Below are 72,089 nucleotides of genomic sequence, written 5' to 3'. Positions count from 1 at the left end.
CAGGCCCCTGCAGGAGCTGCAGCCTGTGGGAGACCCACACGGGAGCGGTTTGTGAAGAACTGCAGCCCGTGGGAAGGACCCACGCTGAAGAAGTTCACGAAGGACTGTATCCCACGGGATGGACCCCACAATAGAGCAGGGGAAGAGTACGAGGAGGAAGGAGCAGCAGACCTGAAGTGTTATGAACTGACCGCAACCCCATTCCCCATCACCCTGCACCGCTCGGAGGGGAGGAGGTAGAGGTGTTAGGAGAGAAGTGGAGCCTGGAAAGGAGGGGGGGTGGTGGGAAGGTATGTTTAGTTTTGGTTTTGTTTCTCACTATCCTACTCTATATTTAATTGGCAATAAACTAAATTAATCTTCCTCAAGTTGAGTCTGTTTTGCCTGTGATGGTAACTGATGAGAGGTCTCCCTCACTCAATCCACCAGCTTTTTCATCTTACACTGTCCCCTTGTCCTGCTGAGGAGCAGGAGGGAGAGAGTGTCTGGGGGGGCAGGCAGCCAGCCAAGGTCAACCCACCGCTATATTGAATAATGAAAGATTAGTTCTTATCAATATCCATGTTGATACACATCTATGCAAAGTCTGTGCAGATAAAAACAAAGACAATAAGCTACACAATCTGGAGGGCAATTTTTAAAATGTAGTGACTAAGAAAAAGATACCAAGATAACCACCTGAAGGGTAATCAGTTGAAATTGCCTTCTGGCAAATGCAATTTTTGGGTATGTCACAGTAAATCTCTTATGTGTAAGCAGAACATAAGGATTGGAAGGTGCAAGAGTAGATACTGTGATTTCCTCCTGCCTTTCTCTGCATGGCATTTGTGAAATCATTATTTGACAATGATGTCCACCTCTTGTGTTTACTCAAGAGAAAAATAAAGATGATTTTATTACATTCTGTAGGTAAGTATGCAATAAATTTCTTAAAGTATGAGCATCTTGAATCTAACAGGCAGAAACTACGCAGTATGCAATGGCTGGTGGCTAATGTAAGGCAAATTCAGACAAATATTGAGGAAAACATTTTTTAACACAGGGTAGCTAACCATTGAAACAGCTTCCCTAGTAAGGCAATGAATTCTATATCATCTGCAGTCTTTAAATAAAGGCTAGACCATTTTCTAAAAAATTCTTTAGCTCAGAAGCTGTAGACTGGATACATCACTTACCAGTTTAAAGTCTACATCTGCAAGCAGGTCAAGCTATGATAATTCCTTGTAGACTTGAAATCTATGCTAATTCTTAAAACGGATATTAAATGTGAGTGATACATTGGAAAAGCTATTGCCAAGAAGACCAAGGAAAGTTAGGCACAAATTTACAGTGAGGTGCTTGCAGAGGTTAAAAAGGAAAACACAGATTTGTTTTATAAACACAGAGGTCTGCATCAAAACAAAAAGTGTGGATTCTGTGCATGACTAGTGATTTCATTTTAATGCATCTTATTCTGGGCATTATCTTGTAAGACAAACTGGAAAGATTTTGGAGAAAATCAACAATTCCATAGGGTAGAGATTCTTTTTTTATTGAGGTATTTGAATTTAGTTATGTACATTGCATGTCTGAATGGTAATCATGAAGTAAAGGGATATTTTAGTAAATGGGTACAAATGGCAAGGAAAGTAAAGATAAGATGGTTCAGGATACTCATCAACCCATTCTTTCTGTATAATTACCCACACACAAACCTGCTTTAAAAGTAGGATCACTAGCATTTTAGCATGTCCAGATTTCTTATATTTTCAATTTTTATAATTCAAGTGAGATTTACTGGGGAAACAGCTCTAAAATATGGTGAAGCCATATGCTTATCGTCAACCGTATTGCACATGTAGTCCCAGATCATTTGTTATGTCTATAGATAGCCACATCCATTCAGGCTGAAACTTTCACTGATTTTTGGAGATGTTTACAGAATGCTTTGAGCAGCTACAGAAGAAATTGCTCATAAATGTGTCCAGCTCTGAATAACTAGCGCAGTATTTCTCCCTGACCTTTTAGACAACAAGAAGCTGACTTTTATGCAGTTGCTGGCAGCAGCAGCAGAAACCAGCAAAAATAAGGTGTCTACCATTAAACCTGAAGCAAATTTACAGTTAAGCAAATAACTCTAATATACTGTTGTGGCTGGCACCATGCAAATGGCTTCTTGCTTTCCAGTCTAAGTCTTCCATCAGAGTAACAATATGCTGTTATTATACTAACAATAATGCTCTCTTCCAGAAAATAAGAGTGATTAATGATTGATTAGCCATTGTTCCATACATTACCATGTGGTTCTTTCTATGCTTCAATTTAAATGCAGGCTTTATTGCCAACAGCTTTGCTCCACTTCCCTTAAAGCTTGCTTTTGCACAGTAGGAATAACGAGGAAAGCTGCCAGAGGAAGGCCAAACTTTTCACATAGCACCTGTGCACACAAGAGCTGCACACCACTAGTCTGTCACAGGGCCGACCAAGTTGATCAGTACGGTTCCCCTTTCTTTTAAGGACACTGTGTCTTGTGGAAAAGCAGGGTCTGAAGTTCTACTGAATCTTTCTTTTGACCTCCTGCTATGCAGTTCCTAGTCTGACAAACAGAAATGAGAGTTTTTCCCAGTTGATGAGGGCTGTTCAGATTTCGGAGTCACGTATAGTGCTAGTTCGTTGGTATCAAGTCCATTTTTTAAACACTTCTAGTTCAATTCTTACCCTCTCTGTCTTCCCCCCAAGTGTTAGCAGCCTACCTGGTCTAGCCAACTGTGATCTCGCCTTTTCTGGATGGCATTTACAGGCAGCTCATTTTTCACCTCCACACTGGAATAGAGGTTTCCTGGAACTGTTCTCCTTTCTCAGAATTGAGGATGGCAGCTCAAAAGTTCCTAGAGCCTTTGTTAAATGGATTTTGGATGGTCTCTTAAGAATAGGCAGAGCTGGATACTAGTCAGGATGTCTTGCTCTACTAAACTAAGATGCATGGGTGCAGCAACCTTAACCCCTTTTTCATTTTTCTCCTTGGCTGCAGGGAAAAGGCATTGTGTTAAACCACAGCAATGTAGACTCAAAAAGAGGCAGAGTCTGGTGTAATTCTATGATAAGTATCACTTGATTCTCCCTCTTCTTGTGGGGCCCACCAGTTCTGCCTCTTAACTAATATGGCACCAAACCCCCATCCCCGTGTCCCTTAGAATATAGGGATTACTTTGAACAAGTGGAGCTGATATTTTTCTTGTGCAATAGATGGAACGGCAGCCACTGACACATTCCAATATTATATCACACTTCTAGACACTGTTTAGCCTGTAAAGCACATTCACCAAACAGAATCGTATATTATCATGAAATCTTTTAGCATTCATATTATGTATCAGATGATATCCAATATCTTTTCCCCATCAAAAAAGAAAAAAAGAAATCTCTTACATATGCATTTATCCTGATTGCTGGGTGTTGACTATGTGGTAGTCACTGGGGGAAAGTACACCACTACTTGTGAAATTTAAAAAGATACACCAAGGTTCTCATTGGGTGGTTTTATGAAAATGTGAAGTAATTAATTGGTTTGCTTCAAATTATTTATTATTTGGCTTCTGTTGTACATGAGGATAAAAAGTACTTTCCAAGTACGAAAACAGAACAGACCATTTTTATATCAAATCATTCATCTCCTTCCACAAAAACAAAAAGGTATTTCCCTAGAAAAGTTGCAAAACAGACCATACAGTCGATTTAGGAAAATTGAGTTTTGCTCATAGCAAAATGTGACTAGCTGGTAAGTATGCATTTCTTTGCAGGAGCAGAGAGAATGAAATCTCTTTCTGCTTTATGCTGGTGGATTGCAATAAATAGCTGCAAAGTTCTCAAGGTGAGGGGGGTGCTCACCTTTAGAAATATGTCTCCTTTCATAGCTTAAAATTAAATTCATTTTCTGTATATGGAGAAAAGAAATTGAAGTTCTATTCATAACTGGCTTTTTCGGGATTTTGAAGGGTGTCTCTAGTCCCTTGTTACTAGACAGAATGACACACCACAGCAGTACATGTGGGGTTTTTTCTGCTTAACTTATTTGGCTAGCAGTACTGTACATTTTCAGCACCTACATGACTATGCTGTGCTGTGCTGTGTCTTTTTGCGTCCATGAGTTGGATCTTTCCAAAGCTCAGAAGTCTGATTCAAAGAAAGTACTAAAATGCACAGGCAGCAGAAATGGTAACCTGCAATATCTTCTGTGGTTCGCGATGAATTTGAGCCATGACTTCTGACTCCTATTACTTTGTGTGGGTGGTCAGTTGACAAGTTATCTGCAGGGATATTACTAGTACACTGATACTTTTATTTGAAGTCCTAGCCTATCAGTTAGAATGAAATCATTCCGAAGAACAAACACATTTTATGAGGACAGGGAAAACTTACTTTGAAATGAAATTTAGCCTCATGAAATCCACAGCTCTGGCAAGTGTCTCGGATTGGCTGACCTACCCATCACCAGCAGTTTCTGTAGCAGGTTGAGGAAAACTATCAACAAAACACCTCATTCCCATGAGCATCAAAACATCCCAGCTGCCAAAAATAGCCTCATTTTTATGACTGTATAACCTGCCAGAGTCTAAATATGACTATTAGCCACAACACTGTGGAGAAAACAACTGCTTTGATTTTGTGAGGAGCTGAGTACTCATGAGTTCCCCATGATATAATAGACCTAATAAGAAAATCAGGCCTGATATGGCCTGCGGTTGTCTAAAACAAGCTACTCCTACTGAAGTTCCAACATCTGCATGTACATTAACTACAGGAGTTCTATTTCACTGCATACAAAAGCCACCAAAACTGCTTGCATCTGTCTACATGTGGTAGAGTTTTTCTAAAAAAGAGAAATATATCCTCCCATTACGATTAAAATCAGGCCTTAGTACAAGGTTGCAAAACGTGATATTCTCACCTCGTTTCCTCGAATGGTTTTTACCAGAGATAGCTGGAAAAAATGGGATATTTTCAAGAAAATTTCATTACCAAATGAGCATCTTTCTTCCACAAAGAATTTCCAAGCTACTACCAACTTCAGCTTGTCATCTTTGCAAAATGATTCCAAAATCCCAAACCCTCCTTGAAACCTGCACATAAACCTTTCATTTTTGTTCTATAGTCCTCTGAATGAAAGCAGCCTTACCCGCATTCCCCTCACTCTATGTGATGTTGACTGAATCAAACCTGGAGTAAGAGTGCCAAATTACAGTGCTAAACCGCTTGAGAAGAGCTCCAGCTGATGTCCCTGATGGATGCTTTTTCAAGTTCCCATTCTGTATGGGGCAGCATTATGCATCATTCTGTCTAACCCACTTCATACTTGATTACCTCAAGCCTTTTTCCATAAAACTGAAATATTATGCTCCACACTGTATTGAATGGGCTGGATGCACACTTATGACTACACTTGAGAGAATGAAATAGGTAGACGCTCTGCCCAGAATATAGTGCTCTATACTACTATAACGGAGAAAACAGATCCGTGTCATAGACAACTCTGAGGCATTTCTGTCATTCAGAGAAATAGTTTTCAGGGGGATTGACTGATCTATCTGTCTCTGTACGTATCCGTACTTCTGTCTCCTTTAATCTGTTTCCCAAGAGCTATGCAGTGGTTTGCCAGATGTGTTGCACAGATTAGAATCAGTGCTCTTATCAGCGAATCTTTGGACCAGAAGCACTTTAACAGTATACAATGAATACTTTCATTAACAAATCTGTTAATCTCAGCTGGTATTTTACTATTTTGTTTTGAATTTATGAGCAAACTTTTGACTGAAATTTTAAAATGTACCTGAATATCTTCTGCCTATGAAGGGGGATAATTGTATTATTCTGCAGATCAGGTACTTATTATTGTTATTACAGTGATTGGATTCATGGTGGTACTATTCCACTCCCAGTGCAGTAATGCTGGTAGAAAATTGGAACAGTATATCAATGACTCCTGCCCTTACAAAGAGGATTTCTGTCCCCACCAGCCACAGCCTAATTAAAAAGGAAAGTGAAATGAATCATACACCTAATTACAAAAGTACAAAACCAGTTTCCTTCAGAGAAAGAAAGAGCATGTATTTATCTCTCCAAGTGGCCCCCCAGCATATCTGGCTTCAGATATAAGCAACCTGAGCATTACCTGAGATCCCAGGCTACAAAAGATCTGTTTAGGCTAAGTTAGATAGTGGTGAATGTTTTCTGTAGAGAGGAAAAATCAAGGGAATCTCTACTGCCTGCGGAGCTGCCTGAGTTTAATACAGACTGTAAGAGACCTAGCACTTTATCACTGCTGATCCGACATAACTTTCCTTCACCTGAGTGCAGCTAGAGTCCCTTATGCCTTCTTGAGAAGAAACTTAATACTAAAAATAGAAAACTTTTATTAACTAGAAAAAGAATACTCACTATCCCATTTTGATTGTCTTCAATGAATCAGTGAAAAAATTTATTGTTATGGGAATGTTAACATATGGGTTGCGACATATTCATACTTTATGGAGAAAATAACAGGTATGAAGAGAGGTGAATTAAATGATGTCACACGAGAAATCTGTGTCAAAGTTAGGTTTAGCATTGGTATTCCCTGATGCATAATTCTGTACTTGAACCTTAAGAAATTCTCTCCTGTCAGTTATTTATAGCAATTGTTTGTAGACATTCATTGCATATGTGAAACAGGCTTCAAACTTGCATTGTATGCCTGTCATGACATTCTTGGTGCTCAGCTGTTTGGACTTTCATTCACCTTATGTCAGAGCTCCACATGTACGTTGTCCGTACAGCATCTGCTGCCACATGATCTCATTCTCCCAAGGGACACTCAGGTGCTATACATAACTACACATCGTCAGGAAATGTCAACACGCAGTTGAATTTTCTACTTTTAAAGCAAAAAGCCCCAATTATTTTTTTTCTACCTTAAAAGCAAAAGCAATGGGAAAAAGGATAGTTGAAATCCTCAGTTAAACTAGGTTACTGCCTGCTCTTGCTGTTAGTTCAAAAAAGCTATAAAATAAGCACAGAAGAAAACCTAAGGTAAACACATTGGCCAAGGGCTGTAGTGCTAGCCTGCTCTGCACTAGCCATGTGAAATTGCACCTGTATCCAGCATCTCCTAATCCCAGCAAAACATATTTTAATGTAAGGACACATTTCTTTCTTTGGCTTCATAAGGAAAGTGTCAGCTCCTTTCCAAGGAATGTGATCTGATCTTTGTATCTGGATCTGTCACAAACTTCATTTGTGATCTTTCTAGTCTTTGTCTTCCCTGCAAAATGGAGATCACATGTCCTATTTCATGGGAGCTTTGTGCAAGTATGGATTTGAAGTAAGAAATAAGAAAAAAAAAAAGTGCATCGTGGGCCTCAGAGTTCTGGGAAGGGGCTAAAATGATCTAAACTATTCTTGCATTCCCCCAGGCTTAAATTGTTAGAGAGTCAGTATTGTCATAACTCCAGCAAACAGGGAAGTCCTGCGTAGGTTGTGTGACCCCCTTTGCACTGCATTGTTGTTTCCAGCAGCTCTCACAACCCTTATTCCTTCCTTCCCAATTGCTGACAGTGCCCTGCCTCCTGTAGGCTGGTACCTGACCCCTTGCAGGGCTCATGTACTTGCTGGGAAGGAGGTGTACCTCATGGAAATTGGACAGCTCGATCTGCTCCAGAAGAATCCTCACCCATGCTGGTTTGGAGGTTTTTACATTAGCAGGCATTACTCAAAACAAAGATGACAATCTCACAGCTTTGGTAACAAATCTGGCCTCATTGGAATCAATTCCTAAACCTGTTTTCATTCCTATATTTTTTAAAAAGGATAGAGATGAAAAGTTAAAGGTGGGGAAATACCACATATACAGTCACCTGCAAGTCATACCCTTCTTCCCTCCCATATAACATATAGTATTGGCAAAAGTTTTTTTTTCCAAATAGAATAATTTAGTTTTAATAGCACCTACCAATGAGTTGAACTGCCTCCTCCATGTGAAAAGGAAGCACTTGCCAGCACAGATGAATTCTTTCTAATGCTGTTGATAATGCAGCTATATTAGTTCAAGACCAGACTGTCAACCTAAATTAGGGGCCAGAGCACTGAAAATGAAAAAGATACTGGCACATACTGCACAGTTTGGCTCAAATATGTGACATGCAAGCCAGGATGCGTAATACATGAAAGATTCAAAAATGAAAATCTTCATCCTTAATGGTTGCATAGAGACACGTCTTCACAGGGTTAAGCTGCATGACACCCATTAAAGTAAACAGAAGTTTAAAGCTTAAATCTTCTGTCCCACTTTCAAGACTTTCTTCATTGTAGCATATACAGAGCATGAAATATCACATTTTCCCCTTAAGACCTGCAGTTAACAAAATGAGGGGTTAATTCATTTGGTTTATTATGCACCACCTGACTCACCTTCTTAACACCATAAAAGCAATAAAAAAAAGAGGACTGACTTTCTCTAGTTTTGCAGGGGTTTACTCCTGTACTTTCTCTGTTAAAAAAGGAAAGTGGAGAGGAATATAACTGAGCGTCCCATTTATTATCTCATTTTGTTGCTGTTGCGTTTCTCTCCCTTTTTCAACAATTGTCATAATCTCCTGGGGTTAGGGAGATGCAGGCTGGGGCGACAGAGTGATGCTACCCCACGAGTTACTTCTGTCATAAAAGGCAATTGTAAGAATATTCAAAATCTCTGAGACAGGATGAAGTTTCCTTGGCTTTTGTTCGATTCGCCTCCAAGAATTACATCCAAGTCTCACTAAAGCGGAGTACTCATTTCTCCTTGCTCAGTAAAACACTACCTTGAGGGAACAGTAGGTGTCTTCCACCTGTATCTGTTTATCTATACAGATTGTGAACTGTAAGCTGCAATTCTTTATTAGTAGAGTAGACTGTTTGAGAGAAGGGACTGATCTCTTTGTGGGTGTGTGTGGTAGGGGGTATTTCTGGCTTTATGCTGCTTTCCACAGTGAAGTTCATACCCTAGCCAGGCTCCTAGGATGTGCTAGCAGAATAAATAAATAGCTCTCTGGACCTGTTTGTCCCCTGCGAGGCTGCATTTTGATGAAGGAGGGTCCAGAAGCATGCACTGTGCCTCATGCATGTAGTAGTATATATGAGGGTGTACAAAGGCAGAGCCCAAAGAAAATTTTTGCCCTCTCTGCTGCTGTTTTCTTGTTCCAAGCAAGCAATGCTTATAAAATACCTTTCATTCCTGATGCTCACAAAAGTTAGAAACATTGGAATTTTTTTTCTCTTTATTAATCAAATTAAAGCAAATTATTTTCAGGTCTATATCATTGAGATATTAATGTTTGGACATCATATACTTTCCACATATAACGTATTCCCAAGGAGCTGATTCACTCTATGATGATAAAAGGGTTAACCTTCTGCCTAATATCTGCTCCTGAAGCTGCTGAGATATGGTATGCTTATGCCTCTGAGAGCAATGTGATGCTTGTTGCCATTTTTCTTCAAATCTTCCATCTGAAGAAACTGAACTGTCTAACATAGCTGCAAACCCTTCTGTTTTTATTCCTGATGTTATGTTTTCAAGTGAGATCTTCTACATGTTGTATGGCATATAAATAATTATGCATAGAGCCAGCAAGGACACTGAAGTGTTACATTTTCACTATGCATTTTTCTTCATTTCTAGATACAGTCTTAAAATCTGTTACACCACATGCTGAGTTTCTGAAGTATTTTGCCTGGGCAGCACTCAAAACTTCATATACGTGTGTAAAAGTGTTAGGACTCAAATCTCAGATCTGACTTAGAGACATTTGCGTTGTCTTTGAAGAAATGGGTTCCCATAGCTAAGTAATGATATTCTGTAAAATAAAATTAGCCATCCAGTATTAAGACTGTGATGATGAGAGGTCAACAGCACACTCAGGCACACATCAAGACAGGGAAACCTACTGAGTCAATTCAGCAGCTGCAAGCAAGCAGAGTTAAGAACTAAAGGAGTGGCAAATTATTATATTCACATTAAAGACATGATAAGGCACTAACATTTCCCTCACAATTTGTTCTAGAAGATTATTAACCTGCTTTAGTAAGAATGTGCTTTATAAATTCAATTAGTAATACATACTGTGAAAGTTCATGTACACATAAGATAGGCTTTTTAATGATATTGGATCTGAGAATTGTTCTTACTAGGCCAAAATTCAGATTATCCAGTCATGCGTCTCCATCTTGGGCTAATGTTACATGATTGAGCTGATATAATAATTTCAGTACTACCAAAAGAGAGAGGTTCATCCCCCATCCCACTCCAAAAGTCTGTTCCTTTCCAACTGTACAGTCACCTCCTCCCTCCTGCATCTGTGCTTGCACACATTTCATCCTGTGACGAATCAGTTTAATTCACAACCTAACAAAAAATAAACCAGAATAAAATTTGAAGTATTTTGCTGGCCTAATGAATTGGATCTGTCTGTGAAGGTCTGATGAATGCCAAAGTGGGCAGGAGTGAGAGCAGGAAGACAAAAACACCCTCCTCATCTTCCTCACCAAATTGCTAGAGTTGTTCAGTTGCTTTTTGAGAGCACAACGTCCAACAACAGGTGCTTCACCTAAGAATGGTTTGAAGTGTTTCAGAGAAGGAGAATTAGATCCCTGGGTCCTTTACACAGCCAATACAGATTGATGCAGCATGTGTACACAGTCGGAGTGTGATGTGGACCAGACTCTTCTGACCTGTGCAGTATTGGCGTAAGTGTTTTCGGTCCAGCGTAGCAATACAGACTCAGATTCTCTGCATTCAAACTGCAAAGGCAATTAAGAAATCCAATGCAGACAGTTAGAATGTAATTGGTATGTGTGTGATAAATGCTGCTAGGCTGCTTCTGCAAATTCCAGGTGCTTCACCAAACTGTTAAGTGAGTCCTGAAGGTTGGTGATTGTGTAATGGGGAAAAGACAGATATGGAAGGCTAGAAAAAGTTACCCCTGAAAACAGAAGGAAAAGGCTGTGGAAAGAAGTTTAAGAATTGCAATTCATTCTGTTCTGTTGTTTTTTAATGATTGTGATAAACTCATGATTTAGTGTCACCAGCGCTTTTTATACGGCTATATGGCCATATAACTGTACACCACGTGTTGGCTAATTTTCAGCTACCTGCCAACAGTAAATTATGTAAAACCCTTAAGAGACTGTGGATATTTTTGCTATTGTTTAGTTGTTCATAACACAATTTTCACAGAGAGAACTGAGTATTTCTAAGGCCGAAAGCGAAATTCCATGTTTCTTTCTTCAGTGGCAGTGCAGGTTTAAGTAATTTCTGCTCTCAGCCCTTCCTTCCTGTCTCCACACCACCACATCCATGGTGCCAGCACAGCTGTTTGTGCAGCCTGGGGTGAAAATGGGAACCAGCTGAGAAATCCTGGGGCAGCAGAGAGGAATCAAAATCAAAAGGAAGCTTATAACAATGTGTGAATTAAGATGTATGAGAGACTGACCTTGCACTGGGACATCTACGAGGTATACGGAGGCCTTGTTAAGCTGACCCGAGAGGATCTGAGGTCTGGGGAAGATTTTACAGTTTCTTACGACATTTCAAAATGTGTCTCAAGAACCCTCTTATTTCTCTAATTCAAAAGCTCTTTCTTCACCTAGTGACCTTACTTTTGGCCATTTAGCCAAGACTGTTTATGGCATAATCTTAAACTTATTAAAAATAAATCTTCTTGAGGAGTAAAGATAGATCCTTAAGTGCCAACTGTTCCATCCCTCTTTTGCTCTTTCCTCAGGAAGCCAGCTGAATTGTAGCTAGATGTATGTTTATATATATGTATACGTATATGTATAGGTAATGTGTACATATATTGCTTACAACATTTTTGCAAGCCGCTCTATTTTTTTATGTCAGGTAAGCAGTTGTCTTTTTATGTTTTTGCTGCCTAGGGGAGAGCAGAACATTCATGACATCTTCATTAAATACAACATCCCTGTTATTAAACACTTTTTTATTCAAAATATATTATACTCGAACAGAGCTGAACACTCAATTTCCGTAAAGACCCACAGACATTAATGTCTCACCTGTCTGATTTGGCAGTTCCTCCAGAGTGCCTCAGTTTCTCCTCTTTAGAGAACAAGGAGTTCTGTCACACATAAGTCCCACACCAAATGTTGCCCATTTATAGATCTATAATTTTGGAACACTTCACTGTCCAGATGCACTGCATATGGGAGGCTGGGTATCTGGTTTCCATTCCAGGGACCAGGCAGTAAAACTCATATCATTTAGGTGTTTTGAGTTTTTGGCTAATTTCAAGTCTGTGAGTAATGGCTGGGACTATTCATATCCTTGACACTAGGCAAATGCTCAGGAGATTTACTACAATGTTAAATCACAGTAACACAGTGGTCTCCGACTCAGAGCTTTTAGTCACAAACTCTCATTTTTCTTTACCTCATATCCTCGTTCATTGACTTTTCTGTGTTTTTGAGTAATTATTTTTCTCCTTAAAACTTAAATTCATGGCACAACTTACCTGTTATTTTACCCTGATAGTTTTTCTTCAAATCAGACAGCTAAAATGAAATAATTTTGGAAGGCTGCAATTTTTTAACATCTTTCCCCAGAACATCTCAAAATGCTTTATGAAAAATAACCAAGTTTTTCAGTATGTCAAAGGCACTTGAATAGCTAAAGGGAAATTGATTCTGACACAGCCCAAGACTTTCTTCCCAGCCCAGCATTCTCTTGTCCTGATTCATTCCTCCTCTCTCCCTCTCCTCCTATACTAACAAAACTTCAACCACCTTTGATTCATATCTCTCTTTAACAGCTATATCTAACTGTAGACTATTTCTTCTAAAGGCTTGATTATACCATACTTCACATAGCCATCAAAACCTGTTTTCTTTCTGAAGTCCTTTTTTTTTTCCATACCTCTTTAATTTCCCAGTCACCTACTACCTATTCAATTTACACTTTGTCATTCATTGAGTGAGCCTTATTTCTGCAGTATCTTTTTCCTTCTTCCTTCTTTTAATGAGCTCCATTTCAGTTCCACCCCCTTTCACGACTCTTTTAACATTTTTCTTAATTCCTTAGTCTTTGGATTGCAAAGCTGACTCTTCCTTTGCATGTATTTCCTTTTTGCTTGAATAAAAAAATCTGAAAATCAACTAGACTTGCTTTGAAACAAATTTCTTTTTTCTTTCCATACCATTTTTCTTTTTGCTAATCAGTTCTACTTCTTTTAGTTAAGAGACTATCACTTATCCTTTAACTACTAGTAATGGAAGACACATTCTTCTTTTTTCACCTGCTGAGTTTGGTTTGGACATGAGACATCCAGAGGATATCTCAAAAGCAGAAAAAGATATGGATGGGACTGAATAAAAAGGGAGAATGTCTACATGTGTTTGTTCACTGAATAAATTCTTTATCTTAACACCATAATTTAAAGACTATGGCATGGGAGCTCTCATTGCCATTCTGTGTACTTTGTTGGGAAAAAATCAACAACAAAGACATGTATTGATGCTGATTTGAGACAAGAGTGTCAGTTAATATTTTTCACTCCTTTAGTACTAAGTAACGATGAATACAATATGGATGAAAGTTATGGTGGTTCTGTCAGAGCTAGTGAGAAATGCTTTCCACACTCTTTACCACGAGGGTTAAACAGCTGCCCAAGGCACGTTTTAGTAGCCGTACTACTTCTAAAACACTACCAGATATCACGGTAGTTGCTTTCCTCAGAAGCAAAGTCGCAGGTTTGGGTCTCTGCTTCAGCTGCTGTCCCTCCGGGTGCTCCTTTCTGCCCCCTCAGCTCCCTTCTACCTCATTGCAACTTTCAGCATTTACTGATGATGGCAGCGAGAAGCACTGAAGTCTTGATTATTATTATTAGTGTTAGTAGTAATATTATGGTCTGGGATTCTCTTATTCCACTAATTAATTTGCTCACTAATTAATTAGCTAATTTAAGAAATGAGAATAGCAAGTAATAGGATATTTTAAAAAAGGCGTGTTAGAAAATTACTGATTTCAAAATATTGGCTCAAGAAGATGCTGCTTGTTCTCAAGACCCAAAAGTGTACTACTTGGCGCTGGGATACTGACAGTGTGTTGCTGCTTTTAACTAGCATTAAAGATTTGTTGTGTCTTTCTTTCTTGGATATACAAAAATCAAATATCCATGAAAGCAGCTGAAGATACAGAAGATTAGTAAAGTTCTGAGTTTTAGCGAGACCATGATCATTCTGAAGATTCTTCTGTCTTAGTAGAGAATAAAAATAGAGCATTCTCCCCTTCTTAAAACTCCTGAGCAGGCCGTTTTACCAACACACATGAGATATGAGCACCATCCAGTGGTAAAGAATGTAAATAACATCTTGTATTCCCGATTTCCTCCTCTTTTCCTCAAACCACAGAATCTAACTAGGCATTTAAACGTTTATATTAAATTTCCTGCATTTTTTAACTGGCAAAACTACATTTCTGCTAATTTCTCAAAGATGTTGTAGCAGTAGGAAGCTTTTTTTGCGTACACTACATCTCAGCTGAACAGTGCGTGTTAGTCTGTCATGGTGGTCAATGCAGTTCAGTATTTTCAGAGTATTTAAACCCCTTTTGCAAACACATTCTTCTTTTCTCTACTACTGCTATCACAAATATAACTGATTCCTCCCTAGTGTGACAAGATCACTGTTCGCCTTATGCCAGCATGAGGTTTCATCAGCTAGGATGTACCTGCTGGTCTCTGAGAATAGGGTTATGATTATTGAACTTTTTTTGTTCTTTTTTTTTTTTCCTTTTTCATTCTTACTTCTTTTTTTCTTCTCTGCATGATACTCTGTAAGGTATTGATAAAATTTTGATACATCAGAAAAGACTAAAAACAGGCAACAGGACTGTATAATCTCTGTTCTGCACGTCACTGAATTTGAGAACCTCTATTGAAGAGTATGGAGGTAATGACATGGCCTTCGTTTGTGCCATACTGATGCTGACTGATTCTGTTCTCTTTCTTTGGGAAAATCAGATCTCACAAAGCATATTGGTTTCAGAAACCTTAGGCCTTCTGCAATAAATTATATTGGAAATGTATTTTCACTTTCCACATAGATGATTTTGCTCTTAGGCTATTTCTGATTGTGTAAGACACAAATAGGATTTTCTTTAATTTTAAGCATGACTGCCTTTTGCAATGATCTTTTCCTTAAAAAAAGAGGCAAATTAATCGTGGTTATGACTGACATGACACACAGACATTCTGGCTTTTAAGTAGATAAATATCTGAAACCTCTCTCTCCTGCCCTCTACGCTTTTACTTCTTTTTATCCGTAAGGACAGCAAGTAGCAATATGCTCCCAAAGTTGAAGTATGAAAGCGGTGTGAACTCCCTTGGTTTTAACAGCAACTGTACATACAATTTCATACTTTGCTTCAGCAGTTCTTTCATTAATATCCAAGGACTTGGATAAATTATTTTTAATGTTTTTAAATCTCCACATCTAGCTATTTTTTTGGACCAGTCCTGCTTCTTTAGGCAGGACAGACAGTTCCTTTATTTTTAGCCCATCAGACTAAGCCAGGTTAAAGGAACTTCTGCACTTCAGGGTGTTCAGTCATGATTAAGATCAAATTATGAATTGAACATCTGGCAGTAGACAGGACATACATTCTGGGCTTTCTCAAGCCTGAAAAATTTCATAAAGCTGAGGTGAGACATGCTAATTGGAGTTATTAGGAAGCAACCAATTGAGAAGCAGTGGTTTAAATGAGTGGAAAATCTAAATACTCATTAAAAGTGTTCAAGGAGACAGGCAAAAGGGCAGAAATAAGACATATACTCCCCTTGCAGAATAATCTTCAGCACTCTGCTTAAGTAGCATTAGTCCCCTTTGTGATGCTTTAAACACAAGTAGCTATTGCACTTCCATAGTAAGATCTTGCTCACATTCTTTTTAACAGGTCTTGTGTAGCAGCAGACATTTGGCCATCACTTCACATTTAAAACTAGGGTCTGTATAACTAAAAGCATGTGTCACTACAGGTAAGTAGCTTGTAACAACAGACTTCTGCACTCTGTGGGCTGGGCACAGAGGGGATGCATGATAACTACCCTGAGCAGTCACTTATTTTAGAAGCCTGATGTGATATGATGGTGGAAATCCGCTGCTGCTCTGCCACAGCAGGAATATTTTCTAAATACTTGGTCTCTGTCTCTAATGGTGATCCACTACACACATACTAATATTGCCAATTGATCAGTTATGGATGAGCAACCTGCTTAAATTATGCCTGCTCTCTCCCATATGTTCTAATACATGCATTCTAATACATGAAGCCTACAGAGGGTGGAAGCAAGGACAGGTAGCCTGGGAGGAATACAGAGAAATTGTCCGAGCAGCCAGGGATCAGGTTAGGAAAGCTAAAGCCCTGAGAGAATGAAACCTGGCCAGGGATGTCAAGGGCAACAGGAAAAGCTTCTATAGGTACGCTGGTGATAAAAGGAAGACAGGGAAAATGCGGGCCCTCTCCGGAAGGAAACGGGAGACCTGGTTACCTGGGACATGGAGAAGGCTGAGGTAGTCCACGACTTTTTGCCTCAGTCTTCACCAGCAAGTGCTCCAGCCACACCACCCACATCACAGAAGGCAAAGGCAGGAATGGGAAGAATGAACTGCCCACCATAGGACAAGATGACGTTCGAGACCATCTAAGGAACCTGAAGGTGCACAAGTCCATGGGACCTGATGAGATGCCTCCATGGGTCCTGAGGGAACTGGTGGATGAAGCTGCTAAACCACTATCCATCACATTTGAGAAGTCGTGGCAGTCAGAGGAAGTTCCCACTGACTGGAAAAGGGGAAACATAACCCCCATTTTTGAAAAGGAGAAAAAAGGAAGACCCGGGGAACTACAGGCCAGTCAGTCTCACCTCTGCGCCTGGCAAGATCATGGAGCAGATCCTCCTGGAAACTGTGCTAGGGCACATGGAAAATAAGGAGGTGATTGGTGACAGCCAACATGGCTTCACTAAGGGCAAATCGTGCCTGACAGATTTGGTGGCCTTTTATGATGGGGTTACAATATTGGTGGATAAAGGAAGAGCAACTGCTGTCATCTACCTGGACTTGTGCAAAGCATTTGACACTGTCCTGCATGACATCCTTGGCTCTAAATTGGAGAGACATGGATTTGATGGATGGACCACTTGGTGGATAAAGAATTGGCTGGATGGTCACACTCAAAGAGTTGCAGTCAACAGCTCGATGTCTGAGTGGAGACCAGTGACGAGTGGCGTTCCTCAGGGGTCGGTTGCTATTGGGACCAGAGCTGCTTAACATCTTTGGCGGCAATTTGGACAGTGGGATTGAGTGCACCCTCGGCAAGTTTGCCAATGACGCCAAGCTGTGTGGTGTGGTCAACACACTGGAGGGAAGGGATGCCATCCAGAGGGACCTGGACAGGCTTCAGAGGTGGGCCCATGCAAACCTCATGAAGTTCAACAAGGCCAAGTGCAAGGTCCTGCACATGGGTCGGGGCAATCGCAAGCACATATACAGCTGGCCGACAAGTGGATTGAGAGCAGCCCTGAGGAGAAGGAGTACTGGTGGATGAAAAACTGAGTATCAGCCAGCAACGTGCGCTCGCAGCCAAGAAAGCCAGTCATGTTCTTGGCTGCATCAAAAGAAGTGTGGTTAGCAGGTCGAGGGAGGCGATTCCGCCTCTCTGCTCTCGTGAGACCCCACCTGCAGTGCTGCATTCAGCTCTGGGACCCCCAACATAAGGACAGGGACCTGTTGGGGCGAGTCCAGAAGGAGGCTTAACCCCAGCCAGCAACTAAACACCACGCAGCCACTCACTCACTCCCCCCCACCCAGTGGGATGGGGGAGAAAATCGGGAAAAGAAGCAAAACCCGTGGGTTGAGATAAGAACGGTTTAATAGAACAGAAAAGAAGAAACTAATAATGATAATGATAACACTAATAAAATGACAACAGTAATAATGAAAGGATTGGAATGTACAAATGATGCGCAGTGCAATTGCTCACCACCCGCTGACCGACACCCAGCCAGTCCCCCAAGTGGCGATTCCCCGCCCCCACTTCCCCGTTCCTATACTGGACGTGACGTCACATGGTATGGAACACACCGTTGGCCAGTTTGGGTCAGGTGCCCTGGCTGTGTCCTGTGCCAACTTCTTGTGCCCCTCCAGCTTTCTCACTGGCTCGGCATGAGAAGCTGAAAAATCCTTGACTTTAGACTAAACACTACTGAGCAACAACTGAAAACATCAGTGTTATCAACATTCTTCGCATACTGAACTCAAAACATAGCACTGTACCAGCTACTAGGAAGACAGTTAACTCTATCCCAGCTGAAACCAGGACAGCCACAAAGATGACCAGAGGGCTGGAATACCTCTCCTGTGAAGACAGGCTGAGAGTTGGGGTTGTTCTGCCTGGAGAAGAGAAGGCTCCGGGGACACCTTATAGCACCCTTATTCTAAAGGGGGCCTACAGGAAAGATGGGGAGGGACTCTTTTAAGAGGGAGTGTAGAGACAGGATGAGGTGTAACAGTTTTAAACAAAGAGGGTAGATTTAGATGAGATACTAGGAAAAAATTCTGTACTGTGAGACACTGGAAGAGGTCGCCCAGAGAGGTTGTGGCTGCCCCATCCCTGGCAGTGTTCAAGGCCAGGTTGGATGGGGCTTTGAGCAACCTGGTCTAGTGGAAGGTGTCCCTGCTCATGGCAGGGGGTTGGAACGAGATGAGGACTACTTCAAACCCTATTTTATGTGCAGAACTTCTAACAAATGTAAGATATGCCCGATAACTAAATATAGCTTTTTCTCAAGTAATGCTGCTAGTTCAACTTTCTGATGATTGGAAATTACTTCAAAAGTTCCCAGGTTAGAAATGGAAAATTATCTGGGATTATCCTCCAAAGACAAAAGACTTATCCCTAAGGAATTTTATCAAGTTGCTAAGGTGTTTTGATTTGTTTAAGACTTTGTCAGTGTGTAAAAGCTATGCCAAACAAATGAAAAGGAGCACACTCAAAACCGTACTCTTGAAGCACACAGCTTCTGAGACTTGCCTTTACCTCAAATTAATCTGGTTCTTTGTCTGATGCTGGGACAATGTAACTAGGTTCTGCCCTTTGCTTATGAGAGGTAGTGAAGTCAGAGTTTACGCCTAACTTTAAAGCTCTTTAAGGTAAGGAATAAATCATGTACTAGCTTCCAGAGTATCACACCAGTTTACAGTGCTACGTCAACTACTGTATTCACAGTAAAAGTCCTTGTCCAGTAGTTTATTAAGATGACTGATACAGCATTTTTTGTGTTCAAGTTCTTTTAGCATCTCTATTCAGCTGGTAAATGTTATTCTTTCAGATAGCCCAGCTGAGGGAAAAGGAGGCTGTGTTATAGTAAGTGTATTTGGAAATCACAGAGAAATACCTTGTCAATCTCTTTATTCATAGGTTAAAATGTAATGCCATACAGTTCTTAACAATTACTGACTGAAAAAAATTATCTGCGTAAAACAGAAGCAAAACTGAAGGAGACTAATTAAAAAAGCCATCTTGCTTCAACTTTTGAAACGATTACATACAGAATAATATACATATTTACATTACAAGTATATTATATAAATATAATATATATGTAATCTTGTAACCACAATAAATATCAAGAAGGTCTTTTTTAGGCACACAGCATAGAAAAAAATGCAGAATCTGCACAATCCTTAAGATTCTTGGAGTGACTCACTCTAACATTGTTTTCACACTGAAAAAGCAAATATTTTACACAAAATATACAGCCACAGTTTATGCAGTCCCCAGTGAACAGGGAATCTTTCCTCACCTTTCTGTAAGTCTACTCCTTGATTTTCTAGTACTATTGCTCTATACAGCTATTACATAAGAAAATAGTTTGCAGGTTTGTTTTTTACTCAGCTAATAGCCTAAGTAATTATCAGTGCTAACAAAATAAGTACAGCATATCTACATAAGGTATATACAAGTGTTTACACAAACACGGGTTTGGTGAACTACTTCTGAGCTCACTTCTAATACTGGGGAGTTAACTTGAAAGCAGGAAAAAAAAGGATTTTCAGTTATATTACCTCAGAAATACTTTATCATTAGAGTGAAACCCAGACTTCAGAGATAGAAATTTTTAAATTTAGAAATTAATTAAAAAAAAATCAAACTCTTGGCTGTGCTGGCAGATGTAGGCTGCCATTGATTTTGAACGTGTTCCCTTCAGTGCAAATGAAAATCCAGAAAATTAATCCAAAGGGAGTTTTTTCAACCTGTACGTACAGTCATGACATTTTAATGACTGTCACTGTGGAGCACCTGAGATCGCACCCTAGTAAGTGAAGCTGACCACTTCTCGTAGGAGAGGCATGATCAGTGAGAGTGGAGAAACAAACACTGTATTTTTTCTGCAGTTACAAATCAGACTCTGGCATATCAGGCATATCTGCCATCAGGTACCCAATACCATAACGTCCATTTGGAGCAGTGTCCAGAGTTGGTGATCCAGTCTGTTTTCGATATATGTTTTTGCCAAAATTTGGAGACGGCACTTCACTTGGACTCTTCCCATGAATCAGACTTGTATTATCTCCCTCCAGATTAACAGGTTCCTTTATTATCCGGCCTCTTTTGTAGGATACAGATGCCAAACTCCCAGAGCTGTCATCGATAAGGTTGCAACGGCGCACCATGAAGACTATTGGGACTGGCAGTATGGCCAACACCATCAGAGATATACAGACAATCATTCCCCATGTTGGATAGCTGTGGAACTCTTCCATAGCCTGAGCAACCCAAGAGAAAAACTATTAATACATCTTTACTTCAAAAAGAGCAGACCTGCAGTCTTCGCCAAGGCCTGCAGTTTTCAAACACATACTCATCTTTCTGTCACCTTGCACCCACAATGTGGGCACCACTACAGATCTCAAATTTGAACAGTCATGGAGATGTAGGATTGCCATCCTTCTGCCAGTGAGTAGGACCAAAACGCTGTCGCACATTTTCTGAGATGCTCAGAACACTCTATCAGAACCCAAATCAAGATTTTCACATTAGGCTTTCTGCTACATTTGACTGTAGTTGTTCCCTGATTCTTTAAAGGATGTTCAGAACAGACAAGTGTGCAGTAGTATCTAACTGTGCCTGGAAAAAAGTCCTTGTTCTGTAGGCTAATAGCTGGTCTGGAGATCATCCTGTGGAATTGTTCCACTTTGTATAAACTTCATGTAAACTATAACACATTTACTGGGGCAGTGACTGCACCCCACACCTCTACTGCATCCATGAATCACTGGCCAACAGACTCAGTTTGTCTAATTTTACACATGGAAAGGAATGGTATGTTTGGTATTCTAAGGTATTTCTCTTCCTAATTTTTGAGGGCAAGAATCAAACATAACAAGAGCATTTTTCTGAGAATCCCAGGGAAGTAGTAGTGATTGTCTGGTTAGAGGCAGGCATCTACCTATAGTAAAGCCACCCTCTTGTATTTACACTTCACCCGTCTTTGCTGCAATTTCCCCTCCCTGCTAATTCAGACAATTGTCCATTCAGAAGGGTCCCCGAGATCCATTTCTCTGACATTTTACTCTCCCTGTATTTTGTATGACAAGCCTGTAGAAACAGCTGAGGGCTGATGAGCCTACAAACTAGCACAACTCTTAGGAGCTACCTTGACTGAATGTCTTTTCTGAGCCAATGTGCAGCACTGACTCCGCTGTTCACACAGACAAATTTTTTACAAATCAAACATTCTTATCAGAGACAGGTTTTAATGCAGCTGTTACCTACATGTGATATATGTTCCCAAAGGGGAAAATTCATGACATGGCTAAATCTCAGTATTTAATTTCACATAAAAAGTTGATGTGAAATCTGAAATGATTTATTCAGTGTTATCACCTGACTATTTTCTGCAGTAAAATAAGATTTAATGGAAGTGAACAACCTCTCCCAACCTTAAGAATTTCTTCAACATATATCAAAAAAACTAAAAGTCACAAAGAGCATGAAGGTTCGTGTCAAACAGTTGTATTTTAGAGCAGAACTACTCTAAAATTAAAAAGTGGTTGGTTTTACATTAATGTTACTTGAAATAAAAACAACCACGTCATTATTTATACTGATTTTGAGTTTGTAATTGCAAATTTTTTGTCTTCTCATGTATTTCTGAAATACTTCAGATATGATCATTATGGTGGTGATGGCATCTGTTATATACATACCGTATCTTCAATCCAAGCATTGTAGCCAGGAGGACTTAATCCCATTTGGACAATGCTAGCTACCAGCAAACATAACAATACTAAAGGTGAAACATACTTCCACATGTAGTAATAATACTGGCTTGGAGAAAACCCAAGCATATCTTTCAGATCCTCCATAAATCTGTGAAGGGAATAAAAGGTTATTGTTAGTGCATACACTGAGATTTCAAGTACTATAATTGATACACAGCACCTAATTTGAGAGAACAGACACACTGAAAAAATGCATGTATAGAAATGGCTGCAATTTAAGATTACTTGATAGGCTGAAAACTAGAGCTTGTATTACTAGTTCGGAACAGATAAAGAGAAGGAATCACTACACAGTGCAGTGACTTAGTAAACTGCTTGCTGGACCGTGCTGGAAAGATACTTAAACTCACCTTTCTTCTTATAAGATTCTTTTTTACATCTTATATTGTCTGCTGGGTTGTTTACTAAGGCATGTGTCATTCCTTTTGAGGACATAAACAACCAGCACATCTTACAGATTCTGCAAAATTAATTTTGAACCCACATGTGTGCTGCAGTGTAAAAAATAACTTTATGCATAAGCTATGTTTTGCATCATATAAGTTGCTGAAATAAAGCTTTGTGAAGTTTTAAATCTGCCTCCTTGTGCCTCAAAATTGCAAGTTATGATATGAACGAAACTCCTATTTTTGTACCCTTGACGGAGGAGTACATGGTTCCAGAGCCAGTAGGAAAAGAGAGAATATTTTTAGAATTAATTCTTTCGGAGTGATGCACAAGCACTGATTCTGTTTTAACTCCCTTGTGGTCCCACTCCCTTTTGAAATGTGCATCTCAAAAAAGCTCTTACAGCAATAAATATGTTTTCAAAGCAGTTACACATGTGAAGCTACTATCATATAAAGTCTCAAGAAATTTTTTGAACTGCATAGTTCGGGGTATTTTATCCTTTGTTTACACTGCAATGAAACACATCGTTAAAAAGAAGCTGAATCTACAAATGGATTGTGCCCTCTATAGATAGCCTTTTCTTTCTGGGATCTCCAGTTGAACATAAAACTATTATCTTCACTTTAAAAGTCTCTCATCATCTCCATCCTATTTATCCTCTTTTAAAAGCTACCAAACTCTAGCACTGATTCCAGCGTAGCAGATTTTCCTTCTTGGCTACAGGGATTCACATGTTGGTTTTTTTCTATCCTTTGGCTGTAATCCCTTCGGATGCAATATCCCCCCCCCCCCCCCCATCTGATCAAAGACAATATAATAAGACATATATACGGATCTTCATCTATGAGGAGGACCCCTTGGTGCTATCACAGCCAATGACAACCTGAAGTTGTTGATTCTGGCATTTTTTACAAGCAAGAATGCTAGGGTCCTGAAGAAGGATATTCTGGAGAAATATATATCAGAAGAAATATTAGGAATACTCCAGAAGGAGGTTCAGGTGACCATTATGAATGAGAAATTGGGCTGTTAACTTTTCCCTATAACCTGTCAGAACCTCTTCTGAAAACATGAATCAACCGCACTCCAATTCAGAAGGAAAGTATTACCATATATCAGCTACGCCTAAACACCAGCTTCCTCACAAGTAAGTTGCTGACTTTTGGCGTGTCTACCTCCCTTCACAGTGGAACTCTACCTGACTGGACATTATCAACCTGATAACCAGGTCATCTGTTTTATTTTTTGTTTGCATGTGTAAAAACATCTACATGGTGGTGTTTTCATGTATAATCCTATAAATGATCACATAGACATGTGGCCCAAGTGGGAATTCTCCCTTAATAAGTAGACCAGGCACTACTTGCGTAGACCAGAAACAATGTCTGGAAACAATAAAATTAAATTTTCTTATTATAGTTTTATTTCATTATGGCAAGGGACTGGCTGATTACTCGGATCGAACAAGTGAAAAGTCAAATGAAAAACCACCCATTCTATGTCGCCCTTTGTACATGCAAAGGAATCACAGATGTTTAAATTACTTCAACATGCCAGTATAGCATACTCTGTTTTATCTGTGGATGCAATGAGTTATTTTTTTATACAAACTCTCCTATTCCTTAAATGTGGCACACATTGATCTTGCTTAGTGAACACATTCTGGTAATTTCATTCATAAGATGTAAAAAAATTAGAGGGACTTGATTGTCTTTTCTCTTCAGCCATCACTGATAGAAGGTCACTTAACTTCACTGTGCTGCTTCCAAGTAAATTTTGACTCTGTTCTTTGCTATCATTTCCTCTATTTCCTCTCTCACAACTAACGCAAAGAACAATTAATTGCTACAACACCCCAAACTAAATCTAGTTCATAAACTGAAACTTTCTTATTGTTACTGCCATTAGTTTGCTTTGTTCCTTTCTCAGGCTGCCTGGAATACTGCAGATCTGTTCAGAATACTCATCCTCAACTGCTGCTTAGACCATGGTTATTACTTCTTGAAATCTTTCTCTTGCTGTCTTATTTCAATAAAAAAATTTCTCATACTTGCATATCCAGCCTCCTTTCTAACTCTCTAATTTCACGTCTTTTACTGCATACTCCTCTCTTTGGATCTGTTGCAATCGCTCCTTGGGTTTCACTACACTGTCCTGATGCAGTATATCTTGCTCCAAACCTGTTCTTAAAAACAGACAAGATTCATGTCCAGATTGACTCACTTTCTACTTACTTGTATTTATGTGTACATTGCAAATACTTAGGGCAATATAACTAATATAGTAATAATTATTGTAATGAATACTGTTAATATGGACAGGGAGATACATTTCCTTCACTTACTTGTCTATTCCATAAATTCGGGTGACTGCAATATTCTCCAAAATGACCACAATAAGCAGGGGCAGAGTAGCTGAGTAGTCATCAAACATCGTCACAAAATAATTTCCAGAGCGCTGCACAAAGATCAGGCCAATAAAAAATGCTACCAAGCAGCAGATGACTGGAATAAAGGACAGAAATGTGAGCTGTAATTATAACAAAGTTCCACAGACAAAGAGGAAATAAAGAGAGTTCAAAATAGCAAAGATCTGCTTTAGCACATTATTTCATATAAACAAAGTTGATAACATTTTACTTTTTAGGGGGGTCTCAATTTTAAGAATATTAGAAATCCCACCTATTCCCTACGTAACAGAAGTTATAAAATTATAATTACTGGAATTGCCATATTACAGCAGTCCTGATTAAGCAGCAGAGATTAATCAAGTGACTATTTCTCATTAAACTTTTAACTTGATGTGAATGCAAGGCTAAAATAAACAGAACTGGTAACCTAAACATCATACATCATGTTACTTGGTCACTAGATCACTTTTTGGAATTTAGATGTGAAAAGAAGCAAAGTTTCAGACTAAGAGTCTAAAAAATATAAAAGCTGACTAGACTTCCCCTAAAAGATCATTCACGGCATGCAGTTCCATTAGGATCTGTCTAAATGTATTAGTGCACTAAGCAACAACATTTCTACCCCTTCTTTTGTTTAGGGACAACCCGAAATATATTTCTTGAATGCTTGATCCTGCATAATGAATCTCAATACAATTTTTTTCCTACTAAATTCATCGAGAATAGGACTGAATGCCTAAGTAGCCATAAAATAAGTCAAATGTCAATAAATTGTTAAATCAATTGTATGTTGAGCACCAGTAAGACTGATTCTCCCACTTAAAGTGCCCCCCCCACCACAGGAACTTAGGCTAATTATACACCTAAGCAGTCTAAAATTAGGCGAAATGAATCTGAGCCAAAATATAAAATATCCTTACAGAATATACCCATTGCATAAATCCCAGATAATCAATTAGTATTGATTATAGTAGTGAAAGGAAGACAATGACACTTTTAAAAATACTGTGGTAGAAGACCAATCACTTTTTTCAACCTTGTAGGAACTACTGTTATAATGACTTTCAGAGAATAGAAATCTATAGAATTAAAGAGATCATTACAAATCGATGTGAATTCCTAATGCAAGATAACAAAACCAAAAGAACACAGATAAAATCTCCTCTACCCAAGTTTCATTTTTCACACTGAGTTTTATTACTAACCCTGAGAAAAGAATTAGACCACCAGAACGGTGTGTAAGTGAATTTAGAAATCCTTGCTATTCTTATGTTCTACCATTGTATCTTACCATTACACCCCAAAAACATGCATCTTTAGTTGTAAACTAACGCTCTGGTAGGTATGCCCATAACTCAGCACACACACACACAGACTCCTACTTGGAAATACTTGAACGCAAAATAACTTTAAGCATATCAGTTGGTTTCCCTGAACTCAGGACAGACTGAACCGGAACCATAGTGCAGAAAGTCGCAAATATGCTCATCACTTCTGTAAAAATTGAAGATTTGTGGGTTTTAAGCACAAACACCAGTGCAGGCATAATCCTTGTTAAATCCCACCGATACTGCATGAAGTATAACCCAGGCATTTCAATTTTATAAGTTAATTATAAAAACACCACATCAAGTTGTAATCCTTTGAGTGCAACTGAGTTTAGCAAAAATCATGCATGCATACCACTCAAAAAAATTACAAGAGAAAGGCAGTTCCTGAATATTCCTTTATCTTAATAGGGTTTTTGTCAAATGCAGTAACAAGGAATTACTGTAAAATGCTCCATTACTACAGAAGTAATGACTATATATCATAGTATTTGCATATACACTTAGGAAGAACAGCTAATTTCTAAATGTCACAGTGGTTATTCAGTAAGAATTTAAGAGCTGATTAAAAAAAACCTCAAAAAACCCAAACAAGTGCTCAATAGGTTAGGACTTCTGAAAAATCAGTTGATTTATCTTTGTCAAGAATTTTATTCTTAGAGCTAGCAAAGCAAAAACATACATGTTTTCTGTTAAATACTACTTATTACCTAAGTAAGTCAAGAAAAGCAGTCAGGAAAATGCAGTGCTCTGCTGCATCACGGGGTAAACTCTTATAAAATATATTTTTATTTCCTCCATAGAGTTAGATAATGCTAAAGCAGCTTACTATATTTTTTATTTTCTATCCCTCCTGTCACAGGTATTGATACAAAATCTGAATTTGTGCATAACACATCAAGTCCCTTGAAGCTGTCCTGAGGATTTTCGGAAACCTAACTTTCACACTTTATGCTGATGTTCTATCTCAAAAAGAGAAATTGCTACAAGATCATCAGAGCTACATGAACAGGCTACACTTCAAATAACTTTGGGCATTTAAATAAAATAAAAGAGACATCTTGTTTAACACCCTTTCTGCATTCAACTGGGAAAAATATGTTCTTCCAGAGAGTAACTTACTGATTTTTAACATAATAAACATTTAATTGTAAATTAAGATTTCATTTGGCCTACTTAGGAATAATTTGTAGTAATTTGCAATGTATTTTCATTCCTTCATTTTCCTTTGTTTCCCTGAATGTGTGACACAGGCTGGAAAGGAAAGTATTCTGGAAGAACTCAGAAGGACTGACCACACAGTAACCTGTAACAAAAATCCTCCATTAAAATTTAAGTTCTAGGATGTTCCTGCTCTTGTAACATTCGGGAAAAGGTTTTACTTGCAGATGTTAATGTGCCTGTGCATGGAAGTACAGTCTGAAATACAGTGATTTACTGCTCTGTAAAATGTCAGCACTGAAAACTTTCATATCAAAAAACAAGACTTCATGCTCTCAAAAAAAAAAAAAAAAATTAGCTTACTGCTCGAGTGAGGAAAGAAAGTTTGTGCCACTCACCAGTAAGAATTTCCTTCCTGACTTTGAAGGTATCAACAATGGGTGTGATGATGCCTTCAATGGTTCCAAACATACTTCCAAGTCCCAAATTTACCAACATGAGGAAGAACATGACTGACCAGAAGGGAGAAGCAGGGAAGTGGGTCATTGCTTCTGTAAAGGCAATAAAAGCTAAACCAGTTCCTTGAACCGCCTGTCAGTGAGAAAAAAATCCACATTATTATTCATGGACAGTATTTTTTTTGTAGTGTGACAGTCTGACTTTGTGTTCATGCAATGTCATTGATTACATCTTGAAGGCAGAGTGGGAAGCTGCTATCTAATATGTGATTCTTCCAAGCCTGCAAACTTAATTAATACTATTTACTGAAATATTGGATTTGGCTGAGAATCTGTAAGTTGATTGATATTAACAACACACTTCTTTCATAGAATCATAGAATACTAGGTTGGAAGGTACCTCAAGGATCATCTAGTCCAACCTTTTTTGGCAAGCCAAATCTTAAAAGGGTCCAATGTTGGGGAATCCACCACTTCCCTGCAGAGATTATTCCAATGGCTGATTGTTCTCATTGTGAAAAATTTTCCTCTTGTGCCCAGTCAGAACTTCTTTCTCCCTTTCATTGATAATTTTGCATGAGATCTATTATACAGGACTGCTACAAAATACACTCTGTTTTCTCCAGTAAGTATATAAAGGACTTTACATTTCTATACCTATTGTTTCAAATTTAAATGGCAGGAATAGTACAGAAACTTTTAATGTCTAAGTTACCGATTTGACATTTTAGTTTCAGATGCTGGTGCAACTATATAAAGGTCAGTGTTTAAAACTGGGAGTCCCTCTGAAAAAAGCTAGAAAAATGTCTTTTCTTTTACAGATCTGGCTTACTGTAAAGATTTCAAAACAGGATGATATTCATTAAATAATTATCTAATAAGTAAGAATAACTTTCTTACTTTCTAGTGAAGTAGTATTTATATTTAATAATTGTATCTTAACATTGGAAGACATCATAGTTTGAGACGTTGAATAGGTACACCTCTGTTTAGTCTTTGGAAAAATCCTCATGCTCAACTCTTCTAAAAACCAGAACTTTAAAAACTTACCACCTCCTGAGGAGTGCGATATAATGATCAAAATGTATTATAGATCAGTGAAGACTGTATGAAGACATCAGACCCAAAAGTCCTCAGGTGAGCTGGAATGCAACCCTGCACAGAACCATGTTTTCATATGGATCTCTATAGGTGCACTGCTCATAGGCAGACTGTACTGATACTCTGTGTAAGTATACTTCACAGTTTATTTCAGGCTTACAAATATTCATCCGTTCATAACCTTTGTATTTAAGACTTACTTATTACCCTCACCTTGTTGAGTTCATCTTCAATTTGACAAGATTTCAGACCGAGAGAATCAAACTCTTCTTCTTTAACTTTCTGAATAATGTCATAAACTAAATTGTAATCTTCTGCTGTAATGCTTGAGAAATTGATATGATGTGGGATCATATCCTGGCTCAGATTGCCTATTTTCAAAAGTTTTAAAATCTTCTCTGAATTCCTGTAAAACACAATAAAACAGAGAAATCAAACTCAGTGATCTGTGTTAATTCATAAATGAAATATACCATAAAAATAATAGTAATAAAAAAAAGAAATGGATATTCATACTGGATAACACATTTCTCATTTATGATATTTGCTTTGAAGCCCAGAACTGCAAACACCACCAAAGTTGCCAGCACAGAAGTGAAAAAATTGATGAAGGACACCAGTACAGCATCAAAATGGCAGTTGTTGTCTCTCTTGTTGTAGCTTGAAAAGGCAATGACTCCACCAAATCCAAGCCCTAAGGCAAAGAACACCTGAGTAGCAGCTTCTCTCCAGACCTTGGGCTCCAGCATAATTTCAAGCTGTTTGAAATTAGATATAATATATGTCAGCTATAAAATGCATTTCTATTATATGAAAAGACAACAGAAAAAAAAACAGGAATAAAACCTACATCATAAAATGCTAATTCTCCACTACAAATGTATTTTCATTATGATAAAATGAAAGCTGAATGTGACACCTAAAGTTGAGCGAACTTATGGCCAGAATTTCTATTTATTTTACGATATAATCCTTAAAGAGAAACATGCTATACAGTATGTTCCCAACAATGAGACACTACTGGAGCTATACGATAATGAGAAATAAGAGAGGACATACTTTTTCTTTTTTCTTTTTTTTTTTTTTTAACAGTATTTACTGTCTTTTTTTTACAGTGTATGTATTGACAGTTGTTAGAATTAAGATGTATTTTGGGATGATCAATCCTCTTGTAAATGCAATAAGTATGTTAAAAGTTGCTTTGTTGTTACTCTTCAAAATAAAAAGTGAACATGAGATACACATGCTTATATGGAATTCTATTACATGCAAATATGTAAAGCAAAATGCAACACATGAAATAAACTCTGGCCACCACAGTCTGTATAGTCCACGAGTCAAATCTCCCTTAAGCCAGGTGCCTTGAACTTACCCTAAGTTAAATGGGTCATGTATCTGAGGGACAACTAAGTCTTTTATCAAAAAATTGAACTGTATTGCTCATTCAGATGACCATATTTCAAGAAATATCTTTGTTACAAAGTTATGTGTCATCATCTGTCTACCTCAGATTTTTCTAGATACACATGTACTATTTTTTTATGATTCAGTAATTTAAACATTAGATTTTCTCAAGTTGATTCAGGGCCTCCATTCATTTGACAGTGAAAGACCTTACACCTGTGCATGTGATATTTTTTTTTTTTAAACCCTAGGCTTATCGGAAACAGTAAAACTAACAAGCATCAGCATAGATGCCAGCATCATTAGACTGACCGTCTCACTCTGAGGAAAAAAAATCTGCTATTGTTATGAAAAAATTTTGAAAAATTTTCCAGTTCCCCATAAAGGTATATTTGTTATAGATAGGTAGCAGATACCTTCATTATTCATTTATATATAGCTAAAATACAATATATTGGGGGGGAGCTGTTTATGACAATAAACTTGTTCCTGACTTATAATTTTTGTTGTAAATACAATGCACAAGTAGCTATTGCCCGTATCACACGGTCATGCTAGAGCTTCTCCACTAGAGTGAGCTCGAGGAACAGTCTTAATTTGACCAAATCTGTAAATGCTTCAAGTATCGAAACACTTCTCGCTTTCTGCAATATATCATTTGGTATCATCAAAGGTAGTACGTTCTCAGATACACCTTGCCTAGAATTTCAAAATAAACTTGTAATTGATTTGCTATTATAACATATTTTCTGTGAAATTTTGGGGGCTCTGTATTTAAGCTTCATACAGTCCTACAGTTTCATTGGAGTAGTTGACTTGAGCAGGCTTTTCATATACCTTTCTTTAGGTTTTTCATTACGATTATTGTTTAGAATTTCTGCTTTGTTCATCAACCATGCCAAACAGAGAAATTCTCCCCTTCTTCATTAGCCCTGTGCTCTCACACCTGCACTGATGTGTGCCAGTTCTCTGCTGTGCTGACACAGCTCTTCTGTGGGAATGTGTTGTGATCATCCCTGGTCAAAATATGGTCGTTCGCTGAACTTATCGAGGCTGAAAAGATGTTTCCCCCTCTCCTCTCATGTCCATGTACCTGGATAATTTTCAACCTAGATCAGTTCAGCAATCCTTTTTACAGTCTGCCTACCCAAATAAACTGTTAGCACAATGGAGCAAATGGAAACAACAACAGGTGGGGGAGTCTGAATTCCTTCAGGTAGTTTCATATGAACCTACAGTCCAAATCAGTGCTCAAGTACAGAAGCAATCAGAGATCATAATGAAAATACTTTTGAAGGTTTATATGCACATATACTGTGTGTGACATACAGGCCTCCTAACCTCAAATTTAAACCACAACTTAAATTTTGAGATACAGAACTGGAAACCAGTAGAAGAAATTAAAAACGTTTTTTCTTTCAAGATCATTTATCTGAACACTTGAAACAACTGTATAATTAAGTTGTAACATAACTATAAAGTAAGCATCAGCTGCAACTTATTTTAGGTCTAACTCATGAAAGATGAAGTAGCAAACAGTGCACACAGGTGTTGCTATTCAAGGGGAGTTTCAGTGTTTACTTTCCCTCAGTATCTAGTGGTACTTCTCTAGTAAAGAAAGGATTAACACTGTGGTTGAGAAACCAAATTATAACTTCAAGAGGTCTGTATTCCATCTCTGCTATAGACTTCCTCTTCATCAGTAAGCATTACATTACTTTGCTCCTCAGATTTCCCAAATTTGCCTGAGCAGCCTGCAAGGTCCTGCAGAGCCACGGCTCTCTAAAGCAGTGACAGCAAGTGAAGCAGAGCACAACTACATATCACAATGCAAGAAATAAGAATGTGATAGCTAACAAAGGTCATTTTTATAGGATGACAGTTCTCCACAGGCTCAAAACACCTGGAATCAAAACAACTGACAACACCCTGTCATCTGGCATTAGCCACTATGTGCATTGATTTTAATCATCTTATTTTTCAGCTTTCATTTTCGAAACATCAGTCCTGTTCTGCTCAACTGTATTATGAAATGGACTTGTTGGAAAGTCCATTTCAAAATACAATAGGAAGCCCAGCGTTATGCATTCCTGAGCATGGCTCTGAGGACTCAAACATGTTGTTCCTGTAGTTCAGATACAGTTACAAGCATCTGAGATGGGTGTGCATAGAATTTATATCTTCAGGCTAAACAATGTTTCGCAACATCCCTTCTCGCCTCAGTAGTTAGAAAATCTAACATTCTGTGAGACACATTCCCAGTAAAAATGTTAACAGTAAAAAATGTATGCTTAGCCCTGCTGCTATCTTGGCATGACAACCGTAAGAAACATGGTAAGGAAAGCTTGGTGAGTACCTACACTACTTTAGTATTAAAAACAGGTCTCCTGTACTTCGGGCTACTATGCAAACAGCATTAATTTATTTCTAAAAAGGAATAAATTTGTCCTCTTTCAAAAGGGACAAGTTATGTAAAGCCATGACAGCATTCAAGGTAAGGCATTTCACTGTGACATCCCAGAACTAGGCATTTCAATCCTAGAGAATGGTAAGAGTTAAGATTCATGTCTCTTTTTAGTATCTGGAGCTCTCTAAATATCCTGAATCCTGTAAATAGCACTTTCAGTTGCTTAGCTTTGTAAAGGCATCTAACTCTGGAAACCCTTCACCTAAGGGAGGTAACTCTACACAGACCATTGGAACACTGAGCACCTTTGGACCTTAGGGCTTGATATTGTGCCACTGAGGTCAACAACAATTTTGCAATTTAACCAAACAGAAATATGGCCAAATGTTCTATGAAGACAATAAGCTTAAATGAGAGCATTCATAAATGGTCAAATTGCCACTGAAACTTTAACACAGTGCAAACAGAAATTAAGCACGTACCTTTGGTGTGAACATGTGACGAATTCCATCCACTGACCCATTAAGGAGCAGTCCTCTGATCAGAAAGCATAGAAGTACCACATAAGGAAAAAGGGAACTAAAATACATGATCTGGAAAACATTAAGAAGAAATTTAACATGACATCCAGGGACTTTATTTTCAATAGCTTCATTCACTACTCAGTATCTTTTGGATATATATCTGAATTGATAATCATATGCTCTAAGAAATATGCAGCACTCTTCCCATTCCTCTTGTCTCTGCAGAAGAAAGCAAAATCACATGACTCTAAAATAAATTCTGTATTGTATTAAAACAATATGGTTGCCATTGTGTTGACTAACTGATAACACACTGCTGGGCTCCCAGGGAAATTCAGTGTGAATTCAGTGAGATGACAAGGACAGAAGCAGACTGTTTTAGAAATGCTTCATTTTACAAATGCACTTTAATTCAAGTACATAGTACGGTAAAGGTATGCAGCATGAAAAGAAACTCATTCTGTCTTCAGAAGGAGAGAAGACAAGAGTCAATGGAAAGTACATAACCAATGGATTCAAATCACTAAGTAATGCTTACTGCCAAAACAAACAAAAAAAATTAGTAATCAAATACGATCTTTCATGCTTCATCATTGAAAAGCAAATCTATTCTGTACTTCAAAGTTTAGTAAAATGATTCTCTCACTAAACTTGCTAGTTGTTTCTTTAACTGAAATACACTAAAGAGGTCACAGAAATTTCCTCCTCAGTGCCAAACTTTTTAATAGCAACGAATTTTGCTATTAGATTATTTTTCATCTGAAAATCCCACTGAGATGAACAGAGGTAGCAAATTGTTCACTAGCCAATCCAGCTGGCTGCATGGAAAGGAAAGAAGATAAGGTGATGCACTCAGATGCAAAGGGATGGTTAGTCATTAATCAAAAGAAACAATCCAAAATCCTGAAAAGCAGCTGTGTTCATGCCAGAAGCATGGATACCAATGACAGTAACAATAAAAAGAAAAATGGCAAGGCATTTTGAGGGCCTCGGTGCACTGCAAACACACTGTGAGTATACATGGAAACCTAATTCCTTAGGCATTCAGAACAGACTTATGCTGCACAATAAAGCTGAGGTACAGTTACTTGCAACAGTTACGGTGATGAGAACAGAAATTATTCTTCTTCAGATCTCAATTCCCACTAAATTACTACAATTCCCACTAAAATTACCACAATTTTAATGCTTAACTACTAACATTCCTCTACTTGAGATTATACAAATAATGGGGTGAGTCACAGCTTCTAACCTGCTCCTACAGATTTCACGAGAGAGTAAGCAGAGGTGTGGTGAACAAAAATGTCGTGAAATGTTTCACAGTAAAACACTGTCATTTAGGGAAACAATATACTCACTTTGCCTGAAGACTGAATGCCTTTGATCATGGCTAGGCATACCATGACCCAGGCAGCCAGCAAGCAGATAGTCATCTTCCAGTTTAAACCCCCGCTCTCTGACAAAGAGCTGGAAATATTCAGTGCTTCTCTGTACCAGTAATAAGTGGTTGCAGAACTTTTTTCACACTCTGGCTCCACAACTGTCAAGAGATGTTAGCAAGTAAAGAATGGGTTCAGGACAGAAGTATTTTCCCAACATTTCATAACAATGTTCTACCAATTCTTAATGTTTGCAATTGTGCCATCATCATTTACTGAGAAACTAAACTCACAAAGAGCCTTAAGACATTGTCTAAAAGAAAAAGTGACTGCTATCGGTGAAAGGTTCTGGATATATCTTTTTAAAACACCTTTTTGGGATATTGTATTCCTCTGCATATGGTCAATCCGAGTCCTAGGCGGAATTTTTTTTTTCACTTAAGTACTAAATAGTAGGCAGGCCTAGATGAAGACATACATTCCATTTATCACATGTAAGATTAGATTACCTACATATGATACAGTGATTTATATACTATGGAAAGTATCTCTCTGAAATTGAACGCAACTTTGAAAATACACGGAAAACAAATTCTCAACTATATCTGCTTTGATATGACACTCAAATTAACAGGCACTTTATTACTATTATAAATGATAAAATAATAACATAATGATACCAAAGTGATGAGAAAAGGAAAAAAAAGGCTCCTACACAGCTATGTTAAATGGAAGTTGCTGTATGTATTCCATAAGTTATTTTTTTATTATACTGTAATTCTGCTTTACTCACATTACCAAAAAGTTTCAGAAACTGCATGCATCCAGACATACAGCACATATAAATAGAAAGAATCCTTCGAAGAAAATATTTACTTAACTTTTTTATAAATTATTTGTATCTGACAATCAATCATATCTCTAAGCTAGGTCCTGAGTCGAGGTAATTAATGAAAAGAAGGGAAAAATATACTAATTTTAAGAAACCTAACACAGGTGTCAGACCTTCACTGAAATAAACCATCAATTTGACTGTTACCAAATATAATACCTTTCTTTGTTTAAGCTTAGTTCAGGTGACCTCTGCTGAAGTTAGGCTGACACACTACATCTTAGTATTTAGGCAGGATAAGGGTATGTAAACAACCACTGTGACTCGATTAATGCACAACAGCTTGTGGAATACAGTCAATTTGACTGTGTGCCAGCATTCACAAATACTGATTATTTCAAACAACTGAAGCAAGCAACTGTGGCAAAGACACTATAAAAACGTCATACAACTTTTCAAATGTCCCTGGTTATGTTCTTTATTAAAGGGGTAAAAAAAACCCCACAAAAGGTAATTAAAGAAACTTTAGGATTTGAAATAAAAAGAAAATAAAAGAAATATTTCATATTTCAGCAGCAAGGATAATGCAAAGTGTGTAACTATTACAACATAACCAAAACCAAGGGATAAGGAACTTCTAATGCTGTTGTATAATATGTCCATGTGAGACCATCTCATTATAGCAACAAACCAATGACCAAGTATCTCATTTTTATTGGTTTACAAAGCAAACAATGCTTTTATCACATGCATTTCATTGATGTTTACAGTTTTCCATTTTCTGCTTTGTTAGTAATGCAACACTTTTTGCTTTTCGCCAGGAAGTATCCTACTAATTGAAATGTAGAAATATCCTTGTTCCACCTTTGTTTTTCACCAAGTAAGCATAAAAAGCAGTATCAACATCAGAAAAAAAAAGTAATCAGATTTTTTTTTTCTGAAACACACTAAATAGTACTCTCCTAATTCCATTACTCTTTAAAATGCTGTTGACAGTGATGATCCTTTCCAAATACAGTGTATTTATCTTATATTAGGTTTCTGTTGTATTTTTTCCAAGTATTATAATATGACATCTTATTAAGATTGAAAAGCAGCTTTGCATACAACACTTTTTCCCACAATTATCTCTTTGAATTGTATTTTTTTTCCTTTTTGTTTGAAAATCTCAAATTTTACATATTTTATTTGATTTTTAAGAACATTAATATAGACTTACAGGTATGAGATGTATTTTTAACTAAAGGACACTGGTCCCATGGTAATGGATGCTGAAAAGACTGGGAAAAGTAAAACAGACTCCATCCAATAATGACATTGTAGTACAGGGCCACAAAGAAACACACCTGTTAAAAAAACAAACAAACAAACAAACAAAGAAAACACAGATCAAAAAGTTACATTTATTAACAACATTTGTAAATTAAAAAAAAAAAACCAAACCCTACTGAACTTCTGCATATTTCTGCACATCAGCCACTGAACGTAATTTTAACTAAAATATATCAGAATAAGAACTGAATGGCTTGCCCCATTAGAGTACCTGACAGTTTCTAAATTTTCACTTTTCTCTGTATTTTATCACGTATAACACCTATACTTTTATAGTCTTTTTTTTCTCCAGAAGACTACTCTGTTCCCTACTTCCTAGTTTCAAAAGAATCACAAATGCAAGTTGACTGTTTTACAGACACATCTATATCGACATTTTTTAATGTACTAATTTAACTTTAAGATCTTCCAGAACATTGTAAACTGACCTTGATGCCCAGCTACAAATCAGTGGCCTTTCCCTGCAGCAAAATAGAAAGTCTAAATCATACAGACTGAAAGCAAACCACACAATTAATGTTAAAAACTTACTACGCAGCTTGCAAATCCAATTCCTCCAAGTTTGGGACTGATATAATTCCACACACCAATACTCCCTCGGCGGATTCTCTGCCCCACAGCAAGCTCCAAGAAAAAGAGTGGAATCCCTATTATCAGTAGCAAGATTAAGTATGGCACAAGATAGGCACCTGTGCAAGGAAAAAAGTATAAATCAGAGTGAGTGGAAGAAGAGTCGAACTCGACACATCAAATGCAAAACATAATAGCTTCAAGTTTGAATTAGTGTCATTCACTGCATAGTTTTTTTGATCGCATGCAAAGAGTAATTTTACCTGAATCTTGGCCACACTTCTTGTAAGATACAAAACACCCAGAGACAGTGAATTTCTAAAGCACTCTAAGAAACATTACTGAAGTCAGTTGTTATCTAAACTAGTTGTTCACTTGTGTGAAATTTCAGGCATTTGATCAAACTTTTTAGAAATACAGTGAGGCAATCAGGAACTGAATCAACATTTCTTAAAAAACTCTACACCTTGACTTGTAACAGAGCAGCAAGACTGAATTTATAAAGGAAATATAGAAAATACTGTGCATACAACATTCCGAATTTCATCCAATCTTACGCAGTTTCAGAAGATCATCTGTTGAGTTCTCCATGTGCACCTCAGATACTCAGAAAGGGGATTTCACAATATACAGAATAATGATTCTATCCAGCTAAGCAAGAAAACTGTATCAGCCCACTCTACCAGGCTCCAGAGAGAGACTACAGACTTGAGGTGGAAATGGAGTGTTGTAGATCTAGATCTTGCAGTACTCACAAACTCTCCGTAAAGACATATTTGAAAATGCAACTGTTACTTCACCTTTATACGTGTGTGTATATATATATATATATATATATAAAAAACACAATTCCTTTTTTCAAGGTCTTATTGCCAGGAAGTGGTCATAGACAATTCTAACTTAAGGATGTATCTCCATTTATTTCAGTAAAACTAATGGCAAGCAAATGTATCACACACTAAGCACACTGACAAGTTCAGAGCCTAACTTCCTCCTTGATGTTGTAGAGTATTTAGTACTAGAGCTAACGAAACATTTAGGCATCAGCAAATAGCAACGTGGCACCTAATTTTCAAATGCATGGCTCTTATGCTGCAATAGAGTACTGTGCTGGCCAACTAACTCAAAGGGCTTAGGACTTTTGATTGCAACCATTGTAAGGCTAAAAAAAAGCACTTGAGAGATGCAGACTGCAGCATGTCAGAGCAAGCTACAAAGCAAAGATCTAAAGACCTCAGATGCTTAGACTCAGAGCTATTAAGTCATATAATCAGTCTATTCATCTCTGTGATGAGAGAGAAGCTGAGCAAAGTTCAGAAACCAATTTGGGATTTATCCTCAACTCCAGCTAAGACCTATTTTAAGTTTCTTCATCCAGCGTCAAATTTCTAGGGCTTTCTTAGGAGTCTATCAAAATACATTGTCGTTTGCCTATCCTTAGTAGGCAGCTTATCTCATGCAATACAGTTTATTTTAGAAAAGTTAAACTTTCCTAAACTGTGCAGGAGGCTTCAGATTTTCTGGTACCATCCTTTCCTACTTAGGTCCACTTGCTATTTTGCTCTTCATGAAATACACACAAATTGGACATCATCTTCCATTATAAAGACCTTATAAAGATGCTAAGCATGGAGTAACTACAGTCTTGAGTCTAAGAATAGTAGGAAAAAAGACAGAAGAAATAAAATCTGAGAAAACCTACTAGTGGACCAGACAAAGAATATTGATCTTGCTTACCTCACAGTCTACAGGCTATTGTTAGCAATAAAATAGCTCCTTGTGTTTTATTTTCATGACATGATAATATGATACGCAATGATACTGTTTGAGCAACATTTGGTCAAAACCTCTGCCAGGCTCTGAACAACATACTGGTTTTGACGTTACAATACTCCCTTCACAGAGCCAAACATCATGGCCTATCTACCCATTTCAGCACACTACAGAGCATCTACTTAAGTATTATTTCTACTGAGGTAGCAGCTACATTCCCGTTCAGTACTTTGGTGTCTCTTATGGTTCATCTTGCACGTGCACATAACGGAAAGAACGCAAAGGACTTACTTTCTACTACGAAAAGAGAGACAACAGAGACAGAAGGAAATAAATATGAGGAAAACTGAGGAATAGAGTAACAACCACATTCCAAAATGAGGGCGACTATCTGCCTTAAGAATATGTGAGACGAATAATACCGTTAAATACCCTTGATTTATCATCAAAATTCTCTCAAAATTTCTGCAAGACAGAAGTATACTGTTAATTCACACTATAAATGAGAAGCTTTGGCATCACAATCTTTAAAAATTCGGTCACACAATTAATTGAAAGCCAACAGTACACAGTGTTTTTAAATCATATAACACTACTGTAAATGATACCTGAGGTCTTAATTAGACAGGTGTTGCATAGCTGAGCAGAGACAAGCTCAAAAAAATTGGGGCCTAAGTGACTTACCCTGTATCCCACTGGATGACTGTACTAGAGCAGGAACTGAACCCAGCTCTTCAGTGTCCCAGTCCACAACCTTAATCACAAGGCTGCAAAGTTAAGCACATGTTTAAAGACTGGGCTGACATGGGTGTTTTACGGTGCAGTATCAATGCAAGTTGCAAGATTTATCAGTTAGATTCAACTAAATGAGTTAAATAAATGTGGTGTTAAATCCACATTACATTATACATGACATAACCCTGTAATCCAACGTGGGTAGCCGGCAGTTCACCTCTATACTGCAGGGCTTGTGCAGAGCACCTGAAGCGCTGGTCTTCTGATCATTCGAACCTGCTGAGCTCCTTTCTGATCTTGTGGCCCTCCCCAAAAGAAGGATATAATGGCAAATAGTGCACGTGCGAGCTTCAGTGCAATACAGTTTGGACATAGTTGGATTATACAACTGCCTATCACAGCTGCAAAGGGCTTCTGTGCCCTATAGTCAACATGAAACCACAGCATCTCTGGACAAGTATTTTGTTTCAGCCTTCCCTTGAAGCTAGACATACTTCAAAGAACTGTAAGACTTCTTCACTTCATCATAAAACAGAATCACTATGGAAACAGCTCAGCATCTCTCTTATTTGTTAATGCAGGAAAACATAGCTCCTTGGAATTACAATATTGAATAAGGATCATTTTCATTTGAATTAGAACAATAAACTATACATGCTGGCCTTGAACAGCCTACAATTAGTTGTGTTGTCTAACAGCTAAGCAGCCTTTTGAATATTACAATTCCGCGCGGTTCAGGGTCCCCAGGTCCCCCTTCTACATTTTCAAAATTTTTCTACTGTAAAGACACTTTTTTGCATATTCTCGCCTTAAACATTGGCTTTTGTATTAAAAAACTCATCTCAACTTCATAAGGAAAAAAAAAAAAATCTAAAAAAACCCCACCCCTCATCCTTCTTCTAGAATGAATGACAAAGATAAAAGATTTCAGCTGTGCACAGCACTATTTTGATTTCTTAATTTTTTTATTTAACCAAGCACCATAATGGGATAACTGGTAAATTGCCTCTCTTGTATTACAATATGTACTACATTTGGCAACATTATTGATAGAAGTGGAATACTAATATTGGTTTTAAGTTCTTATAAATGCTCAGGGGGTTAAAAATAACATAAATTACATGATTCATAGTGATTAAAGAGTTGGAAAATAATTTCAGAAGCAATAATGCAAGACAATATAACCATTACCATCTTGATACTACAGAAGAACTTTTCTTCTCCTAGCCGTTCTTGATGTAACCTGAAAAATATAACTTTCCAGATTTGTTTCAACTGCTGCTGTGCTAGTTTTTAGTTAGGTGTCTAGGGTCTGATTTAATTCTTACTCAATGAAGGTGAGATTTACCACTGTTTTGAAGAGACATCCCAGTTCTTATAACTTACTGGACACTTACTAATAGAAAGCTAGCAAGAACCTGATATTCAGATGAAGATCACCTTATTTTCAATGTTGAATGTTAAAATTCTCAAAGTTATGACAAGTGGGCAACAAAACACCATAGGTTTACAGTCTATTAAGCTCCTACAAGTGAAATTATTTACCATTACAAAATACAAACTGCTTTTACCAGGAAAACTCTGATGAAAGGTTTTATGTTTTACCTGTAGGTTTGTAGTCTATTATACTGATAGGATAGTCTTCCTGTCACTAGTCTTTCACAGTTTAAATATGTTCAGGTGTGCCTATTTACAAAACTGTGCTTAAAGGATGAAAATCCCCTTAGTCAATAAGCTTTAAGAAGAACTACACTTGCAAAATAAAAATAAGACATTTTCAGCACACTGAAGTAAAACTAAATTTTGAGTCTGATAATAGTTTAAATCAGAACTCACAAAGTAATACTGAAGTCATCAATGAATTCAAGGCACTGATATAAATTATTGATCAAAAGTTAAATAATGAAGCCACTTGCTTTGCTCCCATTCTACTTCTATTAGACAATCAGACTGTAGCTTCTAATGACTACTCAGTCTTCAACAGTTTACATATTATTTCCTCAGCAGTTCTCAGCAATAGCTGCTGTGCTTTTTATAAGACCACAGAACTTAACTGTTCAATCTGCTGGTATTTTAGTATGAAAGCCGGATTACTTAACTGTAAAAACTCATGATGTGACTCTACCCACGTCAATCTTCAAAACATAATGGCAACATAATCTGCTACAGATTTCCCTATGCTGCTCACAGCTTTTATCTATCACTGTTTACCAGTTCTTTTGACTTTTTACGTCACAGAGATATTAAAAAGACTGACCTAAAAAAAAAAAAAATCAGAAAAATTTAGTTCATGCTCATGAAAATGCAAAACAAAATCTTTGGGTGTGCAGTACTTTGTAGACTCCCAGTAACAACTGCAACACTCGAAGCACCTCTTAGATAACTATGTTCACTTGTCTTCATAATAACACTCACTCAAATATCACTTATTCTAGCAGAACAGCTAATTTAGTTTGCTTTTGTTACTTCTAATATGTGAAAGTACCATTTTATTTCTGCTAATCCTAAAGGAAACCAACAACCAAACAGAATAAACTTTAACTATTTCCTTTGTTTGAAAAAAGTGAAATGTGTGCAAGCTATTCACCAGATGATAGCAACAAGCAGCAGGAAAAAACAGTCTAATTTGTCACTGTTTATTAGCCTCATGGCAAGACTGGACAGACCTGAGTGGTTTATTTTTAAGGCTCACTATCATTCATAGGAAGCCGAGGCAGCTCTGAACCTACTGCACGCTACCATAGGTTATGAAATTGTTATATAGGAACTGTGCCTACCTGAACAAACACACAGATTTGTCTTGATATAGTAAAGGAGTAATAAATAAACTGTATAGTGTAAAAATGATAGATATAAAAAACATTTAAAGCTAAGTTAGAGCATACACAGCTCCAGTGCAAATCACCTTTGTCAGGCATCAAGGAAGAAGGTTTTTTTATCTGTTAGGCTGCAAAGAGTGGAAGAGGTGCCTTAAGTGCCAGGTGGGGACTGGGCATTGACTACCGGGGTAAGGAAGACCTGTGGCAAGGACAGAGGTGAAGGAGGCAGAGATCTATAGCCAGTTCCTCAAAACTTTACTGAACACCTTCAGCCCCTCATTCACAGAGCCTAAAACTCCTTTGGGCCCAACCTCTCATCCCAAGTCATGAAAATAAGCACCCTGGAGTGCTCTCAGTCTCCTCCCAACCTCTTTTTTTCTCTTGATACTTCCTGCATTGCAGCTATATCCCCAATGGGGATCGAAGTTCGTCCCACCTGCACACCAGCCTCTTCTCTCATGACAAACTTTTTTCTGGGAAAGAGCCAAGTGTGAAAGCCAGCAAAGAGCTACCCAGCCTAGCTGTAACTTAGTTGAGCATAAAAAAATACAGATATTACTCTAAATACTTATGAGTTTATATGAATTAAAGCAACGGGAAAAACTGTTAAAGGATCACAAGAAATAAAGCGAAGGAGGTTGTTCTGGTGGTACAGACCAGACCCAGAAACAGAGATTGGAAGGCTACCTATGGACATCCAAGTATCAGTGCAGTGTAGCGATACATGAGTTAAAGATGGAATCACAGATACCTCACTGAAGCAGTACAGAGCTCTGAAGTGCTGGCGTACCACAGGCCATAGCCATAAACAAACCCAATCTCTCTAGAAAACAGGGCAGTAAACACCCAATTTCTTCTCTACAAAATTCTCTAATAATATACATCTATTTGGGCTAACTTGTCTGTGTCTTTTCTATTTTTATTTCATCGGTTTTGCTGTTCTTGTCACAGACATTTAAAAAAACCCCAAAACTGAAGATTACTACATGGTTATGATTTGCCCTCTCTTTTACTGGTTGCTTTGGAACACTTAATGTTGGAAGAAACCTGTGAAGGACACTAATGAGTAACTATGGGGTTTTTACTTATTTTTGGTTTAAATTTGAAGTATATTTATTGGTTTACCACTTTTTAATATACTCCCCTCACCTGATGGTATTTGCCAGATGTAAGTTCCTTAAACATGGGGAAGAAAATGAAAAATGTTTGGACAAAACTGAAGGTGGAGACCTAGCCATATGCTTCATTGAAACAACTCTAATGAAAACCCACAGAAAGGCCATTAACCTTATACTCAGAGACTTCAACAGGTATTTATAGTAAAGCTTTCTCATCGTAAGACTACAGAACAGTTCTGACACTGATATTTAGAATGGGTTGCATAAAACCACTCTAATTTTACCGAGAATGAAACATGTATGAAATAATATGTATAGCAGAAAACTGCAACATCATATAAAATGCGTGTGGGTTTTCTTGTCATGTGTTTGAACTTTCCCTCCCTCCCCCCCACTATTCTTTTACACATTTGTGAGAATTATCTGTCCATCTGCACACACATATACAGGCACCAATGTACTTTACACGTTTCAATGATTTGTGTCACCTTTTCCATCTTGCATTATGGTTAACTTGAAAACCAAGAAAGCTTTAGCTCTCATCATCACTTGCTTTTCTCTGTTGTTCTGAAGGTTGCAATTTGCTAAAATGGTGCAAAATTATTGTTAAAAGCCAAACACAAACTTGTCTCAGTCACGTGCAGAAAACATTGTGTCTTCATAGACTATGTTATATATCCAAGTTCCTGCAATCACAGCACAGGGGAAAACACTGAATTTCAACCTGAAATGACTCCATGTTTATTTTTTCGAGTTTGATTAATGAAGTGCCATAATACCTGAAGGTTGGGTTTTGTTTGTTGGGTTTTTTTTCTAAAATGAGAAATTATTAATTAATTTAATACCTTTATATTTGATCTGAATTAAATTTATACTCACTGGCAGACTAACTTTAAAAGCGCCTGATGGTATGAAACCAACAGCCTAAGGAGCATACGAACAGATCTTTTCTGTTGGTTCAAAGGAGAATCCAATGGGCTTGCAAAATTAGTAACTAACTACATTAAACACAGACTTTCAAAAGGGACACAACTACACAAAACAAACTGCTGTAATGCACTATCCTTGAGACATCTTGACACCATGCTTAGAACGAAATGATACAGAATATAAACATTTAAATAGCTACACCTTTAACTATGAATCAGTTTGTTTCAAAAATTGTTAATTAACAAATGTATTAATTTTTTCAACTAGTAGTGGTACGTGATCAATTCTATACTGTCTCTAGTAGACTAGATAAGTCTGCCATCCACTGAAAAGCTATGTTTTTTTCAGAAACTACATTCAATGTGGTTTTTTCAGTTAATATTACAATTACAGATGTAGAAAATTTTAGATTCCACACAAATCATTACAGCAACCATTTAATGACTTTCTCTCCAGAATAAAGGAGAAAAAAAAAAGAAGTTAAATGATAGTGAAAAAAAAAAATCTTACAATAACTAGATATGAAAAAATTCAGACTTTCTCCTGGAGAAGGAATATTTGAAATTATAAACTCCATTTTTACTACTTCAACTGACTAAGAGAAAACAAATAAAAGTACAGAATTATACTCTGATTATATTCTAGGCTCATTTCTATACTCCTCAATTACATCAGTTTTGCCACTCAACTTTTAAAATCCAGCATGAAGAAAATGTGATTCTTTATTTTCTATTCTGTATTACAGATTCACTTTTTGTATCATAAAAAGTTAACAGGTTTGTTTTGAATTCAGCTAAGTAATTAGCTACAATAGGATGTACATTAATGTAGTATAGTAGGGTACAGTATAGCATAGGATAAAACACTGATCCTGCATTCTTAGAGGAAGGAAGGTCTCCAGCCTCATACTTCATACTACATTCAAGACCATAGATGGACAGCTAACAGATAAACAGCTTGATGTTATTGTTCTAAGTGAAAGGTAACTTGTTCTTTAGGAAAATAGTTAACTACATAACAGCACAAAACAGATGTATTCCCTTAATGTAATGATTTAAATTATTCATTATCAGTAAAAAAATCCTTTTTACTCCTATAGTATTTTGTTGTTCTTGCAGAATGTAAATGGCCTAGGAGCTAAAAGCAATTAAAAAGTAAAGGTGTGAAGCTTAGCGGGTTTATACCGAACACAGCTTTGGTCTTTAAAGTGGATGCAGATTTAATGCCTTGATTTATTGTCCAAGTACTATAAAGAACGCTTTGGCACAACAATAGCCAGGTCCTAAATAATGCAACCTCTCCATAAATATGTGTTTTGCTTAGCCACTAGTTCAACCACTAGTTAAGGTCATATCAAGAACTTTTTTCCCTAAAAAGAGAAAATGGGAATCTTAGAAGAAGAATCTGCTGCTTACTTTAACAGATGTGTCTCTCTACACAAAAAGAATATGAGTTTTTCCTCAAAGGCTCTGGCAGAAATTAAAAGAAAAACCTGACATGCTGGAGCAGGTTTTACTGTGGATATCTCTGCTAACCCTGAAATCTGAAAGGTTAGCTTCATCATTTAGCTATGACTAGCTATCACAAGACTTACCTCCACCATTTTTCTGACACAGATACGGGAACCGCCACACATTCCCCAATCCCACAGAAAATCCAACTTGTGCCAGAATATACTGGAGTTTGCTGTTCCAAGCAGGTCTTTCATCTTCTACATCTGAGCCTTCTTCAACATCTGCATCTTTTTCTTCCTGGTCATCAACCATAAGTTCACTCTTCTTAAAGGCATCATCTGACGAGTCTTCATTAGAGAGAAGGTCCTTAACTGACTCAATGACCTCATCATCCAGTTCTCTTTTCACTACCTTGCTGTTCTTAGGCATTTGTAATACAAGAAAAACAGTAAGGAAGTAGAGTTCAGCTGAGACAGATGCACAAGCACTGAAGAAAGCTCTCCTTCTTGGCCAAAAATATTTAAGAGAGAGACTGAAGATGGTGCCTGATGAGTCCTTGATACCAGGGAAACAAGAGTAAGGACTTCTGTTTCTGAACGTTTGTTCTACTGAAAGTATCTGTGAAAAAAATAAAAAAGGATATTGCACTATTATGCAGAAGAAACTTAATTGAGAAATCATATGCTTTGGTTTATCCATTTCTGCTTATCTCAATGATTTGACAAGAGGAGAAAAAGAAAGGGATGTTAAACCAGTTCCAAATTGTAGGAATTAAGTCCACTGTTTGATCTTAAATATTTATGTAGAATATATTTCACTCACTTGCTGAGGGTTTTTGGTTTTTTTTTTTATTTCCTAAAGACTGATAGGTTAATTGCTCATATTTTGACAGCATAACAAGATTCTTCTTATCAGGCATAATGGGGCATGCACTTCACATAAAATTTAGGAGCCCAATTCCATTACTTCCCAACTTAATAGCTGTACTTGTTTAAAATATATTTTTAATAAATTCAAAGTAGATTAAGTTTTTCAGACCATTTCAGAAAGTCATGCAGCAATTAAAACTTTGATATACAGGACACACCTAGTGCTTCAAAAGCAAGGGTGACTTATTTTCCTGTATTCTTCATCAAGGAATATATAATCACAATCATCTTTTCAAAGGAGAGATGCTCATCTCCTATAAGCTTTGATGCTTTAGATAGTTTCTTGTAAATAGGAAATAATTAAACATATCTGAAACATCTGAAAAGCCAGCACCAAATCCATTTAAAGTCTGCTGTTTCAAATGTGTATGTACAGACATGAAAATGCCTGCATTTGAATATGTTTTTCTTTAACACAATGAATCACTTAAAAAGACAGACACGCTTGCAGCTGCCATACTGAAGGTAAGCGTAAGATTTTGGGGAGGAATGTTTTTCGAGAAATTCTTCACTAATCACATGGGATAAAACTAGTATGTGCAAAGCCATCTGCACAATTAAGAGTCTTAAAAGGGATTTAGATTATGTGTTAAGCTTCATGAAAACCCTGAAGAGGGAATACACAAGGAGTCTAATCAAGAACTGCTGATGAGAATCAGAAATTACTCCGGAATATGAGACCTTTCAGCTTTTGCCTATGGACTTGCTGCAACATCTGGGGATGAACTTGCACATAGCTGAGAACTGCAAGGTGTTACTGGACTGTTAGCACAATAACGGAGAGATCAAGCACCTCACGGCTGCTTCAGTGACAGACCAGAAGGAAAGACGTTAAGCCACTGGAACCCTGCCCACAGCTTATCAAGATGAGACTTCACACCAGCAGAACTAAAACCTCTGTCACCACAAGTGCCATCGCCAGCCTCGTGGCTGACAAGACAGGACAATTACCTTTTTCAGTAGTTTCCAAGGATTTGGAAGTTGAACTTCACTCCAGTTGCCTACTAAACTCCACCGTAACCTCTTTTCATTCATTCCCTAGACACCCGTCACTGCCTTCTCACTTCCCCTCCTGTTTCTGCCTCCTCTCAGCAACTCCAGCTCTGGCAGCCAGCCCACATTTTTTAAGCACAGCAGAGCCTACCGGCTTGTCATCTGCTTCACGCTCACCACTGTCGCTGGAAGGGTTCAGGTCCTATAAACCTTCCTTCTGACATGCGGTGGAACTAGCATCAGGCCTTGTTTTGACTGATACCAGTTCCTAAAAAAAAAAATTAAGTGTATGAGCTATACACAGAACAGTATAACAGGGAAAGAGAATTGTTAAGGCAGTAGAGAAATCCTAATACTGTGTCCTGTATATCTGGGCTAAATGAATGTCTGTTCAGGCCTCTTTTTATCTGTTTTGTCTTTTCGGCTGTGAACTCTTCAAAGGACTATACCCTCTTCTAGTCCATGTATGGTTCAGTAGCTCTTAGCTCTGATGGAGATATCTAGGTAGAACCAGAATGCAAACACCAATAATACATTAAGTTGAAGCATTTAAGCAGTCCTAATGGAGCTTTGGGACTATAAGCCTCAGCATCTGGTACTCCAACCACTACTTTTAGTCATGTTTCAAACTTTTCTTTTCCTTTTGTTCCACTGATGTAAATTAGAGCAGCTTCTCAGTTCCAGTAATTAGTATGAAGTTCAGGGAGTACATTAAAATGAAACAATTTTGTCTCTGTATTTAATGTAGCAGCTGCACAAGTGAAACTACATCAGTATTTGTCTGTAGGACTGAAATCCTTCTCTAACTGTAATTAGCAAAAGATATTTTCAGTCGAAAAGGCACAAGCCATCCATCAGTGTTTATTAAAATGTTTTTAAAGGTCATACCTGTATTAATTATTTTAGATATAGTAACTTGCAGGGCAGCAATATGATTATCTGGAGCGCTCACAGATGAGTCAATTCCAACAGAAATTGCATCATTCTGTCCTGTCATGCATTAAACACTGCATTACTACACTTCACAATAAACCGGGCTTGATACTTTTATTCCTAGCACAGTATCATATTAATTTCCCTTTCATTCACCTTCCATTAAGCAGGATGTTATCCATAGCACTATCACTGTACAGACTTGCAATACTTGCAGGGCTTGAGAAAATGTGGGAGGCATGCTCAGCAGACTGGTGCTTGGTTCTAACAGTACTGGTTTTCTAACTGAGTATGTATCATTGGCCAGACTGCATCAAGGACGCAGGACAGCCCGTCAGGGTACATCACAAATCCACAGACGGTCTCCGACTGTTAGATTTAACAACTTGTTCTCTGTGCTAAAGGAGGCAGTACCAAACCAAGGGAGGAGTCCTACCTCAGCAGACACTACCACCAGGTACAGATGTTCAGAGCGTGGTCCCAGCTGCTGTGCGCAAGGAGTCCGCCGCTCCGTGCTCGCCACTCCCAGGACACGCTCCAAGACATGCACAGAAGCCTCTCCCTTTGAATCCAAATCAAACCCGCGTGGAAGGCGGATACTGAACTACTCAGCCCAAGCTAGGTCTAGGTACGAATGCTCCCAAGCGAAGACTGAATAAGGAGATACCTAGCAGAGTCACTCACTAGCACAGTTCGGCTAAACACGAACCACTAACAAGCTCTTTTTCTTTTTTTTTTTTTTTTTTTTAATGTCAAGGTATTGAACTTCAGCACTTTCACCTGTAAAATGCTATTTTAGGTTCCCACATCACTTGGATCTAGTCCAATATTGAAGTTCTTCATTAGCATCAAATAGTAATTAGGAAGTATCATGCCAAATTCCGTTAAACTGCTCTTTCAGTTAGTTCCACTACTAGCTACCTTCTACACAGCCTTGTGCAGTAATACAGCATTATGTGATAGGACCATTTCTCCTAAGTATCATTAAAAAAAACCTACATAACAAACACCATATTTACTAATGAACTACAGAATTCAGTATTGTAGACTCAGCCACTACTAGGATCATTTTAAACTCCAAGTCCTAAATCTTGTCATGTATTTTAAAATACTACTATACTATACTATTATGAGCACCTTGGATTAAAAGTAAAATGTCTAAAATATAACTTAGCCTTATTAAAGCTGTTTGTTTGGGCGTTGGTTGGTTGGGTTTTTTTTCCTAAGATCTAGATCATGGAATTTGATCAATTGATTTAATTCTGGTTTCCAGGCAGTTTCACTCATCCTTTTCCTAGCTTAAATGATGTCATGTGTCAGATGAAAACACTGAAGGTAAATTTTTATTATCACATTTAATGGAGAATATGATACTTCTCTGGACTTTTCCATAACCTAAATGAACAAATAAAGATGGTATCCCTTTTCTTATGTAAAATCCCCTTTAACAAAAAAAAAAAAAAATCTAATATTCATCTTAAACTGACCTGACAAGTGACTGTATTGTTTGAGGGAATTTAACAGCATGAAAATTGCTGAACAGTACATGGTTCAGTTAGAAGAACATTTAGAAAATTATTCTGTCACTGAATTAACAGTAATCACTAATCTGAGTTAGCATAAACAAACTTTTGGAAACGACTTACTAAATCAAACAAATCAGCTAGATTTTTATGATGTCTTATTAGCACTGTCCTTGGCATGTTCAAACCTCCATTTTTTTCTCATACTGAAAAGTAAAACATTGAATCTTTTTTGACACATCAAGCAAACTGCAGTCCCAAACTTACTTTCTCAGAACACAGTGGGAATTTTGTTATTTTCTTCTACAGAAGAATCAAGCCTTAATGCATCAGCATGCAGAAGTAAAGTAACCTGATTAGACTGCCACATTATTAGCAGATTAAGCAATAATAATCCCCTGTGACAGGGAATTCAGACCCAAATTAGCTCCCTGGGAGATCTGGGCTCCCTATAGAACTTTTACTTCAGCTTCAGGCCCGCATTCAGAAATGCTGGCGCAGGGAGATAAGACCTGTAAAGCCTCCGCTGACCAAACTGCAGGCATTTGCAGTAAGACTCAAAGGAACTTCATTAGTCAAAGCACCAAAAGACACATTGAAAAATGTTGCTGCATGCCCTTTTCTCCCAATCTCTCTCACACGTAGTGCCTAGTAAGGCAGTTGTACTAGTTCTGTCCAACACTGCCTGCTCCTCTTCACCCTGACACTGGTAATGAATCTTGCATCGGGCTGCCTTTCGACGCATCTCTATTAGAGAGATCTGCACGCCAACATACAGACACTTACTAGACGAACATCTAGTTCTCTCAACTGTGTAGTACCAATAAACAATTAAAAGTTATGAGGCTGGAGATTTTCACAACGTGTACAGAAAAACAGGCACAAAAAAATCCCACTTGCTTACTAATTTGAAAGTATAATGAGTACAACTGCCCCATGTTCTTGCAATTACAGCACAAGTCTCTATAAAAAGCCATTTGTAAAGCAATTTCATGTTTAAAACATCCCACAATACTACTGCAACAACTGATATAACTAAAGAACTTTTAGCAATGCTTTTCTGACATAAATTAAAACACGATTATTTTTACATTGTGCTCCTTTTTAAAACCAGCATTCCTCTCTGTAAGGGAAAGCCCAATAAAACCTCCATTCTTTTCTAACACAGTGTACTTTATTACTTCTATTATCTTATTTTTACATCTGATGAAAACACAGCAATTCAGCAAAACTATCCACATTCAAATTTTAATGCATTACAAACAAACCTCAAATCTTCTTTGATTAAAAATGGTTTCAATCTTCAATGTGAGTGGGAAGGAAAGGAAAGAAGGGGGAAAAAAATTAAAATAATGTGTTTGTACTTCACAGAAGACTATCAAGAAAGTCCAGACAGAAAATAACTTTCTAGAAGGCTACTGTAACATCATAAAAAATAGAAAAAGGAAAGAATGGATACCTTTTTAAGTTCAATGTTTGCCATTAAAGGGAGAAAAAGATTAACGTTCTGTTCTTCAGAGCTCTGCATTCTTCTCCAATGAAGCAGTTAACATACCAACATGCTGCTGTGGGGGTAGCAAAACGCAATATAAAGCTGCAGCCAGTTCACATTACTATAATCTCTGCTTTGAAGGTAGACTGTGATAGCACAGCATACCAGTCCAGTCCCACAAGCTTACGTCTTATGCTCCTGTTCACAAAATCTCCACCTTGACTCCCAGTGAAGAAACCAGTATGATTCAGCAGAGGACACAGAACTAAAAGTCAGGATTCTCACCTTGGCAGATGTTCACAAAAGATCTTGACTGATACTCATGCCAAAGGTTTCAGTCTGTATGAAATCACTGGACAAGAGTTATATGCAAAAGTGAACAAGAGGAGCTTTTGCACCTTGAAGGAAACCTATAAAATGCATCTGAAATACAAGTCTATGAGCTAGGCAGAAGAAAGCATGATGGGAACAACCAATACAGAAAAAGGAAAACGAAAGTTTTAGGAGCAAAGGACTGCTGTGAGTCTGCAAAAAGGAGTCAGACCACTGGTGCAGACAGGATGGGGGGAATAGCTAACGACCATCGTATCTGAGTGAGAAAGAAAGAAAGAAGACTGCAGGAGCAAACCACGTTTTGTGGGAGTACTGCAATTGTGAAGAATGGCTATCGCTGGGGGAATCTGTGTACAGATAATTATTTCACGAAGAGTTACACTATGTTACAGCACTCATTGCACAGACTGAATTACTGCTGCAATGCAGCACTGTGTTCTTTGGTGGTAATAAGAATATGCACCATAGCCTTTTTGCCTAGTCAAGCCCATTTTTATCTATCTACGGAAGCAGCCATTATGCTGCTCTTCAGCGTGAACTACATGATCTAGCATTTTACCCTAGCTAGTTTAATACAGACTGTCAGTAACAGATATAGATTCATTAGGTACTTAACTCATCATAGTAAAAGATAATTATATTACATACAATGACACATTTCTCTGCATTCTTCAGTGATGTTATCTGACACATGCTAATGCATGTTACACATACTACATTACACTGTAAAAAAATAAGAGCTCTCTGGGCTACAGGAGACTTGACAGCATTAGAAAAAGTGAATGGTTTTGATTCTGGTGTCTCTATACAATCAAACCATTTAGACTGTAGCAAAACTATTTAAAGACACAAGACTAAATTCACACCTGCTGCAAATACAGGTAATTACACAGACTTCAGTGACACTGAATTTCCCAGCAATACGAAAAAGATGCATTCTGAGTTCCTACCAAATGTTCTTCCTGGCTTTATCTTACATCAAGACCCTGCAGAGTCTCAAACGCAGACAATTTCTCTCCCAGATTAGTCTCCTTAAAATTTTAGTTACAGGAGAATACTTTCTACTATTATAAGACTAACACAATGATTTGACAAAAACACCAAGATCTCTTTCTCGGACTTGTTCACTGTCAATAGATTGGATCTTAACAGCTTGTATGACTTCTTCCAAATCACTGGCCCAAGTGAAATGTCTAAGAGAGAGAGAACGTTACAACCTAGAGCTCTTGAGTGTCAATTTTTTCTTTTCATTGCATTTAACCTCTAAAGACTTTATTGGCCTTACTGTAGTTTCTCACCTGCTTTCACAGATTTCTCAGTATTTTCTTCTCACAAATCAACTTCACTGAAATACTTCACAGACTTACATGATGCGCTAACTGTAATTTCCTATACAGATTAAGAAAATGCATCACTTATTCTGCAGTCCTTTCTTATATTGAAGGAACAAATTCAGTAGTTACCACCCCTCCAGCTGAAGCTGAGTGAAGTAATCTCACCAATTCTGACAATACTCCACCCTTGACTGGTCAAGCTCAGAAGGCATTACTGCTGGCAACTTCAAACAAAATCTCCATTTTTCCAAGTTCACCATATAAGCTACAAAAGGACCGCAACTTTATTACAAAATCTTATCACACTTCTGAGAAGTGAAAGGATATAAAAGTATATTAAGTATTTCATTAAAGTACCGAAGTTATCTAAGTTGCAAAATCAAGTACTGAAAGTTAGACATTACCAGATACATAACTGGCCTGAGACCTTACTTCTCTGCCCTCTGTGCTTCAGAATGGATCAATAAGTAAATCAAGTTGTCCTCGGGAAGAATTTATGTGATTACTTCTTTGTCTGTTTTTCATATATAAGTAAAGAAGCTGAACTATTCATAAATAGGTTAGCAGAAATCTTGCTTCTCCTCAAATCTGATTATTTAATTTCACAATATAAATCAGGCTTTCAAGTTACATTACAGTAAATCCCTATGTCTTTAAAAAGAAAATGATTAATACTAATTCCACTATAGAAAATCCAACACTGTAAATGTCCTGTTCCGGTTCTGCATCCCTTCCCCATTTTGGCTTAAGAAGAGCATGCTGAATCATTAGCACTGCAGTACACATTTCTGACACTTGAAATGCAAAAATAATATAATTTGCCAGCAGCAAAGAACTACTGGCACTGTAAGTTACATTCAAGGCATTGCCGTACACACCATTACACAACCTTTTTCCTTTCTTTCTCCTATACAGAAATTAAGGAAGCCCTAGTCTGAAGAGCAAAGGATAAGAATGAAGAGCTCTATTTCAGGGTAGGCTTCTGGGAAGCTCAGCCCAGTCATTGCCATTGCCTAGAGCAACTGTTCTGGCAGTTACCATTGCTCTTTCACACTACTTTGTATGGGCTTGTCAGGTTTTGTGCATCCAGCTCTTCAGTAGAATAGTGTTCAGTTTGTCGATGACACTTTTTTCCTAAATTATTTAAGAACACTTCCTGAGTAATGGCAAGGTTACTTTAAATCACATTTCAAGGAAGAAGGGAGCTGCCTAAGTTTTGAGATGCCACCTGCTGATCTGTCAAAGTTATTCTGCAACCAACTGAGAGTTCAGAGATCTTTAAAGTCACATGGAAAAGCTGCTACTGGTATTACCATTTTTGACAATCCATTGCCATTCCGATCTATAAACTTTATGAGCGAAGGACCCAAAACCGCCCTTCCAAAATCAACGGATATTTTGCCTTTTGAGCAAGAACATTATTCCTTGGTATCAGTGAAACAATCAGCACAATGGAAAGTAGCTGGGGACACAGGTGAACGTGTCCTTTATGTTGTGGATGCTTCTGGTTGTACACTAGAGAATTTCAGGGTAAAAAAAAAAAAAAAAAAAAAAAATCTGTCTTCCCAAAAAGATTCCTACCACAAATACTTCCCAAGTGATGTAATTCCATACCACTTGAGCAGCAACTACTCCAATATATGTTAAAAATGCAATTTATACCAAAAGGAATAGCTGTAATTAGTAGATTATGTTTCTGAATAACCTGTGATTTTTCTTCGTTTCTGATAAATTCAACACTTTAAAAGTTTTGTGCATACAGACTTTTGCAATACACAGCAGAGAAAAGAGAGTTGACAGAGTTGTTCAATCTACATGGTTCTCATCTGCACTACTTTTTCGCTTGGTTGCCTGTAAGAGAAAAGAAAATGGTAAGAATGACAAGACACTAAAGGTCAACAGGAATCAGCTTATGCTGCAAAACTAGTTTCAAGACACCTTAGCAGTTTCACTCACTCAGTTTCAGTATTGGTGGCACATCTGAACACCTATGAAACGGTTTGGTTTTTCACTCACAGATCAAAACCAATGGGATTTTTTGTTCTTGAATCTGAAGTACAGAGCTGAGCCCAGAGGGAGTGTTTGATATGCACCGAATGCAGGCTGTAATTCTACGGTTATCTTAATATGGTCTATGCGTAAACTAAAATCTTGTATATTAGCCAAGACAAAATTAAGCAATCTTTCCTAAGTATTTTTTAAAGTTTCCTTTTTAATGAGATGTTGATAACGGGAAACACACTGTTAAATAGAAGAAAACTGAGGATGTTGTCATCATTTTTTAATCAAAGGGAGTAAGCTGCCTGCATAAGACACCCAGCGCACATGTACGTGACAACGGGTAACAGAATCTTTACTCCATTTATACTTTTCTTCGGAGGGGGAAACAGAGATTTGGATCCCTGTCCTAGAGTATGCCACAGTGACATATCGATGGCGACATACTATTAAAAAATAATTAGGCTTCTCTCAGAAATCAATACGACAGCAGTGAGCCGCTTATGTAGCAATACCAGACAGAAAATAAAATGGCTGATGAGGATGAGGTCTCGACTACATCTCTTACAAATAAAACAAAGTGCCATTTACTTAAATGGAACGAGTGCCACCGCACCCTCTCATGTGGCAGGTCAGTGTGACTGTGCAGACCTATTTCAACCATCCCATTTACTTCCACTACAAAAGCAAAGCCTCGCAAAGAAATTCCACTTCGCTCCCATACTAGCAAAATCGGAACAAAACCAGCCAATATGGGCATGGGAAACAGGAAGAATTAGTAAGAAAAGCACTGGGGGAAAACTGTTAGGTGTGAAGCTACCCAGCGCATACGCCGTCGTACACAGAGGACTGCAACCCCCCCCAAAACCCTGAACAGAAAACCCACCCGAGACGCACAAAGGTTGAGAAAAAGGTCCTCATTACCATACCCACCCAAACATGGCTGACACCGGGGTGCACCAGCCCGCCGGGGCCGCTCCAGCCTGCGCGGGGCGAGGGATGCGGGGGGCGGCAGCGGAGGGGGGGGGGGGGGGAAGGGGAAGCCTCGCCGGTCCCCGCCGGGCGACGCCCAGGCTCCGCCGCAACAATGCAGCGCCCGGGCGGCCGCCGGCCTTCCTCACCTCCCTCCCTCCCTCCTCAGCCCAGCCCAGCCCTCACCACCCGGCCACCGCAGCCCCTCGCCCCGCCGGCGCCGGGCGGGGATGGACACCCGCGGGCCGGCCCCGGCGATATTCCGGATCGGCGGCCCGCGGCCACCCGCGCAGGCTAGGCGCGCCACCCGCCACCGACACGGCCCTCGCCCCCCTCTCCCACCCCCCCCCCCCACGGCAACACGCGCTACACATACGTTTAAGGTGTTTTACGCAACACGCAGGAGATGAATGAAATTTCTATCATCGCTCATGGGAGGAAAGGGATGTAAATTCCCCGCCCCCCCCCCCCCAGCAATAACAGTAGTCACAGTAATACAACCAAGCCCCGCACATCCTTCCAACCTACCGCCGAGTTAAAACACACGGGCGGCTTCCAGCGGGCGCTCGCTATTGTCTCCCGAGGGGCCGGCTCTCCCCCTGCCAGGCGCCGGGGCGAAGGCAGCCTCCCCGGGGACGGGGCTAGGGGACCCCCCCCCCCCACTCAGGAAAGCGGACACCGGGAGGAAAGGGACACCCCCCCCCCCCCCCCCGGCCCCACACGCACCCTGCTCCTTCCCGCCCGGCGACACAAGCGCAGGCGGCGGAGCCGGCCATGCTCCCCCCGCGGCCCCAGGCGCACGGCAGGGCTGGGAAAGCGCGGGTCGCGGCGGCGGCGGCCCCTCGCCTCGCCTCGCCTTACCTCACCTCAGCCGGCGGGGCTCGCCGGGCGCCAGCTGCGGGACGGAGGGGGCCGGGTGCCCCCGCGGGCGCGGGGTGGCGAGCGGGGCCGTGCGGGCGCGGGGCTCAGCGGCGGGCAGGCGGCGGCGGCGGCAGGCACATGTGGCCAGCCCTCGCTGCGACGGTGTTTAAAGACAGACATAAAAGCGGCGGGGGGAGAGGAAGGGGGAGGGCAGCGCCGGGCCGGGGGAGCCGCACCTCCTGACGCAGGGAGGAGCGGCCGCCCCCCCCCCCCCCCCCCCCCCCCCCCCACGCCTGCAGCGGCATCGCCTTCGCCGGAGGCGGGCGGGGAGGAGGCTGAGGCGGCCGCGGGAGGACGAGGACCGGGGCGGGGGGGAGGCCCGCCGGCCGCCGGGGCGGCCTGGAGGCGGGAAGCAGGCGCACGGGTGCGAGCTTCCTCTGGAGAACGTGGAGGTTTTCCAGAAGAAGGGGGTGAGTGGGAGCGGGGGGGGGGGGGGGTGAGGAGCAGGCGGGCGGCCGCAGCGGGTACACCTGCGCGCTGGGGGCCGGGAGGCAGCTGAGGCGGCGGGGGGGGGGGGGACGAGGGATGGTAGACCGGGCAGGGGCGAGCCTGGGGGCTGAAGGGACGGAGGGGGGGCGTGAGGAGGATGGAAGGCGCCGGCCGGTGCCCGCGGCGATGGTGGGGCGCGGGGCTCGTAGCCCAGGCTGGGGCTTGGTGCCGCAGCCGCGTGGAAATGGTGTTTGGCTTCAACACCCCCCCCCGAACTTTCTGTCACGAAGTCTGCCCGCTGCCCTTCTGCCAGGTTTTTTTTTTTTGCTCACACTTTTCTTAAAAAAACAAACAAACCAAAAAAAAAAAACCGCAAACCCAAATTGATTCTGGCTGGAAAGGAAGGCTTGCAGTAGAGACGGGAAAGTGAGCTGATGCAAGGTGCGGCAGTGGGACGGGAGAGGCGGGTTGGCTTTGGTGAAGATAGGCGCGATGGAGTGGAGAGTGAACTGTTTTAATGTTCACTCTGAGTAATTGTTGCAACAGCTTCAGTCTTAACACATGCTGGATAAAAATACGTAGCGTTCTCACACCGGATGAATCAAGGAGAGATTTTTCTTCCAGGAGTTGTGAAGTTAGCCTGCCTAGCTGATTTGCATTTCCTTCATACTCTACTGAGAAAGCTGTGATGCACACTTATATTTCTACTTCATTATCAAAAGCAATTAGTCATAGTATTGTGCATTTCTCATTATTGTTGCTAGTACACTTCACTAATAATTTCCACACTGTATTTCAGTTATGTGTAAAAACGGTCCTATTGTAAACAATAGATTTTGCACCTAGTGATAGAATATTATTTGGAGCTCAGTAAAAATGAACTTACCTTGAGTAAGTTTCCAAGTGCCAACTAAACTTCTTTTATACTGAGTACTAAAAAGAGGAAAAATTTGTGCTTTCTATTGCCAGATCATGAGTGATGCTTTTATTTATTAAATTAACTAACAATGTTATCACATGACTGCATAGTTAATTGACACAGGAAGAGGTCATTCCTGGATCCCTTTGAATTCTGTGTACAGTTAATGATGAGCTTAGATCTGTAATCATGTTCCCAATTATTTGATGGCTTTAATTTTACCATAGGAAAGGTATCATTCAACTTTTAATGTCCACCAGATGCATCATCAGATATTTGCAGCTTTTCCACTTCCTTGAGGAATTTGCAGTTCCTCAAATACCATGTAAAATACCACACTGGTAACCACTCGGTAGCAATCTTTTCCTCTTCTTCAGACTTTCTGCAAGCTAGCAATCTATATTCAGAATAGACAGATTAGGGTATTTTTACTGCAGCTCTTGTAAACGGGGTATTTTTTACTCCTGTGCTGTTAATCACCTTTGTAATCTTTTTTATTAGGTTTATTGGAACTTAACCATCTTTAAATTCCACATTGGTTTAATCTTCAAAGTGCAGGTATTGCCGGCTTCAAAACTGTAGAAGCAATTCCACTTCCAGTGTAGAAGGATTTCCACTTTTGCTTTTGGGTGCAAATGACAAAAATATGATACAAAAATAGCTTACTAATTTTTGCCATTTTTTTTACACACAAGAAACCACTGGTGGACACAAGGTTTGCAATCTAGCCGGTGTAAGATTGAGCTACACTGGAGGGGAGCTTATCATTCTCTGGGTAATGGGCCTACACACAGAGAGAAAGCCTCATTTGCTGGTCAGACTCTCAGTGTATCTGTGCTTGTGACTCAGGAGGTTTGAGGACAGAGAGAAGCAATCTAAGTGGAAAGCAAGAAGTGCCAGCATGAGAAAAAACATTATCCTAAAGCAAAGCTGAGTTGCTGATACAAAACCTCTACCTTGTCCAAACTTTAGCTAAAAAAATGCACAAGCAGAGAAAATGAGTGTACGCTGTTTGGAAGAAAATGTTTTAGGTAGCAGTTATGCCAATTTTATTTTTCTGCTAGGTATTACTATCTTGTCACTTGCATAGAGATTTTAAATATAACACATTATTTTATAGGTTTGTTGGAAGTAAACATGTACGAAATAAGCCACTTAATAAAAAAATAATTTTACACCTCTTCTGAATATTGAATAACTACAATCTTAAGAAATAATGTATTGAGTTCTTCAAAAAATCTCTTCTGCACTGAACGATTTGTATTCCTTAGATCAATGGTGTACCATTCAGTAATACGTGACAGTTAGGAATAACATTCTTTAACTAGAATGAAGTAGTCAAGCACATACCAAAATAGGAATATATATGATTTATTTATCATATACAGTATATTTATCATATACACAGTATACAGCAGTAAATTTGAATGGAAACAATGGTAACTGATTGTCATTATTACTGGTTAAAAATCATACCTCACGTTCATAGTCCAGGGCTTGAACTTCCAGGACAGAACCGTTGAGTGTTTCAGACTCCTCTGTAAAATCCGTTGCATAGTGCTTCAATAAAAAATGACAGTTTCTTGTTAAATGGGTCTTTTGTATACAAGTATCATTAATATTCTCAGTGCATATAAATGACACTTTTTCACATGTGGGCTAAACGTGAAATAATTAGATAACACTGCATCTTGCACCTTTTGAGTCTTTCGCTATTGTTAATGATGTTCTCTATTTGTCTCGGTATTAGCTCAGCACTGAATTTTAGCTTAAGCTATCGCAATTCAGAATATTGTGGAGCGTAAGCTGAGCTACATCAGTAATTATCAACTATACTAGCTATTTGACCATTCTGCTACAGCTGTACCGTGAGGACCTAAGTCTCTGGAAGAATGCTTTACACAAATATACTTTATTTTTACAGATTTTAAACTATGATTTGAGGCGCAGTAAGCATGCAGATGCTACGCGCAAAACCCCTCAAAAAGTCAGGTATGATGTTGTCAATAGCGAGTCCAGAGTTTGTGCTTACGCAGCAAGATGATTGTTCTAAGGATCATGTTCACTCTGAATTTTGATCTTGTGTTAGTTTCAAACTCCACTAGAAGTTGAACAAGAAAATATGCTTGACTTTGTTAACATAATTTGTCAATGCCTATTGTCAATGCCAACCTCAGTTTTAGACAGCATCACTTGATAGTGTGCTGTCAAAATAGAAAATTTTTAGATTTTCCACCTTGGGTTGCCATTTACGGTTTTCGGGTCAGCATTTAACTTAGTGCAAATTAACTCCTAACCTAAGTTTTTAGCACCCCTCCACTCACTTTTCAAACCTGCTCACAATTTTATCTGTGTATGTGCGCTTCAGGTTTGCAATTATCATCAAACAGAAACTTTCAGCTAGTTTTGAAACTCCAGTTCTGGACAATTGAATAGCTTTTCAGCTTATTAAAATACATCCAAATGATTGCGATCACATTTCTGAGTGCATTAATGGGAACTGCAGCGTAGAAGAGAGCGAGCAATCTTGGATTTCTATCTAACTCAACTTTCTCTTCAAAAATGAGAAAATTTCAGGCAGGATGACATTTAAGTCTGACCCTACAAGGCTTCTCACTGTAGAACAACCTGATGACACAAGCAGACTTCCTTGGACGAGCAAACAAGTGTAGTAGTTGTATTCCTGAGTGTTCTTACCAAATCTACAAAAAATACTGTAGACTTCAGTGTGGTTCTTTCATGAATGATGAGATGATACAAACAACATGTCAGCATATCTTGGATCAGGTGAGAAGCCACTGTGACTTAAGAAATACCAGGCAGTGGTTATATAGCATCTGTTGAGATATCGCCAACTACTGTGAGCAGTTGCAAGCCACGGTAGTTGCTCCTGCATGTTGCAGTAATGATAGAGTCCTTAAAGTCTGTCTCTACTTCAGTTTTTTACATCTTCATCTCTAAATATTTTCTAAAATTGTAACATATATAAGAGATTTGCTACTTTTTGCTGGCTTTCTCAAAGGACACATCTGTTTCCATGTCGTCAAAAACGTGGATTGTCTGTTACTCTGTGTATAACTTCTTTGCAATATTTAAGTCTGTTGAGAAGGTGACAAAAACATTTTTACAATTGCACACAGAAATTACTAACAGCTAGGTGACATAAGATGAAAAATCAGTTGAAAAATCCTCTGAGCATACCAGTGGCACATTCAATCATAGTGGCAGGGCAAGGGGATGTCTAGGATTAGCTACTAAACTCATATTCTCTATGTGCATAGGATTTCTGTAACTCTACAAGGGCACTGCAGGAAGAAGTGGTCATAGCAGTTGTCTGTTGCTTAGAATTACAGTACGTTAATAATCTCTCAGCTGTGGTCTTGTGTGGCCTTGCCACATGAGTAGAAGAGAGAGAGACAGTGGCTGATGTGATTCCTGCCATCATTGCTGTGTGTATCCTGCTGAGAGAGGAACGTCCTAAAAGTTAAATCTTGCCTTCAGGCTTTGTCTTTTAAATATATATATTTAGGCAACTCTGGCAGCTAATTTAGGAAGTTGCAGCTTACCTCATCCTAGTAGGGAATAACATGAGAAATGAAGTCCTGGAAGTTGTGAGCTATTGTAGAAATCTGGCCAGAATAAATGTGCCCTTCTGTCACCTATTGAAGAAAAAAACAATCATAGATACTTCCAAATGTGAAACAATGGCATCGCATTGTTAATAAATATGAATTTATTTATAAATAAATAAACATAAACAGATAAAACGGAACATTGGAAGGGTATGCAAATCACAGATGCTCAGAGCACCACATGGTTCATTCACTTCAGGTAAAACATACATTAAGTTAGCATCCAAACCAAGCAGAAGACTCATATATAAAGTCATATTTTAGCAGTTAGTATCTTAACATAGATGATTCTGCTACTTGTGAAAATGTGGAAAATGAAGATATAGTTCTGATAATGGAGCCATCCTCTGTATCTTTGACAATTTAGAAATCACCAAAGTAAGGTTGATGACAGCAATGAAGAAAGCTAGCAGCCACCCAGCTACATCTTCTTTTCTTGAATATAAACCAACAGATATAATAACTACAAGAATTTATGTCTATACAAATCAAATTTCAAGACACCAAACTTTTAAAAATAATATGGTTGAGGGGGTTGAGAATGACGCTAAGGCTAAGGAGCTAAGAAGTCCCCCAGCAAATGCACAGCAACTAGAAAAATAAAATAGGCTATGTAAACGTTAGCCACAACTGCAAAACACTGAAAGAGATCCTGGACAAAGCTAAAATGTGAACTCTTTAACGTATTATACATTGGAGTCTTAACTACAGTTTTCAAGCAGCTATCATTCCTGTTTTTTTCCATATTTTTCAAAAAGCCTCATGATCCAGTAATTCTAAATCACTTATGACTATTTTCAACTTAAAATTTTTATTTTAAATATAGCTGGTTTGGTTAACAACTTTATTCATGGAATTAAAAATATACTTTGTCTCCCAACAGTAGCAGAAGAATTAAAAAAAAAAAAGAGTAAAAGCATTTTATGTAAGTTGCCTATTTTCACTGATTTTGTGATAATGAACATCTTTAGAAACTTCAGCTGAATGGCACAGAACTACTGACAAGTCACCATGACTTCTTATTGCAGCATCGTGCCAGCTTCTCTTAGTTCTCTAGGAGATGACATCTGGTCAGGATTCTGAAGGAGATTTTTCCTATCCCTTGGGACATGAATTATCCCTTTGGACAGAGTGAGCATGGATTTGCTGACTACATACCTGGTTTTGTGTTCTGGAGACATTTAGGAAGGCACCTTATTCTCCCCAGTCCAGGGCAAATCGAAGTGCATTGCAAGACTTGGGCACGTACAGAGGTTAAAATACTCAGCTCCAGGAACACTGTGAGTTGAGGGTTTGGCTAGTTAGGTTTTGAAATGTGTATTTTAAATATAATTTTCAGTAAATTGAAGGCTTAGGTGTAATTAATGGAACGGTACATTGACCATCATTTCTTCAGCAGAATAAATTAACTAAGTACCTTATTTTATTCAAAGAAAGAAATAGCACTGAAAATATTGTTCAGATAGATACAAAGTATCACGAAAAGTGGAAGTGTAGCCATAAACATTCAAATATTGTTTTTGAAAATAATACAGAACGTACTGCTTACTAAGGAATAATTCCATGTGTTATGTTCATCTATATAGGACATTATGAGACTCTCAGAAATTATATTCTCCATTTAAGTCCAGAAGACCAATATACTTACCATAAAATCATAAAATCATACCAATAAAATCATACCCAGGGGAAGTACTTTGTGATTCCCAAAACTCACTGAGACTAGAAGAAAAAGACTGTAGCAGCTCAAAACTGTGCATGAGTTAAAAATAGTTTCCTCTCATGATGTGTTTGTTGTATCTGAGATGACACATTTTCCAGAAAATTGTTGGGGATGTATTTTTAAAATAAATTAATACTTCTTTGATAGAATGCAACAGGTAGGGACTATTATTTCAATTACTGCAGTTCAGAATACCATGTAAATAACTGAATTTAATATTCAGACAAAAGAAGAGGGTTTATTTTCAGAAATCCCCAAAAGACTCTTTTACAGATTGAATCAATGATAAATTAATTTTTGAGACAGCAAGGAATAAATAGCATAGGATGTTCAGTTGCAAGCCATCCATGAGAGATTTTTAAATGCATTTAGGCAAGTAAATGCACATTTGTACAGAGTGTTCTACATGGCCATCCAGGACACGAGGAAAAGAACAAATCCTCTGCTCCAGAAAACAGAAGAAGAAAGATGTCACAGTTACAGGTGTCATTGCTAGGGCTGGGCTAAGACAATAATTACTTCGAAAATGAAGATGCCAGCAGTTTATTGAGTTGTTTTCTTTACACCAGAAGTCTGTGTAGATTGGTGTTGCAACACAGCATTCAAAAAATTAAATGTTTAAATTAGAGTGCAATGCTTTCACCTTGTCATATACTCAGCTTTAGCAGATTTAAATTGAATATAAAACATTATTATTATCTTTTAGGCCACACACACATACCTTACGTTTGAGCTAGGTAAACTATTTTAAATATATACTTTTCCTGTGCTTTGGTGGTTTTTATCATCTCAGAATGAAGTCCTAGCCTCACCAAAATGTATTCTAAAATTCATGGATCTAGGATAATATGGGCTAAGTCTATGTTAATCTGTACATTGCATGAAAAAAACTGTGGTTTAAAGAAAAGTTGCAAAATGTCTGTGGCTGTGTTTGTTGTCTCAGTGAGATTTCAAAGCAAACCAGTTTGACAGTATATTTTAACATATGACCTCAGATTGCAGCCTTCTGGGCTGAGAAAATCCAAACACATTTCTTAATCTTGGGACTGGCAAGGGCAAACGTAAGGCTCCACTCGTGTCTGTAATCCTATTGGTATTGCTGCCCACAGAAGCTATCATTCTCTACTTACAGGGTAATAACTGGGTTATTTCATAATAATATGAAATCCATGTTAGATTTTGCCCATGTCTTACACATGCTGTTTCATACTTAGTTATTGATGAGCAAGGGTGGAAATTACTTTTTTACTCCTGCATGGAATTTTCTTAAAAATCTGTGGTATAAGGGACTGGTATATTCCATATGCCTCAAGCTGAATACATTCTATGAATGAACCACCACTTGATCCTCCTGTCAAAAGACACAAGCAATTCATTTGAAATAATTTCATTTTAATACATTACAATCATAAAGAAAATCTGAGGAAATGTAAGCTTGTAGGATGTTCATAGAATGAGAATTTAGTTGTTGGCCATCAATTAAGGTCAGGGAGTGAGGACCAAGATGTGTGTTTCGTTCACAGGAGTAAGACTGGGGGGGCAACTCGTATTAGAAAATCCAGCTCTGTGATATCCTAGTCAACCTACCTGTATAAACTCATTCCTAAATTTATCATGTTCAGTCTTAAAACTACTTAGATTTCACCACTGCATCTAGTTGAAAAGTTTCTCCAGAACCTGTCTCCTGTGATGGTTAGAGACCTTCTTCAAGCATCCAGTCACAGCCTATTCATCATCATTTGTTCTTGTGCCAAAAAGTTCTTAGACTGTTTTCTGTCTTTGTATTTTACGTATCACCATGTATTTATGGAGAGTAACACTGTCCCTTTCTCCTGTTTTGGAAAAGTGTATAAAACTGAGGTCTTTTAGAGCAATGAAAGATAACATAAAACTATCCTCATGCATATTAGTCATGCACATCGTGGAGAGATACTAGCTTGAGTCTTAAGAGGAGCAGGCATGTGATGGTTTACTGCAATATTGTAATACTGAAGTGTTATCCCTGAGGTAATTTATTACATCTCTGTGAAAGACTAAGTAGCTCATGCACAATACAATGCCCATGTAGCACATGTTGTTTCCAGTTATATATAGGACCAGAACAAAGGTCCACCTGAACGGTATCTGTCTCCAGCAATGGTAAATGGTAGATGTTTACAGAAGAGCATTAAGAACCGTGCAAATATGAATTCCCATTTTATATCAAATGCTTAATAAATTTCAGACAGAATTTCCTATAGTTAAAAGAAAATACTGGTTTATCAAACTAAAACATGAAGCTAATATGCATGAATTAGCTTTAGTAAACCCATATAGAGCTTACTGATTTTTATTTCTTTCTTTGACTACCTTTTCTTTCAAATTGGATTGAGAAAACTGTATATGATTGAATTCAAATGAGTAGTCTCAGTGTTTATCCTTAAATATATTTATTTCCAGATGTATTTGCAATCATTGACTTTAATTTATTAATTTTAAAAAATTGCTAAGAAAATTCTTAAAAACATGTATTAAAACATATCATGCATAGTACTTCTGGTGTTCTGGGATGGAAATAATGTGGCTTTTTCCTCCCTCAACTGTCTCCAGCTACACAGAAATGGAAGTTTTATTGTTGAGGTTTGCTCCATTTTAATCATTCTCATTAAAAAAGCTCCCTTTGCCACCAAGAGTTACACCACCAATTTTCCTGAAGACTCCAGCAAGCTCTCTTAATTTTGGTATATTTTACTTCAAGAGATTCTGTACTTCGTCATTGTGTAAGTCCGCAAACTTCCCTAGTAAGTTTCCTGAATTCTTACTATTGGCTCCTCTAAAACCAAAAATGTTAATCACAGAATTATTTAACCGTTCCGTTTATGCAGTTGAACTAGCTTCTGATCACTCAACTCTTCCTTTAATTGTTTTTTTTTTTTCCCTTATGACTTCACTGTTCCCCAAAACAAGTTAATGTTAACCTATTTTTGCTTCATTAATTATTTGTAAAAAAAAATAAATCTATCATATTTCCTGCTCAGGAATAGTTGCTGTTGATAGCAATATTTCCTCTCCAAAGTGTCTGTAGTTTCTGTTTGCATGACACAGGCTTCAGTAGTATTTATCTTGCCAGTAACATTATTTTCTTCACATTAGTGTCCTTTTCTGAGGGTTTATAGTAGACCTATGCCATTATTACAAAAAAAAAAAAAACCTTCCGCCACCACCCCAAAATATTATTTAACTAAAATGTATTTTATTCATGCTCAAATCTGATTTAATTAAAGCTTTCAGCAGCAGCTTCCAGGATACTACACATCATCATTAGCTTTGTCCCTTTTCCATATCTTACACCAGCAGTTCTAAGTCTTTCATTTTACTTTCAGAGGTCTTTGCATTAATGTAAAGATATATTAGTTATTTTCTCTTGAGTTCATCCAATTGCCTAGCTGAATTAGGCAATCTTCCTCTGTCTTATATCCCTGACTTCTGCTCTTGTCACTCTCATCACTGTTCATATTTTCTTTCTCCTAGAATACTATTCTTCATTTTCTGTGTCCTTTACCACTCCACTTATCAATTTTTCTCTTCTTATTTTCTAAATTTAAGTAGACTGATTATCTGAGACTCTCGGTTCTAAAAAAAAAAAAAAGCTGCAGGACCAGCTTTGATCTTAGATACCTGGGCTTACTTGCATGCTTAGAATCAACTCCATCTGTTAAGAAGAGTCCTTTTCCTGCAAATACCTCCCAGAAGTTGGACATCTCCCTTAAATCTTCTGTTCAGCCTCGTTATCTAGATCTGGATTTCCAAAAAACTCCTGCCTGCAGGCTCCACTTCTGAAGGGCTTATAACCCCAAATACCAATTTAAATAATCAAAGCAAGTCTTTGCTGTCTCACTCAAAAGTCCTAAAACTCCATTTGTGGTCAGATTCCTGCTATGAGAACTGCTGGACTAGCAGCACTCTTGTGTTCACTGACTTCCCACTTTTATGAGTTTTGCCCATGTCTGCTATTTATTCATGGTTTTCAGTGGAAATCAGGAAGTTGTTTGGCTGGGCGTGAAGAGCAGTCAATGGTTTTTCTGTGTTTGAATCCTTTTCAGTGCACAATCAGTATCTTAAATCTTTATTGTGTCTGAATCTGCTCAATGGGCAGGCCTCTTTATTCTTAATTTCTAACCACAAATACCCGACTCTTTTGATGTTGTAGTGAATATCGGACTCTCTCCCATCTGTTCTATTCCTGTCTAAGCATCGTTCTGCCTTGTAGACATTCTCATGTTTCCTGTGTATCATCCTGTCTTTGCTTTTCATCTGGTTCCTGATTGTCTCTCCTCTTCCTTAAATTTTACTACTGAGACGAGCTTTCCTCCTCCAGTCTATGCCACCCTCTCTTATTTTGGTAGAAATAAGGATACATTACTGCTACTGCTCTGCAAAGCTACTTTGCAGTTTCCAGCAAATTCCCAGTCCTTCTAACTTCCTGAATGGTGCTATGTGAAAAAAAATAAATCTTTCACCCCTTCTGTATTATTATTGGCTTAATCACTTTCCTGTGTATCTTTTCAACAAGTATTTTGACTTTTTCAGTTTCCCTGTGTTTCACGTAATGTTGATCACACTGGCTGTTGTAAAACCACAACTAATAAAGTACTAATTTACGTTATTCTAATTAATCAAAGGTTTGAGGGTAAATAATGTCAAAACCAGTTTATTTACCCAAAAGTTGGTTTTGATCATTTTACTTTTATTTCATTATTTCCAGTGCCCTACAAGAACAATACTGAAAATAAAGTTTTGATTCAGACAACACTTTTTTTCTTTAAACTACTGGAAAACTTCAACTAGACTTAAATACACACATAAAGGATCTGGATTTTGCATTTTGTCTCTTTGTTTTAACTATTTGGTTAGGAAGAAGTTACTCTCTAAAGACTATTAAGTAGTAACACTGATTAATTTAGAAGTAGTTTTTAGTGGGGAAAACCACAAAACTACCCAATCACTCATTTTTCCACAAAGAAAGGTAGTTGTTACAGCTACACACAAGCTAAGGCTGCTTGTATGTAGTTTTAAAGGCCTATTTTATGCTGTAGTACTTTATTTCTTTAATAAAAAGGTTAACATCATGCCATCACAAGGGAAAACAGAATTGGCAACATATTGGAAAATTATTTTTCATAGTAAATAGATGCATTTGTTTTAACTACTAACATGTGAGTACAAGTTATAACATTGGAAAATAGGTTATATTTTTAAAAATGCTGATTTTAGTAGTCATTTTTTCAGTTTTGTGATTACAATGAATCATAGCCAGTATTTATTTTTTTAATTCTGTATCTTGCTTAGTGTTTATTATAATTTGTGAATTTTAAACCAAATTCTAGTTTGCAGTGGTGCCTTTAAGATCTAATCTGGACTAGAAAAATCAATAATTCTTTCAAACGTCAAACACTAGCTTACTCTTGAAAATCAGAAGCTTTCTTCAGGTTTGTTTTTGTTTGGGGTTTTTTTTGTTGTTGTTACAGGAAATGCATCATATATGGGTGTATCACAATTGCTTCAAAGGCAGAATGTATCTAACAACACAGCCATCCCAACATTATTGTTACTTACATTCCTCTGGTGGGATGGGATAAATTGCCCTGTGGATACCTGTTCTGTCCAGCAGCTGAAAAGAAGACAAAAGCTTAGCTTAATCCAGACACCTGACTTTGAAGCAGCTGAAAAAATTCCATCCCTCACCCACACACCTTACATAGGTACAGCTTTGAGATCCCAAGTCCTTAAATTAGTCTCAATATGACAGAAATATTTTGACATAAGCTTGAGATTCAAACTAACTAGTTGTACACTTTGACTAAATCTGTTTTATGACAATTTATGAAGAGCAAGGATTAAAAAAATGGTGAGGTTAGAATAATACCATTTACTGCTAGATTATGTAAAAATGCTAGTTTAAAAATAACAGGTTGTAGAAAAATTGGCTGTGTAGACTACTTTGGATTCTGCGTATTATTTTGCATTCTATGTATTATGTTAATATGAATATTATATAAAGACTACTATGATTCAATCTGGTCATAAAAATTCCTCAAATTATATTTTTCTGAATATATATTTACAAATGCTAGAAATCATTATGTATTTGCTTGAAAGTACAATAAACACTATTTTCAGTATACATAAATCAAAATATGCAATATTTACACTAATATTCTTGAAGGATGATTTCTTTACAGAGCACTCTAATTTGGTTCCCCTTTACTGCTAGACAAATGATATATCAAGGAATTTGTATTACTTTGGTGAGACTTTTCTATGACATTATACCTAGACTTTGAAGAGTCACGCTAACAATACAGTTTAAAGTTTCAGAATGAGAGACAGTCAGCTCTACAGGGCTTGTGACTGAAAAGCAAGCAATTTCCAGAGGTGCTAGTGCAATTTGTAGGTGCTGGTGTGCAAGACCAAGGTTTGGAGTTTGGGGGGGGCTGGGTTTTTTCCTAGAGCTGTTGATTTAGCCTGGACGCTACTGTATACCTGAGGGCAGTGTAGGGTGTTATACTGTGGAACTGAAATCACTAACTAATGAGTAGACTGTGAGTTTAATTCTCTGTAAATGTGCTTTTCTTATGATATTGCCTGTCTTGCACAGTTCAGGGCTATGACAGCAGGGATTGATCCTGTGCTTAGTGAAGCCAATGGTAAAAATTTCCATGGTAAGTAACAGAGTCTCCCCATCCTTGACAATGTGTAAGTACATGTGAACAAAAGCTTTACTTTGCTGCAGGTATGAACTAGCAAGAAATAACTCCCCAGAGTACGAGAAGTAGGCAGGAATGTGCAGCACAGCGATGTGGATGTGTGCCTCGGGGCAGACAGTCATGGTACCTGTGAGTGCTGCTGCTTTTTGCATCAGACTTGCTTTAAGCTAAAATCTCTTAAGGAAGTCAGTACACAGAACCAACATTTCAAGCTGCAGTTACAGGTTGAGAAAGTTTGGCAAGCTTGATATCTTTGTTCAGGTGAAGTATATGATTAAACAGACAGAAAGCTTCTTTACAAATACACGTTTTGTTCACAAAAATAGTATTTCCAAAGTAATGAATCTATTGTGAATATGTACAAAGAGACAATTAATGCTGGATTCACACGAAAGCACCAGTTAGAAAGCTGATTTTCCAGGTCTCTTATCTTTAAAATGCAATGGTCTTATGTGGACATGACAAATGGGGACCACAAGACCCTGCAAAACAAGCCTTGTCTACTTCGTAGTGCTGATACCATTGTTTAATCAATGAAAAGGATGGATTTTGTTACAAAAAATGAAAATATATTATTGATTTCCTAAGGGATCCCAGTGAAAAAGCATGCAAACAATATTATTCTCTTTTACCTGTAAAAGTAAACAGATTACACACAATCAAACTTTAGTCTTTAATTATGGGGAAATGCTTATTCAGATTGGGAGTAGAGAGTTAGAGCCACGTTTATCCAATAGAAC

The 72,089-nt window shown here is 38.3% G+C and overlaps 1 protein-coding gene across 5 annotated transcripts; it reads right to left on the bottom strand.

Moving 5' to 3' along the window:
- Positions 1-19,290: 19,290 nt before the first annotated feature.
- SLC6A15 (solute carrier family 6 member 15) lies at positions 19,291-58,012 on the bottom strand. 5 transcript variants are annotated; one of them, XM_052774656.1, is made up of 12 exons: positions 57,841-58,012; positions 46,613-47,090; positions 37,605-37,762; positions 36,961-37,087; positions 34,889-35,070; positions 33,489-33,599; positions 29,712-29,953; positions 29,409-29,601; positions 28,035-28,227; positions 25,082-25,241; positions 22,273-22,435; positions 19,291-20,829 (listed from the first exon to the last, which is right to left on the bottom strand). In XM_052774656.1, exons 2-12 carry the CDS (start codon positions 46,899-46,901, stop codon positions 20,458-20,460), a joined length of 2,190 nt encoding a protein of 729 aa, XP_052630616.1. In that variant the 5' UTR covers positions 46,902-47,090; positions 57,841-58,012; the 3' UTR covers positions 19,291-20,457. The 5 variants fall into 5 exon arrangements, with proteins under 5 accessions (XP_052630616.1, XP_052630617.1, XP_052630618.1 ...); XM_052774657.1 differs by having other exon boundaries at positions 57,846-58,012; XM_052774658.1 differs by lacking the exon at positions 57,841-58,012 and adding an exon at positions 57,508-57,621.
- Positions 58,013-72,089: the final 14,077 nt, after the last annotated feature.

The sequence above is a fragment of the Harpia harpyja genome, chromosome 23 (genome assembly GCF_026419915.1).
Source record: "Harpia harpyja isolate bHarHar1 chromosome 23, bHarHar1 primary haplotype, whole genome shotgun sequence".
Classification (NCBI taxonomy): domain Eukaryota; kingdom Metazoa; phylum Chordata; class Aves; order Accipitriformes; family Accipitridae; genus Harpia; species Harpia harpyja.
The sequence above is the reverse complement of the archived record's forward strand: the minus strand, read 5'-3'. Positions and strand labels throughout refer to the sequence as shown.

What these genes read in the sequence shown, in the direction of transcription:
- SLC6A15 (XM_052774656.1), bottom strand. Translation starts at nt 46,901, where the DNA reads ATGCCTAAGAACAGCAAGGTAGTGAAAAGAGAACTGGATGATGAGGTC. An exon ending in GCATTCAGTCTTCAGGCAAA is followed by an intron (nt 33,600 to 34,888) that starts GTGAGTATATTG and finishes AATGTTTTCCAG; the next exon opens with ATCATGTATTTTAGTTCCCT. An exon ending in AATGAGAAATGTGTTATCCA is followed by an intron (nt 29,602 to 29,711) that starts GTATGAATATCC and finishes TGTGTTTTACAG; the next exon opens with GAATTCAGAGAAGATTTTAA.